This window comes from Rhinatrema bivittatum, chromosome 16 (genome assembly GCF_901001135.1).
Source record: "Rhinatrema bivittatum chromosome 16, aRhiBiv1.1, whole genome shotgun sequence".
NCBI lineage: Eukaryota > Metazoa > Chordata > Amphibia > Gymnophiona > Rhinatrematidae > Rhinatrema > Rhinatrema bivittatum.
In genome coordinates, this window is record NC_042630.1 from 51,147,547 (window position 1) to 51,219,635 (window position 72,089).

Below are 72,089 nucleotides of genomic sequence, written 5' to 3' on the forward strand. Positions count from 1 at the left end.
TACATTGACTGGCTCAAGATTACAAGTAGCAGCGGTGGGATTTGAGCATTGTCTTCCACTGGTTCTCAGCCCGCTGCAGTGACCACTCCACTCCTCTACTCCCTCTCTATAAAACATTCCCTTGATCCGACTGATGATGTGATCCCATTCAGATGAGAATTGTGCCGCCACCACCTTCACTCTTTAGCACTATCCATAGGATTATTAAAATGAGTTCACATTGGATATGTATTCCCACTTTGAGCTTCCTGACTTGACTGGTGTTGGGATGCTGTAAAATATCTTTCGTTGCTCAAAAGAACGACATAAAATCTTGTAAATTATGTTTTTACTTTGATTGTCTTCTTCCTAATGCACTTGATTCCAACTTGAGGAGAAGACTTTTCTAATTTAACCACAGATGCTACCAGATTATCGAAATATACATATACAGTCATGTCTCTCTCTCACACACACACACACACACACACTCCTGCAGAATGACTGTTCGTACTTCCAGGTGTTATAGAACAGGTTTGTATCATAAATGTGGACTTTATGCAGGCATTTCATTTCAGTCACTTTTACCATACTAACTACGCAAATGGTCATGTCTGTGCCCACATTTATTGTGCATGCCAATGCAGCCCTGTGCGCTTATGAAAGCCCTATTTCCCAAATCAGGGAGTAATGTAGTCTCATGAAGAGGTAGAGACCCTTGGGAAGTTTCTTGTTTTTTCCTGGATGTCAAAGGCAAAGGAAGCTGAGAAAACTCTCTTGGGATAGTGAAGGGAGTAGAGCATTTTGCCCTGGACCATGGAGAGAGAGAGATCATGCCTACAGGATCTGTTCCAACTAATACTAAGCTATGGCAAGAGCTTAACTGCATTACTACATATTAGCCTCTGACATATCCAGGGATTCATATGACATCAAATCACATTAATCTATGCAGCACTTTAGTACAGTATACAATTCAACTACCATGTGGGAGAACCACATTTTTAACAGGTGCTGTCCCATGATGCATCAGGTCAGCATGAGCCAATTAGAACAACAAAACATATTTTTGTCATCCTTGCTCCTGTTGGTTCCACAGAGCTGTAAATATTCAGCAGATATACACAAGAAAGAAAAGCATTACTAGGTCAACATACTGGACTATTTTTTTAAAACAAGTTTTCATGAGCCTAAATGAGCTCTATAGCACATTTAACCCTTTCTTGGGGCACATAAAATAAGAGTGTCTGATGCTGGGGTTTATCATCCCGGCATCAGCTTCTGTGGGTCCAAAAATTCACAAAATGGTCAGGTAAATGGTGAATTGGACTTGGTTCCAGAGGCAAACCTCTCATACCTGACAGGTAAGAACTTTCAAACATTTTGTTTCCTCTCTGTGGCCATCTGAATTCATTCCTCAAGCAAAAATATTTTAATTTTCACCCCCTTAAGTGGCTGACTCACACCTCAAACTCACAGGCTTGGTTGTTAATAATAAAAGTCTCACTCACTGGAATACGTTACGAAAATTATAAACTTTTTTTCTTCTGAGGTTACCAGCAGTCAAGTCACAATAATAAAAATCATCAAAAAAGATGAACAACAGGATTTCACAGCAGAGATAAGCAGCACAGCAAAAGAGATATACTTTTACATGTCCTCTTCCTCAAGTATAGCATTGCGATCTTTTCAGGTTCTCAAACATCTTAAGTGTCATAGTCACTTTTCAATCAAATCTAATCAGTATGCACATCCTTTCACAGAGTTCTTCTCAGCAGTAAATATCAACAAAGTCCTCAGAAATTCCCATAAAGTATTTGTGGTCTATATGCTCCACTAGATACCACTAGGCACTACCTAGAAGCCTAGTGATGGTAAAAGGGTGCTCTCCCACTGTGAGCACAAGCCTTCATTTACAAAGGGAACACTCCCCCTAGAAGTCCACTCTCACAGCTTACTTAAAGAGAAAGCTAAAGACCATGCCACATTCTCTTTCTCTAATAACAACAATTACAAATTAACCAAAAACAGAGAGTACATGACAACATTTGGACTAAGGTAAATGGGCACAGAATTAGTGGCATAGAGGGCCCGAGTCACATACATAAATTTGTACACGAACAACTAGGGCAGATATTTTTTCTATTAATATAAGAAAAGCCTATAACACCGTCTGAATAAAAATTAGACATCTAAATGGGGTCTAGTAAGATGCCTAAATATAGTGCAATGAGATATGGGTGACAATGACCTTTAAAGTATTGCAAATGAGTTATCTGCTGCTAGTTGCAAGACCACTCCTCTAGCCTATCCACTTTCTTGGGATATTTACATTTTACTTTCAAATTCAAGTTAACGCCCTATAATTTGTAAATATATAAAATGTATACTCATGTTATATTTATACACGTTTATAATGTATTGATCACCCCTGTTTTATGTAAACCGACATGATACGAATCTCCGTGAATGCCGGTATAGAAAAACTCAAATAAATAAATAAAATAAATAAATAAATAATGTGTTTCTGTGAAAGATTATTATGCATCTAACAGTTCTCCTTGGAATCTATACTGCAATGTAAGATGTCCCAGTTTCTGCAATTATATTTTGATCTAACCTAATGTTTATAATTAATGACATTACTAGGAAACAAAGGGCCGGCTTTTAAAAGATTTACACTCGTAACCGGGTCTGTGCGTGCCGGGCCTCTTTTCAAAAGGCGTGTAAAGCCCCGGGACGCATGTAAGACTGACAGCTCATGATGACATTGCTGCTGTGAGATGCAGACCAGTCGAATATAAGAAAGTATGAAGTATGGTGCTGGATGAGACCAATGGTCCATTGAGCCCAGCATCCTGTCTATAACAGGGGCCAATCCAAGTCACTTGAAATTACCCAGCAGATCATAATGCGAAGAGCCACTCCCAGAAGTAAGAGGAAGAAATCCCTAGGTCTTCTTGGCTACTAATTGTTAACAGATCAGTTCTTCAGGAACTTGGCCAAACCTTTTTTTTAAATCTAGCTGCTATATTACCAGCCTCGACCACATACTCTTTCAACAAATTCCACAGTTTAAGGTGCAGTGACTGAAAAAATACTTTCTTAAATTTCTTTGAAATCTACTACCAGCTGGTTTCTCATCTCCAAGCTGAACAGCCCAAATCTTCATAAGGGACTTGCTCCATTCTCTTGATCATTTTTGTTTACCATCTCTGTATCTGCTAGATATCCTATATATATATTTTCTTTTTTTTTAGATGTAGCGATCAGAACTGCCCACAGTGCTCAGGATGTGGTCACACCATAGATCTAAACAGTGCCATTATGATATTCTCAGTTGTATTCCTTTCTGAATATTTCTAACATCTATTTACTTTTTTTTTTTTTTTATTTACCGCTGCTGCTTACTGAGCTAAGGAGTTCAATGTATCGTTCACAATATTCGCCCTGGGATTCATCCTTTTCAGCCCAGCCATCTATCTCTAGAATCCCACTGGCTGGCTGTTGAATTTGTGTTTTTGTTTTTCGTTGTACTTGAGCAGCGATGCCACAAACGTTGGTGGACCTGCTGCAACGTTACACACAGGGTAGAATCCTGAGGACATACAACAAGCAGGGATAGCTTCCTCCTCACTGTCCTCTGCTAACCTGGCCATTGTCAGGATGAGGGCATTTAGCTATTAGGCTCCCATTTCTTCAACCTCTCCAGCCTCACAGTTAGCTATGCTGCTCCCAACCTCTACATCCTCTTCAGAACTATTACCCTATGTATTATTCTGCAGGAAATCAAAGGCATTGCTTTTTAAGCCAACGTTTTAGCTGAAAGAACAGGGGCCAAGTCCTGCTGGCTGTGTTTTGGGACTTTGCTGCATGGGTGGGTTTCAGGATTTTTGTACCATTTTAAAACTGCATTTGTATTGAACTATATTCAGTTGCAACTTGCTTTGAAATGGATAGGCAAAGGCGAGAACTAAAATCTAAATAAAATTTAAATAAATCATAATGGTGGTAATTTTCAAAGCTGTTTATGAGCTGCTATGCTTTTTTACATTGCCCTGTTCATCTGTACTGATAACGTGAATGTTTTAGTGATGTACTTGCTCTGATAGTCTAAATGTTTTGCTATGTACCAGGTGGGTAATACATTTTTTAAATAAATATATAAATAACATGGTGTTATGTGGGTAAATGGCGCCAGGATCATTTGTGTAAAAGTACGGGTATTCCCCGGTTTCCTGCAGAGTCTTCCACGATCTGAAGATAGACATTCCAGGGGTTGGCTTGGGGCAGAGTTAGGATTTCCATGAATATTTTTTTAATTTTAAAATTAGGCATGGAATTTACATCACGCAGGTTACACATCCAGAAAGGCAGATGTAATTATGTGCATCGTGGGTCAGATTTTTAAAAGGTTGTGCACGCCGGGCCTATTTAAAAAAGGCCCGGTGACGCGTGTAAGTCCCAGGACTTGCAAAAAGGAGTGGGGAGGGGGGCATGGGTGGGATGTGGGCAGGGTCAGTGGCTCCTGGCACAGCGGCCATTTCCTGCTGTGCAGAGGTTCACGCGCCGGCAGTTGGCCAGCACGCGCAACTTGCGCCTGACCAGAGGCAGGTGCAAAAGGTAAGATAACAATTTTTTTTGAGGGGGGTAGAGTAAGGCTGGGGGGGAAGGTTAGGGGAAGTTATAAAATTGGGCATACATGTTCATTTTGAAATACTTGATGAACGCTGTGTGTAGGATGCACAAGCAGACTTCACCATTATGCAAACTGTTTGAAAATTACCCTTAATAATTAACCACAAAACTGTGAACACAATCTGTAACCTAGACTCCAATAAATTGATTGAACCGACCAAGAGAGGGTTTTTGGAAAAATAGTGTCTGGAGATCTAATGTGGTGAAGCGATGTGACAAGGTGATAGCTAAAGCTAGAGGGATGCTGGGCTGCATAGAGAGAGGAATAATCGGTAACAAAAAAGGAGATGATAATCTCCTTGTACAGGTCCTTGGTGAGAACCTGTACAAGGGCATTATCTGGAGTCCATATCAAAGTAAGGATGGAGGTGGTCCAGAGAACAGCGACCTATGAGGAGAGCCTGAAGGATCTGAATATGTTATACCCTGAAATAGAGGAGGTACAGGGGAGATATGATACAGAGTTTTAGATACCTGAAAGGTTTTAGTGATGCACATTTGACAAACCTTTTCCATTGGAAAGAAATCAGTAGAACTAGGGGTCATGAAATGACACTCCAGGGAGGACAACTCAGAACCATCAGGAAATACTTCTTCATGGAGAGGGTGGTGGATGCCTGGAAGCCCCTTCTGGAGGAGGTGGTGAAGACAAAAATTCAAAGGGGCATGGGATAAAGGCTAAAGAATGGAAATGAAAAGAATGCATGTGGTAACTTGCTGGTGTGGCAGATACAATCCTTAACCAATAAGCCTTCATACTCTTGATGCAACTCCATCATGGCTCTCTGCTTCAATGGCAGGGGGAAAAGAGGAATTGGATTTGAACAGCAACTGAGGGCCCCAACTTTTATGGTCTGTAACTTGATGATGTGTGGTTACTACCCTTAACCAATAAGCCTAATACTTTGATGCAACTCCAACATTGCTCTCTGCTTCAATGGCAAGGAGTAATGGAGAATTGGATTCAAACAGCAACCAACAAGGGCCCTGCCTTTTAGGGTCTGGGAACTTGATAAGCATGGGGTAACCTACACATTGAAACAGATATTACCATAATTTTGTGGGGCAGACCTGATAAATCCCCAATAAAACTACTACAAAAACATTTTGGAATCTAACCATTATCCAATATCCATTCTTAGAGAGTATTTTCTCTGGATCTTTTTACCTTTTGGTTCTGGAAGTTCAATGCTCAGATAACAGTACTTATATATTGTAGATGAGTAAAGTATACCCAATACAGTCTCCCAATACAGTCTTCTCGAAATATGGCCCTTGTCGGGGGACCATGAAATTACTAAGAATGATATGAATGATTTGCTTGATGCTGACAATTTAAACATTTTGATTATCTCTAAATACAATAAAATCTTGAACCTTATAGACATTGTTATGAACCTTTGATGTCCTTCCTTTTCTCATTGGCCATTCCTATTTGGTGGTTGGACTTTTGCCTATTATCATTTTTGCTCTAATTTAGTCAAACATTAGATTAATTAAAAACATAGAATGAATATAGAATATATGATCCCGATAGACCAATTAATATAAAACCTTTCAAGAAAATCCCAGTGGATAGACCATGATTTATAACCATCTGTGAAACCTATAAATGTTTGAGATACCCCACTACCCAATTCATTGTGGACAACAGAATCCAGCTTTGCAGGAAAGGTAAGGCCAAAGCAATGAAAGCTTAAATATAAGATTATACTAACATCTGCAAGCAACATTCTCACATTAATTACTAGTTAGAATTCTATTTAGAAACTTGCATTGAGCTCAGACCTTCCTTGCCAAGAGTAGCCATATTACATCATCCTGGAGTCCATCTAGTATTTATAATTGTGTGAATTATATGAATGTCAAATTGTAAATACTAACATACATTTCTCTCTGTGCCTCAGTTATAATCCTAGCTTGAATGACTTCAGGAGAGGAAGGTCACTTTATCTCTATGCACCTCAGTTTTAATCCCTGGATTTGTCACCGACTCTTGTATGTGAACTCAGGTACATTATTTTTTTCTCTCTGTTCATCTGGGATCGAGGCAAAAAAATTTTGTCTTAATCTGACTTTTCCTGACAAAACATTATCTTAAATATTATAAAGTAACCTCGTAAGGAGTTGGAAACCTCACCAGAATTTAGTGATGGCATCACATTAATAATGTATTGCGATACCATCACTAAATTCTGCTGAGGCTTCCATTTATTGAATGGATAATGTGAAAAACTCCAAGGTTTGTATTTGTTCAAGTAAGCTAATTCATTATTGTGAATTTATTTTTCATAAATATGTATTTTTTGCTCTGATTTTCCTTTTCCTATATTAGTTTTTATAATCCTTGGCTCTGGTTTCCTCTCACCCCAACAGTGATTGTTATATGCAGTTCAATGTACAAATGTGTGCGTAATATTCAGAGCTGTCATAATGACTCAATCATTGTTGGGGTGAGAGGAAACCAGAGTCAAGGAATATAAAAAATAATATAGGAAAAGGAAAATCAGAGGAGAAAATACATATATATTAAAAATAAATTTACAATAATGAATTATCTTACTTGAATACAAACCTTGCAGTTTTTCCCATTATCCATTCAATAACAGAGTACACTTGGCTGATGAACTTTTTAAAGAGTTTGTTGCATTATCAGATTTTTTTCCCATACCAGTGGCCTTCTGTAAATGTTCTACTGGTTTTATTTCATTTTCTCAGGTGACCATTTGCCACTCACAGCTTATTCCATTAAACCGGAGCAAGTTTAATGCTCAAGGCTTTGAAGCTCCCCATCTCACCCCTGTGCTCACATCACTTCTTGATGCTGGATTAACACTTATGCAATGCGCAGAGAGACTATTCTGAAACAGCACAGTTCAACCAATACATGGTCAATTGTCTCATGCTATGCTAGATAAGGTGCAGATCAGGGACTTTCTCCACTGGCCCTGCAATATCAGTAGAATGGCAGTAAAATTAAATACAATGTGAACTGAACCTATATACTTTTTCTCATTTCTTCTCACATCCCCAGGACAAGAGAAATGGAACGTATAGATATTGAAAATAGGACGATGGTGACAGAGTTCATTATTCTGGGACTTTCTGCTAATCCCCAGCTGCAGATTCCTCTTTTACTGGTCTTCTTCCCTATCTACCTGATCACCCTGCTGGGGAACCTTGTGATTATCATAGTGGTCTGTGCTGAGCCCCACCTGCACACTCCCATGTACTTCTTCCTCAGTAACTTGGCACTCACAGACATCTGCTACACCTCCACCATCATCCCAAAACTTCTGGGGATCCTCCTCTCAGGGGTCAACACTGTTTCTTATGCTGGCTGCCTCACACAGTTGTACTTTTTCCTTGGGTCTGCTGGTGTTGAGATTTTCCTTCTCACCGCCATGGCTTACGACCGGTACGTTGCAATCTGCCACCCCTTGCGTTACCCGCACATCATAAATTGGAGAGTCTGCATCCTGATGGCAGCCGCCTGTTGGATCAGCGCATTTCTGAACTCCATGCCCACCACGGTCTTTTTCTCCCGCCTGTCGTTCTGCGGCTCCAACAAGATTGATCATTTCTTCTGTGACCTCTCACCGCTGTTAAAGCTCTCCTGCACAGACACGGCCAGCATCGAAACCCTGATCCTCCTGGACGGAAGCTTCACGTCGCTGCTCCCCTTCCTGCTGACGATTATCTCTTACATCTACATCATCTCCGCCATCCTGAGGATCCGCTCCGCGGGGGGGAGACGCAAAGCCTTCTCCACCTGCTCCTCCCACCTCACCGTTGTCTCCATTTTTTACGTGTCCATTTTTTGCGTCTATCTGACCCCGGCCTCAGCCTTTTCGCTGGGCCTGGGCAAAATCCTGTCCGTGTTTTACACGGCCGTCACGCCCATGCTGAACCCCCTCATATACACGGTGAGGAACCAAGAAGTAAAACAGGCCCTGAGGAAACCATTTGGGAAATAGCTCCTGAGCCCCCCGTGCTGCATCTGTAAGTGAGGTTCACAGGTTCCGCGTTTTGCGCTCACAGCGGGTGAGGCGGGGCCCTATCCCTTTAAAGGGACGGGATACGGCAGGAGCGGGGGGGAGGGGGCAGTTTGTTCGAGTTTAGGTTCGGGCGCTGAAGAAGCACAAGGCGAGGAGGCAGCAGCAGGACCGTAATGAGCTGCAGGACAGCACTGTTGCGGGCGGGTAGAGAGAGAGGAGGAAGAGGCTTGGGGTTTAGTGAGAACGGGAGAGCGCGCGTGCGCTGCTGACAGAGGCCGAGATGAAGCCCCGCGAGGGCGGGAAGGCGCGCGCGGCAGGGCTCGTTGCTGAGTGGGCGGGGCGGGGCGGGGCGGGGGAGTTGATAAAGGAGGGCGGTTAGAGCCGTTGCTCAGCCGTGGCGCTTCAGGCGGGGGAGCTGCTTATGTAATGTGGCGGCGGCGGCGGCGGCGGCGGTTGTTGTTGCTGCTGTAAAAAAACGGGTTAGAAAAGAAGCTGGGAATGGGGGAATAATAAAAGAGAAGAGGAGCAAATTTCCTCCAGGGTCTCTCAGAAAGGGCGACCTGTGTGAAAGAGAAAGCAGCTGCCTGCCTGTGTGTGAACAATAAAAAGCTTCAGTTTTATTACAGCTGTTTCCCACAGATCTTAAGTGCCTTGTGCCGTCACAGGGAAGCAGATTACAATAAAACAAACAAAAAAAAAAGAGATGGGACCCCTTTTTTGTTTGTTTGTTTGTTTTAAATTGCAGGCAGCTCTGTATGAGTGAGAAAGAATAGTTTCTGAGAGGGAAAGCTGTAGGACAGAAAAGCTGCAATCTGTGGACTGGTGCAGGGAGAAGCTACGGCAGTTACTGGAAATATATGAAAGGAGGAGTGACGAAGGGAAAAAAATGGGAGTGAAAAAATATACGTGAAAGCTGTGAAAGGTTGTGGAGAGACAGGTACAGCTCTGTGAAAGAGAGGGTTTATCAGCTGGAAAAAACTGCAAGGACCCAGGGAACCTTTAAGAGACAGGAGAGCCTCTGCAAGATGATCTTTCTGTGCTTCATTAGAGCAGGGGGAGAAGACTGTCTTAGAAACTTTATGAAAAAAGCTAGAGGTCTAAGAAACCATAGAGGATGGAAATCATTTGTCTTTTTATTCTCAAGCCGACTAGCAGGGCGGACAAGATGGGCAATTGCCCAGGATGCTAATGCACCTTGTCAGTGGTATTAGTATTGGGTACCTTTCTTTCTACTTAACTTGTTGTATCTTACACCCGCATGATCTCCACCATCCTGAGGATCCGCTACGCAAAGGGCAAACATGTCTCCGCCTGCGTCTCACAGGGATGCACACCCTGAAGTGTATGTTCTGCTGTGAGCCGCTTCGGGCCTTTGTGTAGATGGCATATAAACGCAATTACTGTTATCTCTGTGTTGTACATGTCCATTTTCTGCATGCACCTGAAACCCACCTCTGTATCTTCCCCAGACCTTGGTAAAATCCAGTCCGTGTACTACACAGCTGTCACACCCATGCTGAATCCCTTTGTCTACAAGGAGATAAAAATCGCATTGCGGAAACTCCTGGGGAAGTAAGTTCCTGAAGCACAGCAGGCATAGAATCACCGCATGTGGCATCGATCCTGTGAGAAATAGCAACTGTGACATCATTACCATTGACTTAAAGGTCACTGTGACATTTAGGGAGTTATCTGCCATTGTGACTTGTGACATCACTCCTGTGAGAAATAACAACTGTGACATCATTACTATTGAGTTACAGGTCACTGTGACATTTAGGGAGTTATGCACCATTGTGACATTACTCTTCTAACTTGGACATCACTCCTGGATATTTCTGATCCTCAATTTATGTATCATTCATATGCTGTCTCTCCAGCATTTCGAAGGTTGTCCTTGTGACATTATTACTGAGAGCATTCCTGCAGAGCTGTAGGAAAATAATTTCAGGGATTGTAAAGCTTACATTCTGAGGAGCAATGATCACAAAGTTTTTATAATACAACTTGTACAGAATGAACAGATCACAAAGAAGCCATCCTTAGACATTGGTAAATGAGCATCTGTGCCATTCTGTCACGCAGATACAAACTGCCTTGTAAAGATTTCCTCTCGATTTGCATCGGCAAACTGAACCTTGATATTAAACATAGCTATGTAAAAACATCCAGTAAAAAGCACTGCCACTGTCTCACCAAACCCTCAAGGAAGTGTCTCAGTCTCTGCACAAGAGAAGAGGGATTGGCTGGGTGCATGACCATCACTTGTGCAGTGCAGCAATCTGGGGTCTTATATTGACATCCCAGTGACTCCAGATTCAGCATCATACTCAAGCCCATGAACTGGGTCCTGTCAAAGTCACCTGATACCTGAGTCACAAGAGTCCTGGAAACAGAAAAGGAACATCAAGTTCAGGGACCCTTGTGCATTCCTAAAGTGTCCCTTCTGGTGGGAAAGGTCCCTGAGTAAGAAGGATCTCTCTGAAAATTCAGGAAGTGACTGCCCCGTTGATTGTCTGTTGCTCCTTACCCCAAGCCTACCACTTTGCAGCACTTTTACCCTCAGAGGAGGGAGCATTTTATGGCCCCCTTGCCTCTTTAATTACCCACGTAAAATATTTTGAATATTGACCTCCCCTTCCCTGAGTAATGGGGCAAAACCTGGACTGGATCAGTTTCTTCAGCTGATCTGGGTGAGGTGATGAATCTGCTGACCTTCTTTGTGCTCTCCTGTCTATGAAAGCTACCATCAAATCAAGTAGAAGCACAGGCTTTGCAAGCATCAGCAGTGGGCCCATTATTGCAGCTCTAATCAGCATTGGAAACATAACTCCATCTCTGACCCAGGAGGTGTTTCCAACGGGTTAGGCCACTGTACTGCTCTGCATAAGAGAGTATTGCTTAATGCCCTCATTTGCATGAGAGTTCAATGCATAGACGCTAAGCATTACTCACAGTTTTTAACGCACATTTTGTGAGCATAAAACATTTTGCTGCATCAACAGAAAGGTCTACGCTCACAAAATGTGCATTTAGATGAGGGCTAAGCTATTTGTTTACCTGAGTGTACCTTTCTGCATCGGCCTGTCAGTTCTACCTGCGTAGGCTTTGAACCTTGGATTCTCTAGTTCTTAGCCTATTGCTCTAACCTTGAGGTTACTCCGCCACACTTTTAATCACTACTTCACCAACATCTCCACCAGTTAACTCACACTTCTACCAGTTCCCTTAGATCTTCCAGCACTTGACCCTGACCTCCCACCACTTCATTACTTATGTATTTATTTAACATCCTTATTGAAATACAGAAATGGTTTATCCTGTCTGCCTAGCAAACCCATGATAGCATCAGCCACGCTGTGCAGGTTTCCTCCATGCTTAACCGATTCCCAGGCTGAAAAGTCAGGTCCTCGTTGGTTGCTGTTTGAATACAGTTCACCATTACCCCTTGCCATTGAAGCAGAGAGCAATGTTGAGTTGAATCAAAAGTATCAGGCTTATTGGTTAGGGGTAGAAACCACCACACCAGCAAGCTATCCCCATGCACTCATTTCTTCATTTTCATCCTGTAGTTTTCAGGGATCCACAGTGTTTATCCCATGCCCCTTTGAATTCTTTCACTGATTTTGTCTTCACCACCTCCTCCAGAAGAGCATTCCAGGCATCCACCACCACCTCCGTGAAGAAATATTTCTTGACGGGTCTGAGTCATCCTCAATGGAGTTTCATTTCATGACCCCTAGTTCTACTGATTTTTTCCATTGGAAAAGGTATTTTTGGGATCCTTTATACTTCTTGAACATATTCTTTTTGCTTTTATTTTTTTCAGCCACCTCCTTAGAGAACCACATAGGTTTCTTTTTCCTCTTACTCTTGTTTACTATTCTAACATATAGATTTATTGCTGTTGAAATAGCTCCTTTTAATTTGGCCCACTGTTATTCTACTTCATCCATTTTCTCTCAGTCTTCCAGTTCTTCCTCCAAGTAAATCCCCATTTTGACAAAGTCCATATTTTTAAAATTCATAACTTAGGTCTTCATGTGACTTCTCTGTATCCTATTCACAAAACTGAGCCACATCATCTAATGATTACTGATGCTCAGGCAAGCCCCTAGCCAAACTTTAGAGATGATATCACTCTTAATGAGCACCAGATCAAGTAGGGGTTCAGTTACCATTTGTTTGATGAGAGCCCCTTGAATAGCATTCAGAAGAAGGGATACTCCAATCCACATCCAACAGATTAATATCTCCAACAAGCAACACTTTCCCAACTTTTGGGTGTTTATTTAGATTTTTATATTTCACTTTTTCAGATAATATAGGTATTTCTTTATCTCTACAAGGCTTGTAATCTAATTTTGTACTTGAGGCAATGCAGGGTAAAGTTTCTTACTCAATGTCAAGGGGTGCTAGTGGGATTTGAACGCTGGTTTCCTTGGATCAAAACCCATTAGTATAACCACTAGGCTACTCCTCCACTCCAATGAGAGCTCTGTCTGATTCTTCCATTTGTGTCTTGTAGATCACACCAGTAAAAATGGAAGCACCATTTTTTTTTTTTTAGGATGGTCCACAATGCTACTTCTCTACCCCATGTCCCTTGCAATAAAGTTGCCTGGATATTGGTTTTGATATAAAGCGCTAGTCTTCCCCCTTTTATGTCCTCTTTGTCCTTTCTTATCAAGTTATAGCCCGGGATGGCCATATCCCAATCAAGAGAATCGGTGAACCAAGTCTCCATAACAGCAACAATGTCCAAGTCCTCCTCCACCCTTAGGGCCTGCAGGTCTGGGATTTTATTGCCCAGACTATGAGCATTTGTAGTCATAGCTTTCCAGATGCTCTTTATATTCATCTTTTCTGCTTTATTGACCTGATTGATTTTGTTAAAATTGAACTAAAGGGTGTACAATAAAACATTGATTAGAAAGTAATAATACATCAATACAGATATGTAAAATAGTTTAAATATTCATGAAAGTTTCATTAACTAGAAATGCTTTCAGTTGTTCACGAAAGCATTAATATCAGGAATTAGTCTCAAGTGTCTGAGAATAGAATTCCATAGCTGTGTACTTAATCTAAAACTCCCACCCAAACATTCATGAAAAGACCAGCATGATTAGCAGGTGTTAAATGCAAGGATAAGTTCATAACGTATGTGTGCATGCCACTTACATAAATTCTAACTTGGTTGTGAATTTCCAATACTCATTCCGGAATGTTCCTAAACCACCCCTTTTTAAGTGAGACGCTGTAAATAAGTGCAAGTTCTGGCTTTTGCAAAATGCTGCCTATGTGTGTATATGCTACTTACATGTGTAACTACAACCTTTTGAAAACTGAACTCTGTTATTTATTTCAGAACACTTACATACTGCATAATTTGTCAAAGACATTAAAGTTGGTTCACATAAAATCACACATATAAAAGTATGAAAATGCAAAATCAACTTACTAAAACATAAAATGAACATAGATAAACAACATATAAATAGCCAGTACTAACAGATATTTCTTCCCTCTTTAAAAGGGAATCGATGCATCTTAACCCTCTTCTTAATTTCAGATAGTTACTGGCAAGCTTCCATCTACTATTGCAGCTTATTCACTAAGTATTTCAGCCCGTTCCCACATCAACAATAAGTCATCATAATTGTTTTAAACTTTACCCTTTTTGCCTGTGTGATCCAATGTAACAAAGCTAACAATGGTGATGTTCAGTCCCTCCTAATTTTTTCACATTAATCTCACTGCCATATTCTGAATATGTTGCAGCTTATTTATTTCACAACTTGGCCTGCCCACCAGCAACCCACTGCAATAATCTAGTGTTCCCAATACCAGAAACACTACCAGTATCTTAAGGACCCCATTATCTAAGTAAGGTCTGATTCTTTTCAGCTGTAAATAAGTCATCCATGGATGCCTACTAGAAACTGGAGTCTCCTCCATCTTATAACCTGCTGTGATTTATACACTACCTACTCCCATGAGCTGTTTTCCCATGACTTTTCTCAAAGCATTTTTCACCTCCATATTTCTCAGACTGTAAATGATGGGGTTCAGCATGGGGGTCAGAGTGGTGTATAAAACAGACAGGATTTTACCCTGCTCCTTGGAGTATGTCGAAGTGGGTCTTAGATACATGGAGAAGAGTGACAAATAATATATGGAAACTACAGTGAGGTGGGAGGAGCAGGTGGAGAAGGCTTTAAGCTTCCCCTCTGCAGAGCGGATCCTCAAGATGGCTGAGATGATGTAGATGTAAGATATGAGAGTCACTAGGAAAGCAGGCAGCGATATCAATGCAGCTTCAAAAAACAATATGATTTCAGGGCCGGCTGTGTCAGAGCAGGAAAGCTTTAACAGTGGCATGAGCTCACAGAAGAAATGATTGATCACATTAGAGGCACAGAAAGAGAGGCGGGAGACAGAAGCTGTGATTGCCCCAGTAGGCAGAAAGCCAATGATCCAGGAAGCGGCTGTCAGCAGGACACAGACTCTCTGACTCATGATGAGGGAATAGCGTAAGGGGTCACAGATTGCAGCATAACGGTCATAAGCCATGGCAGTGAGGAGAAAGATCTCCACACAGGTAGGACCCATGAAGAAATAGAGCTGCAGAAAGCATCCAGCATAGGAAATGGTCTTATCCCCTGAGAGGAAAATCCTCAGCAGTTTTGGGGTGATGGTGGAGGTGCAGCAGATGTCTGTGAGTGAGAGGTTACTGAGAAAGAAGTACATGGGGGTATGCAGGTGGGGGTCAGCACAGGTCACTGTGATAATCGCAAGGTTACCAAGCAGAGTGATCACGTAGATGAGCAGGAAGACCAGGAAGAGAGGAATCTGCAGCTGAGGATTATCAGAAAGTCCCAGAATAATGAATTCTGTCACCATTGTCATATTTTCCATGTCCATCACATTTGTCCTAAAGTTATAAGAAGAAATTAGAAATTATGTTCAGACTATTATTGTTATTCCTCATGTGAAACTGATATGTTAGAAGTGACCCATCTACTGTGCTTTGGGACCTAGACCTAAATGTCACTGAACTGTACAAACTTTATTTATTTGAAATGTATATGTCACTCACGGCCCAATACTCAAAGATTGCTCAGCACTATTAAGCTGGATAAGCAGGACTTATGCGGTTAAGTAGCAGCTGCTGAATATGCACCTACATTCAGCGGCCAGCACTTAGCCATATAAGTCACATTTACAACTAAAAGTTATACACACAAAGAGGGGGCGTGTACTGGACGGATTGGGCCAGAGCAACTTAGCTATATAATTTATACAGCTAACTACCGATATTCATCATTATCCGTATAAGTTTAAATGCGTCATAGAGCTGGTTTAAACTTAGCCAGTTAGACTTATCCAGCTAAGTGCATATATATATATATATATATATATATATATATATATATATATATATATATATATATATATATACGATATTCAACGACTTTGTCGTGCTGCTGAATATACATAAAATAAGTTCTAAATGGCTAAGTTACTTAGACGGCCAGCTTTGAATAGCTACCCCTCAGTAACTACAGCTCTGAGCATTTTACAAGACAAACATTCATAAAGAGTCACAGCTACAGGTGTTACATTTAGCTCATTTGCAGTAGCTTTCAATGTAAAACATTACATTGAGAAACGATTGTTCAGACAAAGAGTTCTATTATCAGATCTCATCCTGTTCTGTATTGGAGGGATAAGATGTTAAGTTCAGGGTAACAAACTTTAAATCAGCTTCTGCTCCTTGCCATGCCTTTTATCTGATCTTTCAATCTTATTCTTAACACTGCCCTCCATATAAGATCCAAGTCTGTTGAAATTCTGTTTTAGTGCTGAACAACTGGTACATCATTGCCTTCACTTGTAGGCCATGACCTTCACTGAGATCCTTTCAGGCTTTGGTGTCTTCCTGTTTAGATCTTACAAGTCCCACACTTAATCCACCACCCATGTATCCTTCCATGTCTAATTACCTAGGTCCTCTTCCATATCAAATAATCCATATAGTCACCAATATTAGTAAGACTGTTGTCCAAAATAACCAGGCTACTCATGCTCATTAATGTTTAGATTTTAACTGTAGGGCCAATGCTTCCTCTTTTGCTGCCCTGTGCAAATGCTTATTTGAGCTGCCCCCTTCAGAGGCAGAAGTCATGGAGTGCAGGGCCTATGAACCAGCTTGTAATCACACACCCCACAGTGGCTCTTTCTTCCCCATTGCTTTACTTACTGAACAAGAAGCTCATACTTGAGAAGGTATTGGGCTTCTGATGACCTGGGAGAACATGCTGTCTGTCAGGTCTTATGCTTTCAAAAAAAAGAACATATAATGTCCCCACAATTCAATACTATGGATGCCCAAACAAGTGGGCAATAACCTATTTTATTAAGCCAAGCAAAACCTGATCAAACATGGTGCTTCATCACACAAACTTTTAATGAAGCTATCCACCCCTACATGTTAAATAAATAAAGTGCAGTGAACAAACTTACAAATAATTTCTTACATATTTTTGTAGTAGGGATGCCAAAAATTATTAGTCAGTCTTGTGTGCCATATAGTTGAAATCAGAACACTTACCTTTTAAAACTGGATTCCAAATTCCCTAAAGGACACAAGATTAATCCCCATTGGATCCCAGTATCGACGTTTCATTGCACCTGCCTCAGGAGGATGCATAGCCTGAACTTAAATAATGATAATATCAGCATGCTAGTGTGATCATATGACTCCAATACACCAATCAAAAAGGTTTGAAATACACTCAGTCAAACTTTTAAAGAAATACAAACCAATCAATATTACTGTTCATCCCATGTGGAAAAACGTTTGAGATGATAAAGCCATTGCTGTTCCAGCTGTAATAGATGATGGACCAAATTGCCACCCCAAATTGAAGAAACTATGAGGTCCAAAATGCCCCTGTTGAGTGAATCCAAGGTATGTCGAAAATAAAGACAGCAATTAGCCATAGATGTTTCCACCCTTTGGTTAACTATGCAGCTCTGGTGTTCCACCGTTCTCTAGCAAAAATCCTCATGATTTTGCCTAAATATATAAGCAAATATGAGCACAACACAAAATAACTTATCTGTTTTGAATGACAAAAGCAATCAAATGTAATTTCACAAGATCATGATCTTTAAAGTATACTGTGGAACCAGTAATTGCTTGCAGACATACAAAGCAACAGGTACAGGTGTTGAAACCTGCACCTGATGACAACAAACTTGCACAGTCACTCCAAGACAAAATAGATCCTGCAGTCACATAAGAATGAACTAGACAATCATGCAAATTTCTAGAGAGTTTGAAATATGGATCAAAAACAGAATGAACTGCTCAAACAGACCAACAGTCTAAAATTACCTGTCTAACACAAATTGGATATTGCTGAGTCTCTTTCAATTGAGATATAAATGATAGCTTAGGATTCAGAAAAATGCACTTTTATATGCACATTTATATGCACAAATCTGGATAACTCCTTTCCAAAAACTGAGAGATCATGTTTTGCACCTGGATTTTAAATTGAGACACAGATGAACATAAGATCCTTAACCTTAAAAATTGTCCCTTATGTAGATTGCATTTTGTGATGTGGATGACAACTGTCAAAATGAAGCAAGGTGTTGTGATCCGTCAGCTTCCTATAGATGGAAAATTCAAAATGACCATTGCATACCTTAATGGCAAAAGCCCAAAAGGCAACGGAGTTATAATCAGCTTGATAGGTGAACTGTAGATTCATATCACAAGCACTGAGCCAAACCAAAAATGCATGTAACTATTCCAACAGTGCCCAACCATAAAAAAAGTACATTATCAATGTACCTGCACCACAGGAAGTTATGGCTTTGAAAAGGACCAGCAACAAGAAAAATCTGTTCAAATTTACTGACATACAAGTTGACGACATTGGGGTTCATTGTGGCCCCCATACCTTTACCTTGTAAGCAGAACTGCTATTGAAAGAGAAAGTAATTTCTAGTAGGGGCCGATTTGGCAAGGGAACTTAAAAATGCAAGTCATCAGTAAGTTGCTCCAAGATCTCTTGAATAATTTCCATAGCCCAATTTTCAGCAATATTTGTATATAGAGAATAGATGTCAACCGTAACCAACAACAATGAATTTGGTAGATTTGTGATGTTTTGTAAGTTAACCAAAATATAACTGGAATCCCGAATATGTGAAGATGTCATTGCTACAAATGATTTAAGACATTTGTCCAACCTTGTAGAGAGGGGTTCCAAATCAGAATCTTTCAAAGAGATAATAGGCCAAGCAAGGTAGATCAAAAAAAAATCGTATGCATTTTAGGCAAGCAATAAATGATTGGAACCATGGGATGAGAGATCAATAAAATGTCTCTTTCTTTTTGAGTGCTATGATGATTATCATGTTCTGTATTAACTAGATCAATAATAATGGTTTGCCATTCTAGGGCTGGTAAAAAGTGATGTCATTTACTTGAGATTGAATTTCAGAGAAATAATTGTTTTGTTCCTAAACAAATAAGGCGACACCCCCCCCCCCCCCCCCATTGCTGGCAGATTTAATGGCAATGCTTTGATAGCTGTTGACCTTTCAAGGCTTAGCAGGGGGGAGATAGGTGGGATGGATTGATGGTATAATAGGGGAACAGAGGGAAGAATCTGAGAGTCAAGGCTAGCCTACTACTCCCCTATGAGAAATCATAATAAATCCCCTATTTCAGTGAGAAATATTAACAGTAATAATGACTAGAGATGAGTTTTGTTTTTCTGGATCGGGTCAGATTTCAGTTCGGGCACTTCGTGGGAAAATTAGTTTTCCCACGGATCGTTTTTCGGCAAAAACGAAGCTGAAACCTGACCCAAACCCGGAAAAATGAATCAAAAAAAAAAAAATCCAAATAAAAAAAAACCCCAACCCAACCCTTCAAATTTACTGTATTATAACCCCCCACCACCACCACCATCCCGATCTCTCCCCAAGACTTACTTAAAGCCCTGGTGGTCCAGTGGGGTCCCGCGAGCGATCTCTCCCTCCAGGCCGTTGGGCCTGCTATGAATCGAAATGGCGCTGATGGCCCTTTGCCCTTACAATGTCACAGGGGCTACCGGTGCCATTGGTCGGCCCCTGTCACATGGTAGGAGCAATGGCCGGCCATCCATTGCTGCCTAATCCGTGATAAACGAATGCACATCTCTAATAGTGTGCACAAGTGACAGAAATAATTTGTAGAACTGGCTACAAAAATCAAACCTTAGTAACCCAGGTGCTTATGGCAAAGGACATATAAAAATGATACACTCTTCAAAAAACTCAGGAGGTAAAAAACTAAAGGCAATATAAAATGCTCAATGAAATGCATATACTGTTTCCCTTGTCAAAAGAATATTTTTAAAACCACAACATTTATTCAAACAACTTTAAATAGAGCAAGTCAGATGTACCATTTAAACTGCAGTCGGATGTGCTCTCTCCACTTCTTACAAACAGAAAGTGTGCATATACTCAGTGCTGTCTTAAAACAAAAGATTGGCACCAAAATCTATGTCAATCATTTAAGGGGTGTGTCTACAGAGCATGTTGATCTCGTCTTCAAGGAACTCTCAAAAAAATTGTGGAAAAAATAGAAGAGTTGTATTACAGTTATAAAAAATATAACTAGTGGGGCGAAATTTATTGCATCTGTTATTAACATGTTGGTAATTAATAAATAAATAAATAAATAAATAAATATAAGGATAAAAATAAATATAAAAATAACCAAAAAATATAACATTAAATATTAGACCAAATTAACTCATAGAAAAAAAGGGGTTAAACATAATAAATATTCTGTGTAAAATTACTTCAAGCTGACATCTAAAACAGCTCAAATATTTTTTTGGATAATAAGACTTATATAGGTAGTATACCACATTAGGAACAAATCTTTAAACAGTATATTAAAATTAATTATAAAAAAACAATAATTAATCTTGGGTTTAAACCATATGGAGCAACGATATTGAAATCATAAATATATTTCTGTTCTAGTTGGAGGAGTAGTCTATCTAAATTACCCCCCTTCCCCCAACTCATTGCTGGTTGTTATATGACATAAAATTTGTAGTCATTAAATTTGTGATTATTTGTAACACAGTGTTCTACTAGTGGTTTTGATGTAATCGACCGATTAATACTGCTTTTATGCTCTATGATCCTTTTATTAAATTCTCTAATTGTTTTACCAATATATAATTTGTTGCATGGACAGATCACTGCATATATGACCCCTTTACTTTTACAGTTGGTAAAGGATTTTAATTTAAAAACTCTTTGCTGTCCTGGGATCTTTAGATGGTCTATTTTAAGATTCTTACAAGACTTTTACTTAACATGTTACTTCATGACGTATATAGGTTTTACCCTTACCACATTTTAGACATATGTAATTGCTCTAGCTCGTGATCTCCTTTATATGTTGTGTTTCAAGTCACCATTTTAAATGTTCTTTTATACGTTTGTATATTAATATCTTGTATAATTGATTTTTTAAGTTGTGTATGTCTTTTTTAATTTTTCAGTATTTGATGTAATTTTACTATAACCCCTGAGGCAGCCACTAGATGTGTGGCGAAACTCGGCTGAGTCAGGCTTTTTATAAAAACACGTCTCCACTACAATAAATACGTTCAAAGACATCTGGCATTTATTCTCCAAATGTTCTAGCCAGCAGGCCACTCCTCTCTCCACCCTGGTATCCAGCTCACCAAGGCAGCATGCCATCTCCCCAACCAGCAAGCCTGTCCTCCCCTCCCCCTTCAGCCAACCAGCCAGCTTGCCTGCCCTCAATAAGTCATTCTTCCCAACCAGCCAGCCCCCCTGGCAGTTAACCATTCTTGCCAGGCAGCCCTCTCACCCCCAGCCAGTCCACTTCCAGCTTCAGTCTTTCCTCTGCTGACCACACAATTTGAGACCACAGGGAAGTCAAGAATACAGGTACTGCATGGCTCAGACTTCCAGGGAACTGCCCGGTGTCAGCATCAGCCTTTACAGATACATCTCTCAAGAAACCAAAAAGCAGTGGGAGAAGATGACAGGGTTAAAGAAAAGAAGTGGAATGTTTCATGAATATACACAGCTGCAGATTATACAGATTAATATCCATTTATAGAAAAATGCAATTACTCATGGTTCGTTTTGAATAACCAGCTATGATAATAGTGTCAGTGCTCCGACCTTCTATTCACTTCAGGTTGGGGGGAAGGGTCCTTCCTAAAACCATCACACAGATGATTATCAGGAACTGATAGCTAAGAGAGAATCTCTCTTCTTTCTTTCTTTCTCCCTCAGGAGCTGAGCAGTGATGTCCTGATAAAGGGGTCACTGCCTCTGCTTCTCAGTGTCCCCTCAAACAGGCTTCATCCTCTCCTCAGTACATCACATCCCGGGGGAACTTCTCATTTCCAGTAGGTGGATTCAGTCCTGAGAAATGCATTTTACTTTCCCCAAAAAATATTTTTATAGGGAAATATATAGGGGGATCTATCTCAGATGCTTTTGGCTAAGAGGGTCTGACACCGGTGGAAGCTTCTGAAACAAACAGTAAATTGCATCTGATGAGAGAGCACAGCTCACAGAAGGCATTAAAGTCACACGTTACAGGATTGCTGGGTTTCTTCTTACCTGTCCAGCAGTGCTGCCTCCTCTCCTCCACTGTGAATCAGCAGAGGGCAGCTCAGGTGTCTTAAATGCTTTAAGAATGGGACCTGGAGAGAAAACTGTGCTCTGTCCATCTGGGAAATTAAAATAAAAGTCTCACAGACAATTAAGGGAAGTTTGCTGTTTTGTGCCTGAGCTTTCTGGAGAATTTAGAAGTGTTTGATCTGTGGGGAGAATACAGTTTTGGTCTCTCATTCTGCTCTGTTCCAGCTGCGGTAAGGGAATATGCTGTTAGTTCTAGAAGATTTGAGAAAGTCTGATCTGTGCTTGCACTATCATTTGGGAGGAGGGGATCATAACTTAATTTCAACCTGGTTCCCATTTACTAAGTCGTCCCCCTCCCCCCCTTGTCTTACTCTTTCTCTTCCTTACAATTCCCACCTGAAAAGCCAGCACTGCTGAGCTCCGACATCTCCTCCTCCTCCTCTGGGTGCTGCAGCCAACCACTCCCTTCCCCGCTCTACCACTCTCTTGTGAATCTTACCTGTCATCATCATTCTTTCATAGAAAAAGAAAGAGGTATCTGCACATATGAAACACACATATAATATCACACAAAAGGAATGTATGATACAATTCATAAATAATATATACAAAATGCTTTTTTATTTCAACCTTCAAAAATTACTGTATAGGTTAACATACAAATATATTCAAATTATATAGTCAGGGTTTCTGAACTTGGGGTACATCATCCCTGGAGCTGTACAGGACAAAAAGGCAGGATACTGTATTAGATAAGGGCCGGTCTTCTGCCTAGATAGCCCCCTCCACTGCAGGTTGAGCCCTTGGGTTCTGGGGGCCAGTAGGTCTATGTGGCGGCAATGCATGATGGTGAATCCGGGTGGACAAGGTAGGGCAGGCTAGAACAAGGCTTGGACAGGCTGGACAAGGCTTGGTACTGGGAATAGGGAAGAGCAGGGCAAGACAAGACCAGAAAGACAAGGATAGGACTAGACAAGGACTAAATCAGGCAGACAAGGGTAGGAGCAGAACAGGACAACACAGAACAAATGACACAGAAGTCCAAAGACAACAAGGCTAGAGGCCAGTAGGCCACTAGGCAACAGGAAAGTCTGGATAGGCCACAAGGCAGGGTACAAGACAGAGCAGGCCTGAAGGCCACAAGGCAGAATAGAAAACAGAGCAGACCCAGAGGCCTTAAGGCAAGGATACAAGACAGAACAGGCCCCAAAGGCCTCAAGACAAGGTACAAGGCTAGAATGGCCAGATCAGAGAGCCAAAGGTGACTCTATGAAGATGCAAAGTTACATTGGTGAGGCTGGGTTACATAGGGCTGGAGCTTAGGCATGCCAAGAGCAGCAAGGAGAAGCTTAGCAAGGCTGATTGTAAGGCTCAATGAGGTCCTCTGCAGGCAAGGAGGGTTCATAGCAGACAGTATCAGGAGACAGAGAAGCTTCCTGGCAGGAGAACATAACATATACACAATCACATACAAATGTTGACTACCGAAAAATCTTCTTATGGCTACAATTTATTGATGGCATTTATTTAGAGGAATTTTTTTTCTATGCTGAATACAAGTGATCCAAATCTTACATTTACATATGTAATGGATCAACAAAGAGTATCTTTTTTTTATATATATGGGTGGAAGTGAGTAATGGGAAATTTATCACCACTTTATATTCCAAACCTACTGATAGGAAACATCTTTTACACTATTGTAGTTTTTGTCCAGTCCATCTAAGAAATAATATTCCAGTTGGGCAGTATTTTTGGCTATGCCGTATTTGCAGCTCTGTACAGGAATTTTAATTGAAAGCTAAGTGATCATTTTCTGCAATTTACTTATCCTTTAAATGTTATTCGTAGAGCATATAAATGTGCACTCTACATTAATCATGATCTTTTTTTTTCAAAAACAACAGCAGGTATCCAAGGATTGAATTGTATGTGTATTGTGTTACGGCTGTGGCTGCTGTGCTACCGCCTCACCACCAGGGGTCCCTCTAGTGCTGGCTTTCCTGACAGGCCCAGTCTATCTCCTATGTCCACTCTATGCTCTGGGTGTGCCCTCTTAACCCTGCCTGACAGTTGCCTCGGGGCTTCGGCATCGAGCTCCTGGGCTCCCTGCTCTAGCCTGCCTTGCGTGGCCTTCGGGCCTATCCTTGCCTTGCCTTGCCTTGCCTTGCGTGGCCTTCGGGCCTATCCTTGCCTTGCCTTGCCTTGCCTTGCGTGGCCTTCGGGCCTATCCTTGCCTTGCCTTGCCTTGCGTGGCCTTCGGGCCTATCCTTGCCTTGCCTTGCCTTGCCTTGCGCGGCCTTCGGGCCTATCCTTGCCTTGCCTTGCCTTGCGCGGCCTTCGGGCCTATCCTATCCTTGCCTTGCCTTGTGCGGCCTTCGGGCCTATCCTTGCCTTGCATGGCCTTTGGGCCTTCTTCCTTGATTTCCATACCTGGCCTACGGGCCTTCCGTGTGTGTGTGTGTGGCCTACGGGCCTTCTGACCTGCCTTGCCCCGCTATTGGTGTGTGGCCTACGGGCCTTCCGTGTATGTGTGTGTGGCCTACGGGCCTTCTGACCTGCCTTGCCCCGTCTATGGTGTGTGGCCTACGGGCCTTCCGTGTGTGTGTGTGTGGCCTACGGGCCTTCTGACCTGCCTTGCCCCGTCTATGGTGTGTGGCCTACGGGCCTTCCGTGTGTGTGTGTGTGGCCTACGGGCCTTCTGACCTGCCTTGCCCCGCTATTGGTGTGTGGCCTACGGGCCTTCCGTGTGTGTGTGTGTGTGGCCTACGGGCCTTCTGACCTGCCTTGTCCTGCTTACTGTGCCCTGACCCAGCCTGTACTTGTCACTGCCACTCGCCGCCTGCCCTGACCTAGCCTGGACCCAGACACTGCTGACTGCCGCCTGCCCTGACCCTGCCTGTACTAGACACTGCCACTTGCCGCCTGCCCTGACCCAGCCTGTACTAGACACTGCCACTTGCCGCCTGCCCTGACCCAGCCTGTACCCAGACTCTGATTCTTGCTGCCTGCCCTGACCCAGCCTGGTACCTGACTCTGTTCGAGCTTCCTGTCTCTCTCCACCTGGAGCCACCCTGCTGGGTGGTGTGCACGACTCCTGTCCGGAGCCCAAGCGTAACATATTGCTGTACACTTCTGTTTTTAAGTAAATTTCAAAAATAATTTGGAGACACTGGCTATTAGTTCAGTTTTTAAAACCCTTTTCAAATTTAATACCTTTATTTGCATTTAAAAGACTGCAAAATTTGCGAGACATTTTAGTCTCGTCCCAGTTTACAGAACGGAGATCAAAATATCGGTAGTCATCAAAGTTATGGCATTGTAATTATGTCCTTTATCTTTAAATGTGAACTGCTTTGTGCATACTGCATGTGAAACATCTGAGGTGATATATGTGATTTCATGTCCCTGTAATTATATATACATAGGTAAGACCCTGCAGGCTATGAAAATAAGAATAGCCGAACATTGAAGTTCATCCGCTGTAATCATATAGAAATACCATTAACTTCCCATTTGATGAATCAGGGACATTTGATTAATGATTTAAGGTTTTTAGTGCTACAGCAGATAACATTTATACATGGAGGTAATGTGGATCCATTTCTTCTCTGGCAAGAATAAAAATGGATATTTGAACTGGGATCCCTTAGTTCTGAAGGTTTAAACAATAATATAGAGTGGGGTGTGTTTCTTTAACACCATTATTGCTTGTGCTTTGAATGTGCTAATATATGTTATTGGTGGGCTTGAAATTCTGCTTGACCCACACCAGGAACCTCGGAATTATCATCGATAAAGAACTTTCATTCAAGAACCACATATCAAATAAAACTGAAGAAGGATATCACAGACTTCTAACCCTAAGACATTTAAAACCGTTTCTTAACCCTTATGATTTCAGAACTGTCTTATAACTACTAATTTTCTCCACCTTCGACTACTGCAACTCCTTACTAATTGGAATACCTTATTCAAACCTCAAACTGCTCCAGATTCTGCAGAACTCAGCAGCCAGAGTTCTGACTGGAACAAAGAGAAATGAACACATAATGCCCATATTGATCTCACTTCATTGGCTCCCAAATAAAGCACATATCGAACACAAATCAATGACCATCATTCATAATATTCTAAACAATAATCATCAAGAACTAAATGGCTTAAACATAACCCCCCAGAATCCTCAAAGAAACCTATGTTCAAACAACTCAGGATGCTTAAACATCCCTCCTATCAGAGATGCACATCTGACAACAACAAGAGAAAGAGCCTTTTCCATTGCCTCCACTAAATTTTGGAACTCCCTACCAAAAGAACTGAGAACCCAACCCAACCTAAAAAACATTCAAAAAAGACATTAAAACATTGCTGCTCTGCAAATTCTTCTGAACATTCTAACGCCCAATCGAGCTTTCATCCAAAAACTTCAAAATAACTTCTCTCCAACCAGAACAAACAAACCACCTCCTACTTAATGATACTTTCTGGACCTGAAATGTTTAACCTCTGTTTAATATGCACTAGGGGTGTGCATTCGGATTGACCGCATTAGTAAAACGCAACTCATATTTTTTTTTTACTTAAAAAATTGATTCGACATAAACGATCGGATTTCCCACATATCGAACATAGATATGTTCGATATGTGGGAAATCGCGATTGTTGAGCCAAAATAAAAATATAAACCCCCTCACCCTCCTTAATCCCCCCCCCCCGACTTACCACAACTCCCTGGTGATGGAGCGAGGAGTGAGGACGCCATTTCTGCAATCCTTGGCGAGAAGCATGTGACGTCGGCGGCACGTCGAGTGACGCCGGCGTCACGTGATTCCCGGCTCGTTCGCGCCGGACGGCTCGTTCGGCCCAAAAAGAACTTTTGGCCAGCTTGGGGGGGCCTCCTGACCCCCCCAAGCTGGCGTCACGTGATTCCCGGCAAGGAGGCCCCCCCAAGCTGGCCAAAAGTTCTTTTTGGGCCGAACGAGCCGTCCGGCGCGAACGAGCCGGGAATCACGTGACGCCGCGTCACTCGACGTGCCACCGACGTCACATGCTTCTCGCCAAGGATTGCAGAAATGACGTCCTCACTCCTCGCTCGATCACCAGGGAGTTGTGGTAAGTCTGGGGGGGGGATTAAGGAGGGTGAGGGGGTTTAAATTTTTTTTTTGCACATATGTACATATACCCAACTCATTGGATTTTTTTTATGTCCATATTGGCCGCAAGTGGGACCCCCTTTCGGACATAAAAAATATGAACATAAAATTTTGCTCTGCACATCCCTAATATGCACATTGTTATATTTTTGCACAATTGTTAAAAAGTTACAATTTAAAATTTGTAAACTGTTATGTTGGCTTTACCGAATGATGGTATATAAAACTCAACAAATAAATAAATAAATAAGATCAGGTGATGTGTAGATTTTCAAAATGGCACGATCATGATGCGAGTGTCTGTGGGAGTAGCTTTGTTTAATCACACCAGTGTAAGTAAGTGTTTTGCTTTCTGTAAGTTTGTGTGCTATCATGTGGGGTATTCTTGGAGGATATCTTCAAAGATTTTTTGTTATCCTTTGGGTTTATGATAATTGTTTTTAATAATAATATTTTATTTTTAATAAAAACACTGCAAGGGGCTTCGGTTAAGTCCATTGATGCCCCTGAAGAAGCTGAACAGGCAAAACATCTTGGGCTGATGACTTACAACCAATCTGTGAGTGATCTGCACCCATTTGGAAGATTTTTTTAAGATTTACTTCCTCCAGTCTATGTGAATGTTTCCAGATTTATTAAAATAACATCTTCATGCAATTATGGAGATGTTATGAACTCCAATTGAGAGGACCTTGTAAATACAAATTCAATTGTTGAAAATATTTTTCTATTTTTTGATGAGAAGGAATTATTGAAAGCCTCATATGTATTAAGAAGTTTATCATTATGAAAAGATTTTTTTCATTTTAGAACTTTAGATAATAACAATATGCCTTCAAAATATGGACAATTTGCACATTCGACTGGGGATGTTTTGTTGACAATGTTGTCTTTTGAATTTTCAGAAATTTGTGGGTGGGATCATTATGTAAGTTTTTTATTATATATATATATATATATATATATATATATATATATATATATATATATATATATATATAAATGATTGTATGTGTGGTTGTGTTATGTTTTGCTGGGTCCCGTATAGAATATAAATTTTATTGATTTCAAAGTATTTTGCTATTGCAAGATTTTTGAGTAGTCAATATTTCTATGCGATTGTGTATATATAATTTAAATATATTTGTATCATCATTCTTTCTTCTAGATTTCCAGTTCTTTAGAAATGAGTCTTGTTAGGCTCTATGCCTGTTTATTATTTTAATATCTTAGACCAGAGCTTACTAAACCTGTCCTGGGGACCACAGAGTTCTCAGCAACTTGATGTTATGCTCGCCGCCCACAGCAACCCTGCGGTGCGGCCCTCTCCCTTTGCTGCGCAGTCTGCAGGACCCAGCTCTTCGTCACTGGTGGTGGTGGGCCGCAAATCCCGACCTCGGACATCCACCAGTGCCTCCGGCCTTGCTTCGCATCCCGGGGCCTCCAGCTGGGACGCCTCAGTCCATCGGGTCTTTCCGGTTGGGCGCAGAGAGTCACCTCCAGCGGCGCTCCGCCTCTCCCTAGGCGCATGTGTGCACCACCTTGATTTTTTTTAAAGGGCCCGCGGTGGGAACCTGGCCACAGACCCGGATGTTGGCATCACGTCCTGTACCACATAAATACTCAGGCTTTGCAAAGAAGTTTTGGCTTTGCAACAGGTCTCCTTGGTCTCCTGTTCCTGGTTTCCGAGTACTCGTTGCTTCTCCATGTGTCCTGTTCATGTTCCTGCCTCTTCAAGTTCCTGGTTCCTGTTCCTGTGTTCGTCTCCTCTCCGTGTGCTGATTGACTTCCTGGTTTGACCTCTGCTACGCCTGACTTCGCCAGCCTTCTCCAAGCCTAAGAACATAAGAAAATGCCATACTGGGTCAGACCAAGGGTCCATCAAGCCCAGCATCCTGTTTCCAACAGTGGCCAATCCAGGCCATAAGAACCTGGCAAGTACCCAAAAACTAAATCTATTCCATGTTACCATTGCTAATGGCAGTGGCTATTCTCTAAGTGAACTTAATAGCAGTTAATGGACTTCTCCTCCAAGAACTTATCCAATCCTTTTTTAAACACAGCTATACTAACTGCACTAACCACATCCTCTGGCAACAAATTCCAGAGTTTAATTGTGTGTTGAGTAAAAAAGAACTTTCTCCGATTAGTTTTAAATGTGCCCCATGCTAACTTCATGGAGTGCCCCCTAGTCTTTCTACTATCCGAAAGAGTAAATAACCGATTCACATCTACCCGTTCTAGACCTCTCATGATTTTAAACACCTCTATCATATCCCCCCTCAGTCGTCTCTTCTCCAAGCTGAAAAGTCGTAACCTCTTTAGTCTTTCCTCATAGGGGAGTTGTTCCATTCCCCTTATCATTTTGGTAGCCCTTCTCTGTACCTTCTCCATCGCAATTATATCTTTTTTGAGATGCGGCGACCAGAATTGTACACAGTATTCAAGGTGCGGTCTCACCATGGAGCGATACAGAGGCATTATGACATTTTCCGTTTTATTCATCATTCCTTTTCTAATAATTCCCAACATTCTGTTTGCTTTTTTGACTGCCGCAGCACACTGCACCGACGATTTCAATGTGTTATCCACTATGACACCTAGATCTCTTTCTTGGGTTGTAGCACCTAATATGGAACCCAACATTGTGTAATTATAGCATGGGTTATTTTTCCCTATATGCATCACCTTGCACTTATCCACATTAAATTTCATCTGCCATTTGGATGCCCAATTTTCCAGTCTCACAAGGTCTTCCTGCAATTTATCACAATCTGCTTGTGATTTAACTTCTCTGAACAATTTTGTGTCATCTGCAAATTTGATTATCTCACTTGTCGTATTTCTTTCCAGATCATTTATAAATATACAAGCCGTAAAGCCCGTTAAAACGGGCTACATCCCTCTGTCTCTCACCTCCCCCTCATTCTCTCTCCCCTCACTCTTCACCACCCCCCTCCCCCACCCACTCCTCTCCACCCTCCCTCTCCTCTCACTCAGTACCCCCCCTCTCCCTCACTCCCTCCCACTCAGTCCCCCCCTCTCCCTCCCACTCACTCAGTCCCCCTCTCCCTCCCTCCCACTCAGTCCCTCCCTTCACCCACCTCCATTTCCTCCCGGCGCCGTAAGCGCGACTTCCCGCAACCCTCACCCGGCTCCATTGACTCCTCCCGCTCCTGCCGGCAGATCTCGGGGGGGGGGGGGGGTGTCACTCCCGCGCGCGTGGCAGTGACCCCCCGCGAGATCTGCCGGCAGATCTGGGGAGGAGAAGTAGCGGCACCGCGCCTGCGCGCGGCGCCGCTGCTTCTCCTCCCGCTCCTGCCGGCAGATCTCGGGGGGCGCGGGAGTGACACCCTCCCCCCCCGAGATCTGCCGGCAGATCTGGGGAGGAGAAGCAGCGGCACCGCGCGCGCGCGGCGCCGCTGCTTCTCCTCCCGCTCCTGCGGCCCCACCGCCATTTTTTTTTTCTGATCGACGTCCTTGCCCGCACATGCGCAGTAGAGCTGCGCTCTACTGCGCATTTGCGGGCCGTCGGTCACAGGCCATTTATAAGTATATTGAACATTAAGGGTCCCAATACAGATCCCTGAGGCACTCCACTGTCCCACTCCCTTCCACTGAGAAAATTGCCCATTTAATCCGCGTTAGCAGCCATGCTAACACTGCAGCTGTTTCGCCGCACACGATAACTCTTTCTTACTTTACATATGCTCCGCCCCAACTCCGCCCACTGAATACAAAATTAGAAATTTGCATTCGCAAATCGCGTTAACGGCCGTTAGCGCGATTTGCGGGCTTATCTCCTGCAGTAACTCCTTGGAAAATGACCCCCTAAGTGAGCAATAGTCTTAGCATTAGTCTCCATATTAGCCTGCCCATATATCACTATTAATTCCTATTTTGGTGTCACGTTAACACAGTCTTGGTGTAATGTGGGATCCCAAATAAGTTGCCTTCCTTCTCCCATTCACTTTAATGAGAAACAAACAAATAGAACAAATATATTTTTTTTTGCCTCAGATGAACCAAATGAGCTATTATATGAATAAATGAACTAAAAAAAAATTCTGCCTTGTATATCCCTAATATCCCAGCTGCCAATCATAGATCATAGTCACCATCTGCAGGATATCACTCTTTATTCCAGGACAGTTTTTGTTGTCTTCCTTCTTTGTACGCTATCATCTGTAGCAATCACTCCAGGTATAACTCTTTTCTTCTGGGTCACCTTGTACAAGTGACTCTGAGTGGGGGAGACCCAGGTAATTATAATGGTTTTTAAGTTTAGCAAAATGTTTACAAGTTTTCATGCTGCAGTACCACCACAGGGCCACAGGATGGCATAGTAGATGTGTGAGCAATTATAACACTGGGGAACACAATTTTCATTGAGTTAGATCTGACACTTGTTTTTCACTAACTTTTGACATCTGAATCCAAAAATGACCCCAGTTGTTCTCTATCACGTCAACTTTTTAAGATACAGGATACCCTCCCTTTGTCCCAAAAATTATACAAAATGTACATAGAAAGAAATAAAAGAAAAAATTACTTGAATATACAGTTTATTTAGAGTTATTTTATTCATATAAAGGCTATATATTGTTACTGTAAGTCAAATTGTGTACAAGTAGTAAAGTTCTGCTACCAAACATACATATTAAGGTAAAAATTTATGCTTATAGCTTTTCCGGCAGTGTTCAATCTGTGGACAATCTCGCCTGATGCTCCAACAATAGTCAGCCATCATATATACATCCCATCTACCCTGATACTGAGCCTCCATGACCTTCAAATCTTGGTGGAATCGTTCACCTTGCTCATCACTGACTGCACCAAGGTTTTTCAGGAAGTCAGCAAGATGGCTGAGCAGAAAATGCACCTTGATGCTCATGTTGCAACAAAGCATTTTGAAACTCTCGCAAGAGTTTCTGGACAATTTTTGTATAATTATGTGCTCATGTATTTCCAAGAAAGTCCTTGACAAGGTTTTTGAATGACAACCAAGCATTCTTTTGGATGACATGTTCATCTTTAATGAGCTGATGAATCTGTAGACCGTCAAACACACCGGCCTTTATTTTTTCAAATGACAGGCTAGGAAATGCCAAAATGAGATACTTTAAACAGTCTCTGTCAGTTGGTAGGAATTACAACAATTCTGGCACTTACCGAAAAGTGCAAAAAATGTATCGCAGTTTGCGGTAAGACCTATGCAAAGCGCTAAGATAAGCTGTTTATTGCAAAGTGTGCTATTACCATAAAACACGCCCCTTTTCCTATCACATGCGATATTTAGTGCATTTTGATAAATCCAGGCCTAAGATAGGCTGTAGAGCAAAAACTTGACGTTGTTCAGACAACGTCCAACAAGGCATCGATCTGTGCAGTCTGGGTAAACAAGCATTGGGGTAACTTGCTTGATGTGGCAGTTACTACCCTTAACCATTAAGCCTTATGCTCACCTTTGATGCAACTCCAACATTACTCTCTGCATCAATGGCAGCGGATGGCAGGAAATTTGAATCAAACAGTTACCAACAAGGGCCCTGAACTTGGTGGTTGGTGAAACAGAAGTATGAGAAAATAAATGTGGGAGCTTGCTGGGCACTATTAGGGATGTGCAGACAGAAAGTTTTCGTTGAATCGTTGATAAGTTTTCGTGGGGTGTCGATTTCGTTCAATATGGACTTATGGAGAAGTCCATAAGTTGAGGATCTGTCCATACTTTTCCCGGTTCCCTAAATAAAAATTAAACCCCCCCACCCTCCTTAATCCCCCCCCCCAAGACTTACCAAAACTCCCTGGTGGTCCAGCGGGGAGTCAGGAAGCCATCCCTGCACTCCTTTGCAATTTCCTCACGGCGCCGATAGCCATGTCACAGGGGCTGCCCGTGCTATTGGTCAGCCCCTGTCACATGATCACCGGCGCCATCTTGTGCTCCTACCACGTGACAGGTAGGTCATGTGGCAGGAGGTCGCTCCGGGACCCCCGCTGGACCCAACCGGAACTTTTGGCCAGCATGGGGGGCCTCCTGACCCCCCCAAGCTGGCCAAAAGTTCCGGTTGGGTCCAACGGGGGTCCGGGAGCGGAGGCGTGGAGAAGCACCTGAGGCCGACGTGACACCGACGTCACGTGCACCTCCGCGCCTCCGCTCCCGGACCCCGGCTGGACCCAACCAGAACTTTTGGCCAGCTTGGGGGGGGGGTCAGGAGGCCCCCCCAAGCTGGCCAAAAGTTCCGGTTGGGTCCAACGGGGATCCGGGAGCGGAGGCGCGGAGGAGCACGTCACGCCGATGTCACGTGCTCCTCCGCGCCTCCGCTCCCGGGCCCCCGCTGGACCCAACCGGAACTTTTGGCCAGCTTGGGGGGGTCAGGAGGCCCCCCCAAGCTGGCCAAAAGTCCAAGATCATTTCTGAATCATGTAGAACAGACCCCTCTACAATCATATCTTTTATCTGCTCTTTGTTCCATATTAAAGGAAGGATCATTTGTTTTTTTGGATCCTTTGCATCTTGAACAGTTCATTTTGGAAAGGTCCAATAGAGCTCCAATATCTGAGTTATCTTTGAAGGGTGGTACTTAGCATATAGTGATCTTATTCTACCTTGCCTTGGGTATATCATTTTTGTTCATGTGATTTCTCTAATCTCTCTGGATAAGCAATTGTAATGTTTATCTTTTCTCAAATGTAATATGATTTTGCTTGTAATTATCATTATTTCCTTTGCTTTAAATTCATGTAAATGACAAAGTTATTTTAAAATATTAATTGAAAAAAAATAAGTATATTTATTTATTTATTTTTAGATTTTTATATACCGGTGTTCCTATATGAAATAAAGATCACATCGGTTTACATTGAAACAGAACATGAAAATTGCCAAAAGGCATTACATAGAACAAGGTTATGAAACTTGGAACAGTGTACATAAGTTCAAAATTTAACAATAACGTTGTAACATTGATGACCAAAAGATAAAGGAGAAAAAAAAAAAAGACTTAAACAATTAAGTTGACAGGTCTTATTGAGCATAAAAATTATAACGTATAAGTGAGAAAGTCTCAAGTGTATAAAGAGAAAGTCTCAAGTATATAAAGAGAGGATCATTTTGAGACCTACCACTTCATGAATTACTGCTTGAAACTGCATTCTCCACTATCTGATAACCTGCTGTGATTTATCCACCACCTACTCCCATAAGCTACTTCCCTATTAATTTCCTCAATGCATTTTTTACCTCCTTGTTCCTCAGACTGTAAATGATGGGGTTCAGCATGGGGGTGACAGCTGTGTAGACCACAGAGAGGATTTTACCCTGCTCTTGGGAATATGTTGAGGTGGGTCTCAGATATATGGAGAAAATTGACAAATAATATATGGAGACTACAGTGAGGTGGGAGGTGCAGGTGGAGAAGGCTCTACTCTTCCCTTCTGCAGAGCGAATCCTCAGGATGGCTGAGATGATGTAGATGTAAGATATAAAGTCACAAGGATGGCAGGCACTGATATCAATACAGCTTCAACAAACAATTGAATTTCAGTTCCAGCTGTGTCAGTGCAGGAAAGTTTTAACAGCGGCATGAGCTCACAGAAGATATGATTGATCACATTAGAGGCACAGAATGAAAGACGGGTGACAGAAATCAGTATTGTCCCAGAAACCAGATTCCCCATGATCCAGGAAGTAACCACCAGCTGGACACAGGCTCTCTGATTCATAATCAGGGAATAGTGCAAGGGGTCACAGACTGCGACATAGCGATCATAAGCCATGGCACTGAGAAGGAAGGCATCAATAAGAGCAAAGCTAATTAAGAAATAGAGCTGCATCATGCATCCAGCATAGGAAATTATCTTATTCCCTGAGAGGAAGATTTCCAGCAGTTTTGGGGTGACGGTGGAGGTGCAGCAGATGTCTGTGAGAGAGAGGTTACTGAGGAAGAAGTACATAGGAGTGTGCAGGCGGGGGTCAGCACAGATCACTGTGAAAATCACAAGGTTCCCCAGCAGGGTGATCAGGTAGATGAGCAGGAAGACCAGGAAGAGGGGAAACTGCAGCTGGGGATTATCAGAAAGTCCCAGAATAATAAATTCCGTCTTTGTTGTTATGTTTCCCATGTCTATTGATTTCATTAATCTTGTCCTAGGGGAAGAAGAAGACATCAGAAATTACAAGTATGTTAAATTCCAGCCATCAATGAGTTTTAAGGAAGCTGCAATATTTGGTGAGCAGTGAAAGTCACTGATCTGCATCTGAGCAGGTATCACTTTAAACTCATTGGCCGTGCTTTGGACTGAAATTGTCAAGAAAAATTAAAAAAATATATATTATAATTCCTGCTACTTAGTATATTGAACTATTATTTCTCACCATGAATTTGTTGAACAGTAGAAGGAAGCCATTTTTTCTACATCCAATCTCTTTAGAAGCTCCTGCAGACTGATCTCACTGTGAGGTACAAACATGGAAATGCTTTCTCAGTGTGGGCTGCTAGATTTAAGTTCTTCATTCCTAAATTAATATATGGTAGTCAGTCTAGAGTCATCCTATCCTGACCTCTCTAACATGCATAGACTCCTGAGGGGGCAAAGTTAAGTTTGGGGTAACATTGGTGAACGACTGACAGTTACAGAGAATTGCAGGGGGGGGGGGGAGACTTCTGCAATTTTCACACGGTGACGCATCCCTGGGCCAGACCTTCCTTGGAGGGGGTGTAATCTTGGCTTTTTTGGGGGGAGGGCATGATGCCACAGCAGCCCTTCCACCTGACATCTAACACTTCATTTCTCGGGAACAGCCCATGGTGGAGACCTCTACACCAGGGCAGAAGGTACAGAGCCTCCCCTGCCTCCACCCTCTCCTGACATCTAACACTTCATTTCTCAGGAGCAGCCCATGGTGGAGACATCTACACCAGGGCAGAAGGTACAGAGCCTCCCCTGCCTCCACCCTCTCCTGACATCTAACACTTCATTTCTCAGGAGCAGCCCATGGTGGAGATATCTACACCAGGGCAGAAGGTACAGAGCCTCCCCTGTCACCACCCTCTCCTGCTCTTCAGACTCACTCCATGCTAGCTCGTGGGTTTTCTCACCTGGCTGCCTCACCTCAGGCCCCCCAACAATCTGGATATAAAGGGATATTGTTTATGTGAGATCTTTTGTGAATAGGAATTTTAGTCTCAGTTTAAGGGAATTCCAATGTTATGAATGCATTGCTGTCATTTGAATTGATACACTCTGTTAGCACAGGTCACGCTTCTCTGTTTCTTCTTATTTATTTTCATTATTATTATTATTATTATTATTTAATTGTTGTCACTTTTAGACTCAATCCATTAATTTTTAGGGATATCGTTTTGTTTCAAATGAAATGGGAAATTATAATAAAACTTCCTTTATTGTTTCATTTTGTTTGTTAAAAAATGAAGCAAAAAAGTTGTAAATGTACACTCCTATGAATTCTTTGTGACAAGGTGAATCCAGTTTCCAGCTTTTATATAGTTATATCTCTCTAGGTAAATTTACAAGCAAACAGGACAAATGCAGAATGTGCTGCACTACCTAATGGCACTGGCCTCAGGTCACCAATACCCATTTTTGAAAACCAGGACAGGCAGGTCAGGAACTGAGGATCACTCCTGCCTATGGAAGACTTGCACATGGGCGTGGAGAGCCCCGGGGGCTCAGCGGGCTGGCTAATTGGAAAATAGAAAGCAGAAAGCCAAAATTAGTAAACGCTTGCTTGTTGGAGGGAGCTTTTGATTCTACCCACTTGTTTTAAACGTTCCCTGGGTCCTTCATTTGTTTTGCATTTTTGTACTTTATGTTGTTGCTTGTTTATTATTTCATTTTAAATAAATGCAACAAAATTAAATAAACAATAAACAAAAGGAAGTAATGAAAAAAAAAAGAAAAATGTTTAGTGCATGCCCCAAAAATTGGTGTTGGGGAAGTTTTCCCTTTCAGCCTCTCAAGCTGAGGAGCTGTCAAAAAAGAAAAGCTGCACAGACAGAGCAGCAGATATAAGACAGATGAGAGATTGATAGGATGTGGAACTTTTATTCAACAAACACTAGTGATTACATTTGTTTTTTAATTGGGGGGAATGTAAAAACTAAACACAGAAACCCTAATTAAAATGTTATATTTAGATATTCATTGGATATAGCTGGACAGTAATCATATCTATATGCATTGATAGAAAAAAGCAATACTCACACTTCTCTTTGAAACACAGCAGTGGTAACAGTGTCAGTGCTCAGCGCTTCTCTGAAAAAGGGATCCCTCCTAAATCCTTCACACGCAGGACCAGCAGGAACTGAAAGCTAAGAGATGATCTTTCCTTTCTTTCTTTCTTTAATCCCAGGAGCTGACAGTGATGTTCTGATAAAGGGGGACACAGCCTCTAACCCGCCAGGGTCCCTTTCAAACAGGCTCCATCCTACCCCAATACATCAGATCTGTGCAGCTCCTCTCCTTCACAGATGGTGGAGTCGATCATGAGGAAGGTATTTTATGTTCCCTGTGAAAAATATATTTGTAGGACATCAGGGTGATCTCTCTCAGCTGCCCTTGGCTAGGAGTGTCTGAAACAGATGGAAGATTCTGAATAAAACTGAATTGTATCTGATGAGATAATGCAGTTCACAGACGGCATTAAAGTCACATGTTACAGAATTGGTGGGTTTCTCCTTACCTGTCCTGCAGCGCTGCCTCCTCTCCTCCACTGTGGATCAAGCTGAGGGGCACCTCGGGTGTCTTAAATGTGCTAAGGATGGTACGTGGAGTGAAAACTGTGTTCCATCTCTCTGGGAAATCAAAAATTCTCACAGACAATTAAGGGACGTTTTCTCCTCTGTGCCTGAGTTATCTTGAGAGTTTAGAAGTGATTGATCTGTGGGGAAAATAAGTTTTGGATCTCTCATTCTGCTCTGCTCCAGTTCTGGTGAGGGAGTTGCCTGTTATTTGTAGAAGTTTTGAGAACTTCTCATCTAGGAATCACTTGCATAGTCAGTGCTCAGCATTTAGTCTCATAAGTTTTTTTATAGCCCATTCCATTTACAAAGTCTCCTTCCCTCCTGCCTCTTTCTCTTGTCTACAATTCACACCTCAAATTCCAGAACTTCTGAGTTGCTCTCTCTCAGATCTCCTCTTCCTCCTCTCACCTTCCAATTATTACAGCCCTCACAGTTCCTTCCCCTCTCTGTACCACCTCCCTCATCAATCTTATCTGCAGTGATCAAACTTTCTTCAGATTTTCAGCTCTTGAGGGAAGGGTCATGCCTTGTTCTGGAAGTCTTTCTTGCTTGCATATCTTTTGCTGACCTGCATTGAATGATGCCTCCTGCTGCTTGGTGTCATTCAGTGCAGGTCAGAGGTACTTGCAGAAGGGAGATTACATCCATCCTGCCTGTGAAGATGAAAGAGCCTCCAGAATCAGGCTGGCATGTTGATGGTCCTGTGCATTTAATGTAGGGGAAGGGGTCTGTTAGAGCATCCCTGTTCTGGAGAGGTGGTGGGAGGAGAGGGGATCATGGCTCAGGGGATAGATGTGAGTGATTACATTAGTGTTTGGTGGAAAGGAGGGAAAAGTTTGCAATCTTTGGGGAGGGAGGTGGTTTTATAAGTGGCATAAGTGTCAGGGTTCAGGAAGGATGGGATTCCAGCTCAGGTGGGTGATTACTGGCTCTGGGCATAGGGATAGCACCAAGGTTTAGGACAACTATCCCCATACTTTCATTATTGCCATCTACATTAGTCACTTAGCACTGAAAAACAGCACAAAGGGCTAAAATTCTTTCCTGCGATCTCACTCTTCTTACTTTCTCACCCATCTTTAGCGGCCTAAATTTAGGCACTGAGCAAAGGGAAGGGAAGGAGGGAGATATGATATAGGTGCTTAGGTAAGATGAAATTGGCTTCATGGTAACATGGTGGATGATGGTTAAAAATGACCAGCAGGTCCATCCATTCTCTCCAGTTATTTTTGACCACACTGCTAAGGATATAGCTCATAGGGATGTGCATTTATTTGAATACAATTAATAAAATGTAACAAATGAGATCATTTTTGTTTTATTTGTTGCCTCCAAAATGAATGGAAGGTGCCTATGAAAAAAAAATCATTCATGTTTCCCATTCCAAAAGATTTACTTTTTGTTCATTATTAATATTTTTCAGGAGATAGAATGTGTCTTTCATACCCCTCCCCCCAACTTTCTGGTATAGTTTGGTACATAAGCTGGACCAGAGGCAGCATGGATTCACCAGGGGAAGGTCCTGTCAGACAAATCTGATTGACTTTTTTGATTGGGTGACTAGGGAATTGGATCAAGGAAGAGTGCTCAATGTCATCTACTTGGATTTCAGCAAAGCTTTTGATACGGTCCCACATAGGAGGCTTGTGAATAAAATGAGAAGCTTAGGAGTGAGTGCCAAGTTGGTGGCCTGGATTGCAAACTGGTTGATGGACAGAAGACAATGCGTGATGGTAAATGGAACTTACTCTGAAGAGAGAGTGGTGTTAAGCGGAGTGCCGCAAGGATCGTGTTGGGACCGGTCCTATTCAATATCTTTGTGAGTGACATTGCGGATGGGATAGAAGTTAAGGTTTGTCTTTTTGCGGATGATACTAGGATCTGCAACAGAGTGGACATGCCGGAAGAAGTGGAGAGAATGAGACGGGATTTAAGGAAGCTGGAAGAGTGGTCAAAGATATGGCAGCTGAGATTAAATGCCAAGAAGTGCAGAGTCATGCATATGGGGTGTGAAAATCTGAAAGAACTGTATTTGATGGGAGGTGAAGGGTTGATGTGCATGGAGCAGGAGAGAGACCTTGGGGTGATGGTGTCTAATGATCTGAAGTTAGCAAAACAATGTGACAAGGTGATAGCTAAAGCCAGAAGAATGCTGGGCTGCACAGAGAGAGGAATATCTAGTAAGAGAAAGGAAGTGATGATCCCCTTGTAGAGGGCCTTGGTGAGGCCTCACCTGGAGTACTGTGTTCAGTTCTGGAGACTGTATCTCCGAAGAGACAGAGACAGGATGGAGGCAGTTCAGAGAAGGGCAAACAAAAAGGTGGATGGTCTTCATAATATGACTTATGAGGAGAGATTGAAGAACCTAAATATGTATACCCTGAAGGAGAGGAGGATCGGGGTGAAATGATACAGACTTTCAGATACTTGAAAGGTTTTAATGATCCATGGTCAACAACAAACCTTTTCAATTGGAAATAAATCAGTAGAACTAGGGGTCATGATTTGCAACTCCAGGGAGGAAGACTCAGAACCAATGTCAGGAAGTATTTCTTCATGGAGAGGGTGGCAAATGCCTGGAATGCCCTTCCAGAGGAAGTGGTGAAGACTAAAACTGTGAAGGATTTCAAATGGGCATGGGATAAACACTGTGGATCTCTATAAGTTAGAGGATGGGAATGAAGAGAAGAGCCATGGTGGTGGCTTGCTGGAATGGAGGCTTCTACCTGGTGATTATTACTACCCTTACTCAATAAGCTTTTGCACGGTTAATGCAACTCCAACATTTCCCCTTGTCGATGAAGCAGAGAGCCATGTGGAAAAGAGGATTTGCATTCAGACAACAACAAACATGGACTGAACTACACTGTCTGGGTAAACAAATAAGCGTGGGGGTAGCTTGCTTATTATGGCAGTTACTACCCTAACCAATTAAGCCTGATATTTCACTCTGAATGCATATATAGCATTGTTCTCTGCTTCAATGGCAGAGAGAAATGTGGAAAAGAGGAATTACATTCAGACAACATCCAAAAAGGCATTGCTCTGTGTAATCTGGGTAAACAAGCAACAGGGGAACTTGCTTGAAACGGCAGTTACTACCCTTAACCATTAAGCCTTATGCTCACCTTTGATGCAATTCCAACATTACTCTCTGCATCAATGGCAGGGGATGACAGGAAATTTGAATCAGTTACCAACAAGGCCCTGAACTTGGTGGTAGGTGAAACAGATAAGTATGAGAAAATTAGTATGGGAACTTGCTCTGCAGACTGGATGTGCTGATTGGCCTTTTTCTGCTATCATTTCTATATTTCTATGTTATGTTTTTATGTTGTGAGGAATACTTTGTGCTATGCTGCTCTTAATTTTTTTCTCTCACATTTTGGGAGACCAAGTGTATTAGTGTGCATAATTATGTCTTTTATAAGAGTAAAATACTGTCATATAGTTATAATGATTGTATGCAGTCATGAAGAAACAGTTTTTGCTTCCTGCTTACAAGGTCAGCATGCACACAGGCAGTCATCCTCATTTCTCTCCCTGCTTCTGCTAGAAGGAGCCCATGACCCCACTTCACACAATTCTCCCACCTTCTCCCCCTTCACAAATCCCCCCATGGCCTCATTATCACACAGTCTCCCCCATTGCCCCTCTCCCCCGAGCACTGAAGCATCTGGCAACTGTCCAGGACAGAATGTGTTAGGCTTAAGACAATTTGGCGATTAAGCAGTGAACAAAAAAAGAAGAGTCTACCATTTTAGAGTACATATGCAGAAAGTTTTCCTTATCAGTTCTTTGGAAATACAGTATATTAAGAAAGGCTAAACAAAGAAGTCCAGATAGCACATGTCCTCTCCCAAGGGGCATAAAACCCTAACACATCATCCTCTAGCCAGATTTCCTGCAGAGAACTGGCAATATAGCAGTAAAGAAAGCGAAGATCGGTGTATGAAAAAAAGCCCTTTATTGGAATTAGCCTGACTCTGGCTGAGTTTCGCTCTTTGATTGAGAGCTGTCTCAGGGGCAACTAAAAACAAATTATAAATAAAATTAAAATATAGAACACACAAACAAAAACAAGTGAAAATTAAACAGACAAACAGGTGTAAAATTTACAAAAATGATGCAAATCATAACATGTATGTGTGGTAACAACATAATGGTATACAAAAAAGCACAAATTGTAAAATAAAAACAGAAAAACAGAGTGTGAATGCAGATATCAAATAAATTCAAACAACAATTGGTGGAAAAAGTTATAAAAGTGCTAGAGAGGATAACTTGGTGTTAGTCCCAGTGGGGGTCCGGAAGTGACCTCCTGCATTCGGGCCGTCAGCTGCCAGTAATCAAAATGGCACCAATAGCCTTGGTCCTTACTATGACACAGGGGCTACCGGTGCCACTGGTCAGCCACTGTCAGATATTAAACTGATACTACACTTGATCTTAGCCAAAAGGCACATGGTAGGAGCACAAGTTGGCACCAGCCATCCATTGCTCCTACTATGTGACAGGGGCCGACCAATGGCACTGGTAGCCCCTGTGACATAGTAAGGTCAAAGGCTATCAGCACCATTTTGAATACCGTCAGCCGATGGCGTGAGTGCAGTAGATGTCTCCTGGACCCCCTGCTGGACCACCAGGGAGTTTTGATAAGTCTTGGGGGGTCAGGAGGGTGGGGAGTTGTAGTTAATTAAACGCATGAACGGATTGGGGGCCCCCTTGCTGAATGCAACATATCTGCCCCCCGACGAATACGAATACCGAATGTAACATATGCGGTCCCTCTGCACATCCCTAATGAAAGATATCTTCCATGTGACTCATTTTTAATTCACAAAGTATCTTTCTTGAAATCCAGCTCTATTGTAAGAGTTTCATTGTTTCATTACCAGCACTCTATATATTTTGACAATGTTTTATGTTGATATTAGACGAGACAAGCTGGAGACCAGATGTGGACAAGCCAGGCTGCAAGCAAGGGGTTGACAAAGCAGGCTGGCTTGGCAAACTGGTCAAAGCAAGGCTGGAGAATGTGGCTGAAGACAAGAAAGGGCTGGCTTGGCAAGCAGGGCAAGGCAAGGTTGGATACAGGGCTTGGACCTGGAACAGGGCAAACACAGATCAGGCAAGGCAAGGGAAAAAACCAAATGCAGGTAAGATGGGTCAGAACTCTGGAACAGACAAAATAAGACTCTGGTACAGACAGGACAGGACCAAACAAGGCAGAATGAGGCAGGAGTCAGACAAGGCTGACAAGGAAAACACCGAACAAAGAACAATGAAACCACAAAGCAGTAAGGCTGCAGACAGAGTAGACCCAAAATCCTCAAGGCAGGATAGAAGATAGGTAGGCCAGAGGCTTCAAGGCAAAGCAAAGCAGAAGGTCCACAGGCCACAAGACAAGGCTAGAGCAAGGCAGAAAGCTCATAAACAGCAAGACAAGGCTAGAGAAAAGCAGAAGGCCCGTAGCAAGACAGAACACGGTTCAGGTCACAGAGCCAGAAGCGATGCCATGAGAAGACAGGGAGTTTCTGGCAGGACAGGAGAGCGAGAAGGAGCCTGGCAAAGCTAGTAGAGAGGCTTACTGAGGACCTCTGCTGGTAGGGAGGCATCAAGAAGGTAGGATAAGGCCGTGTAGCAGGCAAAATCATAACACAAAATCATGTCCTGGATTCCCTGCACCTCAGAATATTAAACAGTTTAGAGGCTGAAGAGAATTTGTTAGCAGCATGAGCCTCCAGTGAGGTGTGGAGGAGGCATAATACACTGACAGGGATGAGATTAACCCACAGCAAAAGCAAAGACCAACACCAAGACTGAGCTGCCAGTCCCTTCCCCAAATAATGCCATTCACAAATTACATCAGCCTCTTCCAGGGGTTTCATCTGACTTCTCCCTGGTAAATTTGGTTCGTGCCCTTTGACCCTCATTTGGAGCCTTGGGGTGTTCTTGCTACTGTGGGTGACTGCATTGCCACTCTCGTGACGTTTTGGGATCTTCATGCCACTCTTTCTGCTGCTTTGACCCTCTATCAGTGCACAGAGTTTTCCTGCCACTTTTGGTGCTTTGCTCCTCCTTCATGGTTTCTTGAGCTGTTCAGGCCACACTCTGTGCCACTTTCCTCCTCTCGTTCTGCCTTGGAGATTAATGCCTCTGTTAATGGTGCCTTTTGTCCCTTTTTGGATCATTAGGGTAATCTGGCCACTCTTGCCGCTGCTTTCCTCCTCACAGTGCCTTGGAGAACTCCCACCACTGCTGGTACTGTTTTTCGCTTTTATGGTTACTTTGGCTATTCATTCCTATTTTGGTGTCACGTTAACACAGTCTTGGTGTAATGTGGGATCCCAAATAAGTTGCCTTCCTTCTCCCATTCACTTTAATGAGACACAAACAAATAGAACACATGCCCTTTTTTGCCTCATATGAAACAAATCAGCTATTATATGAATAAATGAACTGAAATAAATGTTTGGTTTATACATCCCTAATATCCCAGCTGCCAACCATGATAGTCATCGTCTGCAGGATATCACTCTTTATCCAGGACAGTTTTTGTTGTCTTCCTTCTTTCTACTCTACCATCTGTAGCAACCACTCCAGGTATAACTCTTTTCTTCTGGATCACCTTGTAAAAGAGAGTCTGGATGGTGGAGACCCAGGGAATTATAATGTTTTTTAAGTTTTCAGGCTGCAGTACCACTACAGGGCCACAGGATGGCATAGTAGATGTGTGAGCATAGAGATTGGGTTTGAGCTCTTCTGTTGAGCGCCCCATCCGCATCCGGCCTGCACACGGGCCTACTCACCTCTCTGGCTGCACTGCAGGTCCCGCGTCAGCTTCCCCAGCAGCAGCCACAAGCTCCTCCTGGCCTCGGCGTCCCACGGCGGCAGTCGCCAGGCCTTCCACTGCGCACCACACCACATGCTGGAGTTCGGTGTCTCCCGTGGCATTGGCCATGCCCCTACGCATATGCGTGCGGACCGCCCGGCCTCTTGTAGGGCCAGGGGCGGGTCCTAGCTCCACGGTGCTTCCTGATTGAAGGAACTAATTAAGGAAGTTCCTGTCTGCACTTCCTTGCCTTGGCAATCGGGTCGGCATTGTATTGTGTGCTAGATTGTCACTGCGTTCTAAGCCTTGTTCCAGTCTTGTTCCAGCCTTGTCCCAGGCCTTGTCCCTGCATCCTACTGTTCCAGCATCCCTCTGTTCCTGCGTCTGTCTGTTTGTCTCCCAGGTAGTACCCTCGGACTGTCTCTCTGGTACTGACCTCGGCCTATTCCTTGACCTTCCTATCTACTGCCTGCGTCCTGACCTCTGCCTGCCTTGTGACCTTGTCTGACCTCCGGAACCTGACCTCTGCCTTGTTGACTACTCCTCAGACTGAACCTCAGATTCTGACCTCTGCCTTGTTGACCACTCCTCAGACTGACCCTTGAATTCTGACCTCTGCCTGACTGACCAAGTCTCCTGATTCTGGCTCTGTCCCTTGCCTTGTGATCGCCTACGCTGTTCTGGTCCTCCTTGCTCCATCTGACCTACAGTCTTGAGTCCAACCGCGCTCCATTGCTGTCCATTGGTACACCTGTCTACTACCTCTCCAGGAGACCCTGCAAGGCACATCTAAGTCCAAGCAGCCCGGGTCCCTACGGGCTCCACCCGGGGGGACCGTGGGCTTCCAGTGGGGAAGCTCATCCAAGCCTCTGTCTCCTCCAGTGCTCCGCCCCCTGGGTGCAGGTGCTTCCTGGTCCCTACCAGGGAGCCGTTCTCCACTGCTCCAGGACAAGGGTCCACTCCCGAGTGCAACATCTTCCTTGTGCACAAAAGAGATGGTGTTTGTCTGAGCCTTCTTAAAGCCCTGTCACCATTTTAGGGCATGGATTCCTAGTTGGGTTTTCTTCATGAATTGTGCTGTGTAGGACATCCTTGTCTAAGCAGTCCCACTTTTGATTATTTTTTTAGGGGAAAGAACCCTGAGGGTTGTCTTCACAGAGACCTGGATAAACAGAATGGAAACAGATGACTCGATTTTGAAAGTGTATTTAGCACTAAATTTTTATTATTTTATTTTTATTATTGCAGACCTTACTTGCCCACTAATCACCAAAATCATTCAAAGCAACAAAGATCCTAAAAAACCTTGGTATACTCCAAATCTCAAATCTGTTAAACGTGATCTTAGGCACAAAGAAAAGATCTGGCGCAGTAATCCTTCAGCTACAAACCTCATAGCCTATAAAACTCTAATGCATCAATACAGGATCTCCCTTCTTCGGATAAAAAAGGACTTCTACGCTCAGAAAATTCATAACTTCATATTCGATCCTAAAGCCCTCTTCGCTTTAGTGACATCACTCACCAAACAACCCGCTTTCTCATTCCCAGACGACAAAGCAGTAAGTAAAGCCGCAGAACTCGCCACCTATTTCAAGAACAAAATCCCTAACCTCCTGGACCCTCTCAAGATAAAGAAAGCCTCTTCTCCTCCTCATCCACTCTCCTCCCCTCCACAAATCACTGCAAGCCTTGAGATCCTTGAACCGGTCTCCTCGTTGGAAATTGAAAATGTTCTAAAAAGACTCAAACCTTCCTCCCACCCACTAGATGTAATTCCAGCTAATCTCCTTATCTCAATTGCCAAAGACATCTCTTATCCTCTATCACAGATCATCAATGCCTCCTTATCACAAGGTCTCGTTCCTACCCCACTCAAACTCGCCATTCTGAAACCTTTGCTAAAAAAACCAAATCTCTCTCCAGATAATCCAGCCAACTTCCGCCCTATAGCTAATCTTCCAATCATCTCTAAAATCATGGAAAAATTAGTCAATAAACAACTTTCCGAATACCTGGAAAACAAAAACCTCCTTTCATCATCTCAACTTGGTTTCCGTAAATCTAGAAGTACTGAATCCCTCCTTCTATCTCTATCAGACAATATTCTCTTGAACCTAGAGAAAAAACATTCCTGCCTCCTCATTCTTCTCGACTTATCTTCAGCCTTCGATACGGTGAACCATGATTTCCTCTTAGATCGTCTATCAGAGATTGGCATAAAAAACACAGCACTCAAATGGTTCTCATCTTTCCTCCAAAATAGATTTTACAAAGTCAAAATTAATAGTAAAGAATCACCTCCTTTCAGATCCACCATGGGAGTCCCACAAGGTTCATCTTTATCTCCTACATTATTTAACATTTATCTTCTCCCCCTATGTCAGCTCCTTTCCAATCTTAATCTTACGCATTTTATTTATGCAGATGACGTCCAAATCCTTATCCCAATCAAATATTCATTACAAAACACCTTACAATTCTGGAATTCCTGTCTACTTTCCATCAACAATCTCCTAACAAAGCTTAATTTGATACTTAACTCCAATAAGACAGAATTTCTGCTCATCACTCCAGATGGCAACCATTCCTCACTCAACACACACTCCTTTTCTCCTCCAGCCTTCTCCACCCAGGTCAGAAATCTTGGGGTCACCATGGACAATCTGCTGAACTACAAAACTTTCATCAATAACATCATAAAGGATTGCTTCTTTAAACTTCAATTATTAAAGAGACTAAGACCCCTATTATATTTCCATGACTTCAGATATGTTCTACAAACAATAATATTCTCGAAAATAGATTATTGTAACTCTTTACTGCTTGGTCTACCCGCTAACACTTTGAAACCTCTACAATTATTACAAAATGCCACTGCGAGGATTCTAACCAAATCCAACAAAAGGGAACATATTACACCCATCTTAAAGAACCTTCACTGGCTCCCCATCAATCAGAGAATCTTCTATAAAACCATAACAATAATCCACAAAGTCATCAAAAACTCTTCTCCAATTGAACTCACCATCCCTTTACAACTTCACACCTCTTCCCGTCCAACGAGGCTAGCCCAGAGAGGCACGCTTAAGGCCCATCCGCTCAAAACTTCTCTTAGTAAAAGAGCTCTTTCCACCGCTGGACCTAAACTCTGGAACTCTCTCCCTCCTGACCTGAGATTGGAACAATCGACTCCCACCGTTAAAAAGAGACTCAAGACTTGGTTGTTTAATCAAGCATTCTCCTAATCCCAATAACTATTCTGATCTTTTCAATATTCGACCTCAGGCCCAACTCATTCAATTCCGAACATATATTCTCCTAAATTATTTTGTTGTTTAAATTGTACTCTCCTTACTCCGTTGAAGTTATTTATTGTTCTCATTAAGTTATTTTATTTTATTTTTCCAAGTTAAATCTTCCCTGTTCTCTGTAAGACATTATTCTACATTCTGTCAATTTTATTGTTACAATGTAAACCGAATTGATTAGTAACTTTGTTGCTAGAACTTCGGTATATAAAACTGTTAAATAAATAAATAAATAAATAGCCAGATAAGAAGGATTTATCCAGCTAAGTGGTGGCCGTGGAATATTCAGCTATGTTCAGCAGCTACCACTTAATCAGATAAGTCGCTTATTCAGCTAAGTAGATAACTGAATAGTCTATGGGTGGTGAATGAGTGGAATGCTCTTGGTCTTCTGTTATCGTCACCAATTTAGAGACCCATCTAAGACCTTCCAGCCACCAGAACTCAAGGGCTCAACTTGAGAAGGAGGCATCTGGTAAAGATGAAGAGGAAGACTTTCCTGTTGCAGGACAAGTTCACCAGCTGCTGGTGTAGGCCTCAGAAGCTCACCCTCGGGCTGCATCAATTATGCTGCAACACATGTCCTTTCATTCTTTTGTCTCCTGGTTTATCACATGCATTTCCTGATTGGAAATTAGTCTAATAGTCTATTGCTTCTCCTGACTCCCACTTCTCCCGTGCTTGTGATAGTTGCTTTCCAGTTGCCACAAGAGAGAGGCTGACACCTGAGAGATCTAATTCTCAGTGGAGCACCTGACTTGGTGAGAGAGGTAACGGTGGTGGGGCCGCTTGGCAATAGTGATCATAATATGATCAAATTTGATTTAATGACTGGAAAAGAAACAGTGTGCAAATCCAAGGCTCTCGTGCTAAACTTTCAAAAGGGAAACTTTGATAAAATGAGAAAAATTGTTAGAAAAAACTGAAAGGAGCAGTTAAAAAAGTAAAAAATGTCCAAGAGGCATGGTCAGTGTTAAAAAATTCCATTCTAGAAGCACAGTCCAGATGTATTCCACACATTAAGAAAGGTGGAAAGAAGGCAAAACAATTACCGGCATGGTTAAAAGGGGAGGTGAAAGAGCTATTTTAGCCAAAAGATCTTCATTCAAAAATTGGAAGAAGGATCCAACAGAAGAAAATAGGATACTGCATAAGCGTTGGCAAGTTAAATGTAAGACATTGGTAAGACAGGCTAAGAGAGAATTTGAAAAGAAGTTGGCTGTAGAGGCAAAAACTCACAGAAAAAACTTTTTAAAATATATCCGAAGCAGAAAGCCTGTGAGGGAGTCAGTTGGACCGTTAGATGATCGAGGGGTTAAAGGGGCACTTAGAGAAGATAAGGCCATCGCGGAAAGATTAAATGATTTCTTTGCTTCGGTGTTTACTGAAGAGGATGTTGGGGAGATACCCGTACTGGAGAAGGTTTTCATGGGTAATGATTCAGATGGACTGAATCAAATCATGGTGAGCCTAGAAGATGTGGTAGGCCTGATTGACAAACTGAAGAGTAGTAAATCACCTGGACCGGATGGTATACACCCCAGAGTTCTGAAGGAACTAAAAAATGAAATTTCAGACCTATTAGTAAAAATTTGTAACTTATCATTAAAATCATCCATTGTACCTGAAGACTGGAGGATAGCAAATGTAACCCCAATATTTAAAAAGGGCTCCAGGGGCTATCGGGGAAACTACAGACCGGTTAGCCTGACTTCAGTGGCAGGAAAAATAGAGGAAAGTGTTCTAAACATCAAAATCACAGAACATATAGAAAGACATGGTTTAATGGAACAAAGTCAGCATGGCTTTACCCAGGGCAAGTCTTGCCTCACAAATCTGCTTCACATTTTTGAAGGAGTTAATAAACATGTGGATAAGGGTGAACCGATAGATGTAGTATACTTGGATTTTCAGAAGGTGTTTGACAAAGTTCCTTATGAGAGGCTTCCAGGAAAAGTAAAAAGTCATGGGATAGGTGGCGATGTCCTTTCGTGGATTGCAAACTGGCTAAAAGACAGGAAACAGAGAGTAGGATTAAATGGGCAATTTTCTCAGTGGAAGGGAGTGGACAGTGGAGTGCCTCAGGGATCTGTACTGGGACCCTTACTTTTCAATATATTTATAAATGATCTGGAAAGAAATACGACGAGTGAGATAATCAAATTTGCAGATGACACAAAATTGTTCAGAGTAGTTAAATCACAAGCAGATTGTGATAAATTGCAGGAAGACCTTGTGAGACTGGAAAATTGGGCATAAAAATGGCAGATGAAATTTAATGTGGATAAGTGCAAGGTGATGCATATAGGGAAAAATAACCCATAATATAGTTACACAATGTTAGGTTCCATATTAGGTGCTACAACCCAAGAAAGAGATCTAGGTGTCATAGTGGATAACACATTGAAATCATCGGTACAGTGTGCTGCGGCAGTCAAAAAAGCAAACAGAATGTTGGGAATTATTAGAAAGGGAATGGTGAACAAAACGGAAAATATCATAATGCCTCTGTATCGCTCCATGGTGAGACCGCACCTTGAATACTGTGTACAATTCTGGTCGCCGCATCTCAAAAAAGATATAATTGTGATGGAGAAGGTACAGAGAAGGGCTACCAAAATGATAAGGGGAATGGAACAACTCCCCTACAAGGAAAGACTAAAGAGGTTAGGACTTTTCAGCTTGAAGAAGAGACGACTGAGGGGGGGGGGGGTATGATAAAGGTGTTTAAAATCATGAGAGGTCTAGAACGGGTCGATGTGAATCAGTTATTTACTCTTTCGGATAGTAGAAAGACTAGGGGGCACTCCATGAAGTTAGCATGGGGCACATTTAAAACTAATCGGAGAAAGTTCTTTTTTACTCAACGCACAATTAAACTCTGGAATTTGTTGCCAGAGGATGTGGTTAGTGCAGTTAGTATGGCTGTGTTTAAAAAAGGATTGGATACGTTCTTGGAGGAGAAGTCCATTACCTGCTATTAAGTTCACTTAGAGAATAGCCACTGCCATTAGCAATGGTAACATGGAATAGACTGTTTTTGGGTACTTGCCAGGTTCTTATGGCCTGGATTGGCCACTGTTGGAAACAGGATGCTGGGCTTGATGGACCCTTGGTCTGATCCAGTATGGCATTTTCTTATGTTCTTATGTTCTTATGAGACAAGGGACGTGGAAGCTTGGGAAATGAAGAGATGAAAGATGTAAAATGTGAGAGAAAAGAAAAACAGAGAAAGGTGGAGAATAGAGAGACAGTTGAGAGAGTTGAATGAAGAAAGGAGTCAAGCATAGAAGGAAAGGGAAAATAGAAAGCAGACAGGAAATAGAGTAAAAACCTGGTTGTTTCAGGCAGATTTTGGTCCTACCAGTAGGGAACCAAGCTGGAAGTGGATAAGTGCATGGTGATGCATATAGGATAAGTGGATAAGTGCAAGGTGATGCATATAGGGAAAAATAACCCATGCTATAATTACACAATGTTGGGTTCCATATTAGGTGCTACAACCCAAGAAAGAGATCTAGGTGTCATAGTGGATAACACACTGAAATCGTCGGTGCAGTGTGCTGCGGCAGTCAAAAAAGCAAACAGAATGTTGGGAATTATTAGAAAGGGAATGGTGAATAAAACGGAAAATGTCATAATGCCTCTTTATCGCTCCATGGTGAGACAGGATGCTGGGCTTGATGGACCCTTGGTCTGACCCAGTATGGCATTTTCTCATGTTCTTATGTTCTTAAGACAGAAGTATAATATTTGCCATGGTATGCAGAAATTTCAGTGGCTGGAGGTTTATCAAATAGTGTAAAAGGGACGTATACAGTATGTAATGATGACAAATATAAGGAGCTTTATTAAAGGCTGAGAATAAATCACTCAAAACAGAGAAAGCAGCAAATAGATAAGGATTCATGGAGCTGGTTAGACAAAAAGATGACTGACGTCCATCAAGCCTGATCTTTCAGTCCTCTGACAGACTTTATGTCATAATCCAGTTCCACACTACAGTGAAAAAATATTCCTTCCTGATCCCAAACACAGCAATCAGCTGAATTCACAGGATCAGCCCTTCCCCAGAGTCTAAACACTTCCCCAGACCCAACAATATAATCTTCCTCCAAAGGCTTGGCTAATGCTGATCTGATTCAGATTACTTTCTGCATTTACTGAGAAGTTTATGAAAGCACTGCAGACATTAGAAGATACCAGTTCTCCTCATGCCTGCTGGCCTCAGCTCCAGAAAACAAAAATCACATCTTGATCTCTGGAATCTAATGTTTTTGGATACTTAATAATTCTTAAGGTTGTGGCAAAAGCTTTTAAGTCACAGACGTGATGTCACAAATAGTTCTGTCTTACAGGACTGATGTCGTAGGAGAAATATCACATTGGCTTTTCACGCAGAGGATTAATGTCACATTCGGCTGTAACTCACAGGAGTGATATTCAATTGCAGAGATGGCCAACTCCAGTCCTCAGGAGCCATAACAGGCCGGTTTTTCAGGATATCCACAATGAGATAGATTTGCATACACAGCCTCCATGGTATGCAAATCTAGCTCATGTATATGTATTGTGGATATCCTGAATACCTGGCCTGTTTGTTGCTTGTGAGCACTGGAATTTGACAGCCCTTGTCCTATTACATTGTGGGGTAGATTTAAAAAAATTGCGCGATCGCGTACTTTTGTTCGCGCACCAGGTGCGAACAAAAGTACCTTGCGCGCGGGGTCGGCGCGCGCAAGGGGGTGCACATTTGTGCAACCTGCGCGCGCCGAGCCGAGCGCGTGCTGCCTGTTTCCTCCGAGGCCGCTCCGATTTTGGAGCGGCCTCGGAGGGAACTTTCCTTTGCCCTCCCCCCACCTTCACCTCCCTTCCCCTACCTAACCCACCCCCCCGGCCCTATCTAAACCCGCCCCTTACCTTTGTTGGCAAAGTTACGCCTGCTGAAAGCAGGCGTAACTTTGTGCGCGCCGGCCGGCAGCCCCGCTCCGTGTTCCGGTCCCGGGGGCTGGTCCGGAGGCCACGGCCATGCTCCCGGAACTCCCCCAGGCCGAAATCACGCCCGCGTCGCCGCCCCCGAAATGCCGCATCACGCTCGTCGCCGCCCCCAAAACACCGCGTCACTCCGGCCACGCCCCGATACGCCCCTTTTCGAAAGCCCCGGGACTTACGCGCATCCCGGGGCTTTACGCGCACCGGCGGCCTATGCAAAATAGGTGCGCTGGCGCGCGAGTGCCCTGCGCGCGTAAATCCGGAAGGATTTACGCGCACAGGGCTTTTAAAATCCGCCCCACTATCTTTAAAGGAATGATGTCAAATAGGGTTGTAACCAGTGTTTCCAGATGCATGGTTTTCACACGCAATTGGGCTATTTTTGTGAGCAGCTGTGGGACATGTCTGGCCTTTTTCAGTTACAGGATTAGTCCTCAGTTCCCTAATCTTATTTTTCATAATACAGGGCAGTGGGAAAGAAAATTATAGGACTTGGCTCAGCTGGACAAGTTATGTAATTGTATGGCATCTCTTCCAGCTCTTTGCCTACTTAGGGATCTTGGGCCACCCAGTACGGCCATCAGTAAAACTGGGCATTTAAAAACTGAAATTTGTTTCCCCAAGTCTTGGTTTGATTTTCTAACCTACACTAAAAGGTGGTGCCTTTCTTTAATTCTCCATTAAAGTTTAAGAATGTGCTTGGGTTGTAGAAACAGAGTTGATTCAAACAAATGTCGAGTGACAATTGAGCAAATATTGTGCAGATGTTTTGCACAGAGCAGAATTTGCCTACAGTTGTTCATTTCCTGTATATAGTTGAGCCAGTCCTTGTTTTACACTTTCTGCATACATGGACATGTGGTTTACACTACAGTCCATGCAGACAGTGTAAGTGTCTGCCTTCTTTGTTTATTTTATTTAGCTCATGGGACCTACCTTATTTAATGAAATAGTCAGGGTGGGGTTATAGAATTTCTGACCCTCCCTTCTTTCTAGAGCTCTGTCCCAGGGCCCTGTCATCCTTTTTGTGGTGCTCCTTCCTGTCCTGTGTTTTCTTTTTGTTCTTTCCCTGCAGCTATAATTCTAGGGTCCGTATTACCAGGATTAGCCTTTCTCTTTGTGATATCTGCCATTCTGATCTCCTGGACGGGATATGAACCCTGCCACCTCGATTTTTAGGTATTTCTAGCATTATTTTTATAATTTTTTCTATACATTATTATTTTTGTCAATTTGTCTGCATGCAGTGCAGGGATTTGTATACAGTTTTGCATAATAAAAAATATTTTTAAAACTTTTTAGTTTTGGGCTACCTTTGGGCTAGATTTTGTAAGTGGTTGGGCTCTAAAATTTGAGGCATCGGCAACACTGTATGTAACTCACAGGCAAATCAGACCTTCCTATCACGCTCCTTAAGCCATGCAGTTGGGTGAGAAGGACATTGTGGTCAGCTATGTCAAATGCTGTTGAGATGTCTAGGAGGATGAGTAAGGCTGGCTTTCCCTAGTTAGATATATATTAAAGAGTCAGAATTAATCTACCATGCTTGGTACTGTGGTGTGTAATGACCTTAAGCCTGATTGGATGGGATCAAGGGCATCCGTCTTGTGGAAGTGATTGGATAGTTGCAATAGAATAACTTTTTCTATAATTTTACAGAGAAAATGGAGGTTTGAGACTGGGTGCTAGTAGAATAGACTGTTTTTAACTTGGTTAATGAGCCAGGAGAGAAAGAGATCCTCCAAGGATATGATTGGTCTGAGAGTATTGAGCAGGATGTCCATGTCTTCTGTTTAGAGTGGGTGGAAGGTGGACAAGGATAATAGAATGACTAAGGTACACTCCATGAAGTTGGCATGTGGCACATTTTAAACTTATCGGAGAAAGTTCTTTTTCACTCAATGCACAATTAAACTCTGGAATTTGTTGCCAGAGGATGTGGTTAGTTCAGTTAGTGTAGCTGTGTTTAAAAAGGATTGGATTATTTTTTATTTATTTTTAATTTTTATATACCGAAGTTCTAGTAGAGACTACAAATCACTCCGGTTTACATAAAACGAAGAACTGCTCAACAGATAGCGGAGCTTTACATGGAACCGTATAACATATGGAACAGTATAACTGGTTGACAATTTAACATAGTGCTAAATAAAGTGATAATATTTTAACTGGTAATAAATAAAGAAATATAATATTTTATATAAGAAGTATAACTATTTAACGTAGCAATAAATATAAATATAGGCAATGCCTAATATATATATGAAATAAAGTGAATTTTTTTTTTTTTTTTTTTAAAGTGAATTTTTGAGCTCACAGATAATAGTCCAGTTGCAGATTCTTAAAAGTAGTACTTTATACAGTGTCCATAGTTAAGGGATGGAAGTCTGTCAGTCATAGTAAGATTAAGCGTCTGGGAAAGCTTGTTGGAAGAGAAAAGTTTTCAGTCTTTTTTTGAATTCTTGATAACTGGGTTCTAGTCTAAGATCTGGGGGAAGGGTGTTCCACTGGTGTGGGCCTGCTGAAGATAGCGCACGTTTGCTCAATGATGATTTTATTTGCGGAGCATGCAGTGTTCCTCTGTATGCGCTTCTGATTGGTCTGGAGGAAGTGTGCGGTTGGAGTTGAGAGCTTAATGTGATGGGGGCTAGATTGTTTGTCGCTTTGTGGATGATAGTGAATACCTTATAGAGTATCCTTTGTTTAATGGGGAGCCAATGTAAGCTCCGAAGGATTGGGGTGATATGGTCTTTTTTGTTAGTGCTAGTTAGAATTCTAGCCGCTGAATTCTGAACCATCTGTAATGGCTTGATAGTGTTGGCGGGAATACCTAGTAGCAGGGAGTTGCAGTAGTCGAGCTTGGAAAGAATGATGGATTGCAGTACTAGCCTGAAGTCGGAGAAGTGAAGGAGGGGTTTAAGTTTTTTAAGGACTTGCAGTTTGTAAAAGCAGTCCTTTGTAGTATTGTTTACAAACTTTTTTAGGTTTAGATGATTATCTAGCCATGCTCCATGGTCTCTGACGTCAGATGAGAACGAGTTGTTTGTGTTAGGTAGAGAAAGGCTGGAAGAGATTGTGCGTGGATCCTGGGAGACAATGAGCATTTCGGTTTTATTAGCATTTAATACTAAGTTAAGGCTTGAGAGTAGGTTTTTGATGGGCTGTAGGCATTCGTTCCAGTACGTGATGGTTTTTTGAAGGGATTCTGTGATCGGAAGGAGGATTTGTATGTCGTCTGCATAGAGGTAATGGGTAAGCTTAAGGTTTGAGAGTAGATGGCAGAGAGGGAGGAGGTAGATATTGAAGAGGGTGGGTGAAAGTGATGATCCTTGTGGGACTCCTTGCTCTGTCAGGATTGGGTGCGATTCTTTGTTGTTTATCCTTAGTTTGTAGTATCTGTTGCTTAAGAAGGAATGAAACCATCTAAGGGCTGTGCCTTTGATCCCTATGTTGGCTAGTTGGTCTATTAGAGTAGAGTGTTTTACCGTATCAAATGCAGCGGAAAGATCCAAAAGAATGAGCAGGTAAGATTGTTTATTCTCCAGATTAACGAGGATTGTGTCAGTGAGAGATAGTAAGAGCGATTCGGTGTTTAGGTGTTTTCGGAATCCATATTGGGCTGGGGATAGAATGTTATGATCTTCCAGATAATCTGACAGTTGCTTGTTGACAATTTTTTCCATCAGTTTTGCGATAAGTGGTAAGTTTGCGATGGGTCTAAAATTAGCTGGGTCTGATGGGCAAGCGTTTGGTTTCTTTAGTAATGGTATGGATAAGGGAGGCAAGATGGCAGCGTAGGCAGACGTATATTCGTTGAGCTCCCTATACTTGCAAATTTTTTTCAGCAAAAATGCGGGCAAAATGGAAGGGCAAACTCCGCATCTATCCTTCTGATGCGGAGCTTATGGCCGCACAACGTTTAATAACATCATATGCGTCTGCTAAGGTACCTGAGATGGGAGGAGGAAGCTGAGGGAGCCATTGAGGAAGCACTGGACTCCCCTGGAGAAGTCAGCTTAAGTCCCCCGGATCCTAGGAAGCCCGAAATTGCAATTCTTCCCGGTTGCCCGGAAACCGCTGAGCAGCAGACCCACGAGGTAGGTGTGATTGGCTCAGTAGAAGGAGATCAGAGGGCAGAAAACGCCGAAGGTCTGCAGCATGACTCAGAGAACTCAGGAACAGCAGGGGCAGAAAACTCGATCTCTGTGCCCCCAGCTTCAACCCCGGTTTGGGAGGAGAACACCGAGACATTGAGAGGAGCGACTTCGGCAACAGTGGGGGAAAATCAACTGGCTGCAATATCTCCGGTATTAAGAACGGGTGAGACTATTTCAAGACCCCGTTTTCAAATGCCTGTTAAGCCAGATAAAATAACTTTAGAAGCAATATGGGACATAATGGCAGCGTTGGTGAAATTGATTGGTAACTTTCAGGATAATTTGGAGATTGCAGAGCAGAAGTTGGAAGTATGTGAAAATCAATTGGGAGAAATAAAGCCAAGGCTGGCAACAGTTGAGGCAGAAATGAAGAAAAACCAGGAATTTAATGTAAAGATTATAAAGGATATAAATTTGGTATCAAAGAGACTGGAACATTTGGAAAATTTTTCAAGACACTTGAATCTAAGATTCTTAAATTTTCCTAAAATGGTTGGTGAGCTCCCATTTATCACATTAAAGTATTTCGTTGAAAATCTGAAATTTCAAGAGAGAGAAATCCTCTTAGTAAATAAATTGTATTATCTTCCAGTAATGAATAAGAGCAGAAATGTATTGCAAATGAATGTGAATGAAGGGAACTTAACCAAGTTTCTAAAAGATTCTGCAATTGAATATTACGAGACCGCCACATTAATGGTTTCCTTTATATCTGAAAAAGATTTATCAGAGATTATGAAATGCTACTTACGGAATATTGAATCTCAGTTTAGAGGGGCAAAAATACGTGTTTTTCCAGATTATGCTCCTGTTACTCAGAACAGGAGACGTGAGTTTCTTGCAATGAGATCCCAAGTTTTTGTATTAGGTTTTTCCTATGTTTTAAAATATCCATGCAATGTGTAGTTAAATCTGCGAGAGATATCTTTGCTTTCCATTATCCTGAACAGTTAAAGTCTTTCTTAAACGCTAGGAGGGTAATACTGCCCCTCAGAATTACAACATTAATTCTTGGATCATAAATAGATAAATACCTTTAGCTACATTAAGCTAATACATGCTATGTTTTTCCTTAACTTTCTTCCCTTCGGTTTCTGCCTCCACTCATAGGGGTAGATTTTCAAAAAACGCGAATAGGCGTACTTTTGCTGGTGCATCAGGCGCCAGCAAAAGTACGCTGCATTTTAGTAGATACGTGCGGAGCCGCGTGTATCCACTAAAATCCTGGATTGGCGCGCGCAAGGCTATGAATTCTGTATAGCCGGTGCGCGCCGAGCCGCGCAGCCTACCCCCGTTCCCTCCAAGGCCGCTCCGAAATCGGAGCGGCCTTGGAGGGAATCCTCTAATGCCCTCCCCTCACCTTCCCCTCCCTTCCTCTACCTAACCCACCCGCCCGGCCCTGTCTACACCCCCCCCCTTACCTTTCTCCGGGGATTTACGCCTCCCGGAGGGAGAAGTAAATTCCAGCGGGCCTGTTGCGCGCTGGGACGCGACCTGGGGGCGGGTACACGTCCACGCCCCCGGGCCGCCCCGGGCCGTAGCCACGTCCCCGTACCCGCCCCCAAAACGCTGCCGACACGCCCCCTAAACGCCGCGACGACCGGGCCCGCCCCCGACACGCCCCCCTCGGAGAACCCCGGGACTTATGCGAGTCCCGGGGCTCTGCGCGCGCCGGTAGGCCTATGTAAAATAGGCTCACCGGCGAGCAGGGCTCTGAAAATCCGCCCCAAAGGTTTTTGTGTGAAACGCAATATGTTATGTTGGAATTAGATAAGGTTATTCTTTTGGACAAGATGTAATGGATGTAAAATATTGTGATTTATTTCTTTTTTCTGTAAGTAAGTGATGGCTTGCTGTGAATTTTGAAAAGCATAAAAATAAAATTAAAAAAAAAAAAAGGATTGGATAAGTTCTTAGAGGAGAAGTCCATTACCTGCTATTAATTAAGTTGACTTAGAAAACAGCCACTGCTATTACTAGCAACAGTAACATGGGATAGACTTAGTTTTGGGTACTTGCCAGTCAGTTCTCTGCCATTTGCATGGCAGAGAACTGACTGACCTGCACTCATCTGGTTCACAACCTTTGTCCAAATTTTCACCTTAGGAAAAGCTTTCTTCAAACTCCGATTGCTTTCCTGTAGAGTATCTCAAGGTTCCAACCTCTCACCAATGATCTTTAATATATATCTAACAGCCTTATGTGAGCAAGATCATGTACAACAGATCCTTCTACAATCAAAAGGGTCTGTATATTTCTTTTCAATTATATCTTCTGTCAGTTCTTTCTTTATTCCATATTAAAGGAAAGATCATTTGTTTTTTTGGATCCTATATATCTCGAGCAGTTCATTTTGGAAAGGTCCAATAGAGCTCCAGTATCTGAGCTATCTTCAGAGGATGGTACTTAGCATATAGTGATCTTGTACTACCTTGCCTTGGGTATATAATTTTTGATAATGTGATTTCTCTAATCTTACTGGATAAGCAATTGTATTGTTTATCTTTCCTCAAATATCATTTGATTTTGCTTGTAAGTATCATTATTTCCTTTGCTTTAAATTCATGTAAATGACAAATTTATGTTAAATTATATATTAAAGAAAAAGTATATAAAGGAAGAATCATTTTGAGACCTGACACTTGATGAATCACTGCTCGAAACTGGATTCTCCTTCGTTTGATAACCTGCACTGAATTATACACCACCTACTCCCATAGGCTACTTCCCTATTAATTTCCTCAATGCATTTTTTACTTCCTTGTTCCTCAGACTGTAAATAATGGGGTTCAGCATGGGGGTGACAGCTGTATAGACCACAGACAAGATTTTACCCTGCTCTTGGGAGTATGTTGAGGTGGGTCTCAGATATATGGAGAAAATTGACAAATAATATATGGAGACTACAGTGAGGTGGGAAGTGCAGGTGGAGAAGGCTCTACTCTTCCCTTCTGCAGAGCGAATCCTCAGGATGGCTGAGATGATGTAGATGTAAGATATAAGAGTCACAAGGAAGGCAGGCACTGATATCAATGCAGCTTCAACAAACAATTGAATTTCAGTTCCAGCTGTGTCTGTGCAGGAAAGTTTTAACAGTGGCATGAGCTCACAGAAGATGTGATTGATCACATTAGAGGCACAGAATGAAAGGCGGGTGACAGAAATCAGTATTGTCCCAGAAACCAGATTCCCCATGATCCAGGAAGTGGCCATCAGCTGGACACAGGCTCTCTGATTCATAATCAGGGAATAGTGCAATGGGTCACAGACTGCGACATAGCGATCATAAGCCATGGCAGTGAGAAGGAAGGCATCAATAAGAGCAAAGCTAATTAAGAAATAGAGCTGCACCATGCATCCAGCATAGGAAATTATCTTATTCCCTGAGAGGAAGATTTCCAGCAGTTTTGGGGTGACGGTGGAGGTGCAGCAGATGTCTGTGAGAGAGAGGTTACTGAGGAAGAAGTACATGGGGGTGTGCAGGCGGGGGTCAGCACAGATCACTGTGAAAATCACAAGGTTCCCCAGCAGGGTGATCAGGTAGATGAGCAGGAAGACCAGGAAGAGGGGAAACTGCAGCTGGGGATTATCAGAAAGTCCCAGAATAATAAATTCTGTCTTTGCTGTTATGTTTTCCATGTCTATTGATTTCATTGAACTTGTCCTAGGGGAAGAAGACATCAGAAGTTACAAGTATGTTAAGTTCCTGCTATCAATGAGTTTTAAGGATGCTGCAATATGTGGTGAGCAGTGAAAGTCACTGATCTGCCTCTGAGCAGGTATCACTTTAAACTCATTGGTTGTGCTTTGGTCTGAAATTGTCAAGAAAAATAAAACCAATTAAATTATAATTCTTCCTGCTTAGTATATTTAACTATTAATTCCCACCAGGCATTTTTTGAACAGTAGAGAGAAGCCAGTACACACTCATGTTTTCTACATCCAATTTCTTTAGAAGCTCCTGCAGACTGATTTATTTATTTATGCAGCTTTTATATACCGTTGCACAGAAAGCAAGTTTCTATGTCTACGGTTTACATATACAAATAAAAAGGCATCACATAGTTTCGCAAAGAAAAAAGCACAATAAAATCCAATAAACTCAACTCAGTGTTCTTAAACTAAAAATATTTTTCAAATATTAAAAACTAAAAACAGTAAAATAAAAGATACAAGTACAATAAAATCTAAAAATGATAAGAAGTGACAATTAAATTAAATCATGCTTGGCAATTATCATGACTCTCGGCTGTTCTCTTGCTTGTTGGAAACACCACATTTTCAGGTCGTTTTAAAATTTCTTTAGATTATGCTGTAATCTTAGATCAGGTGGCAGACTGTTTCAAAGTTTTGGTCCTGCATCTGAGATAGCACAATCTCTTACCTCGCTGAGATGGGCCGATCTTACAGTGGGTATTGAAAAGAGGCCTTTGTTAGTGGACCTTAGGTCTCACTGAGGAATATGTAATTTAATAATAGAGTTCAACCAATCCGTCCTTTCACCATATATGATCTTATGAACAATGCATAATATTTTGTGCTTTATTCTATATTTGACTGGTAGCCAATGGAAGTTCTTTAATACTAGAGTAATATGAATCTTCGTTCTTGTATTGGTTAAGATCTGAGCTGCAATGTTTTGGAGAACTTGCAGGGGATGAATGGTTGTTTTTGGAAGACCTAGCATAGTAGAATTACAGTAATCAAGTCCCGCAAATAACATTACATGAAGAACATATCTAAAATTGTCAAATGAAAGTAAAGGTTTCAAACGCTTAAGCATCCTTAATTTACAAAAGCCTTCTTTTACCTTTTTTTGATATGTGAGCTTTAAAATTTAGTTCATAATCCATAAAAAGCCCTACGTTCCTAGCTACATCCACTAACTTAAAACATGCTTTGTTATCGAAGGTGATCACATTGTTCTCTGAATTAACATTTTTTCTATCTAAAATCATAAAAATAGATTTATCTAAGTTTAAAATCAGTTTCATCTGGGCAAGTAGCTGACCAATAATTTTTAAGTACATATCTACTATCTTGAAGGTGGCCTTTATATTGCTTTCAATTGGGAATAGAAACTGAATATCATCAGCGTAAATGAAATAAGTTAAACTCAGACCAGCAAGCAGATGACACAGTAGGGCAAATATATATTAAAAAGGGTCGCCGATAAGGCTGAGCACCGTGGGACTCCTGTTGATAGTTTTTTCTTTTCCGAGATGCTATCTTTGATCTTCACAGTAAAAGTTATATTGTCTAAAAATGATTTAAACCATTTTAGTGTGATATTTGTTAGTCCAATATCTTGTAATCTGCTAAGAAGAATATTGTGATCCACCATATCAAAAGCAGCTGAAAGGTCTAACAATACCAGCAGAAAACTTTGACCTCTGACAAACCCCCTAAGGACCGTGTCTGACAAAGAAAGTAGCAGTGTCTCGATACTATACAATTTACGGAAGCCGTGTTGTGACGAATATAAAACCTCATTAATTTCCAAATGCTCACTTAACTGTCTATTGACTGCTTTCTCAATTAATTTGGCCAAAAATGGTACATTTGAAATTGGTCTATATTTTTTTAAGTTGGTAGGGTCTAAGTCTGGTTGTTTCAGAATTGGCTTTACGATTGCATTCTTTAGCATAGCGGGTATATTTCCATGTTTGCACTTCTCTCTATGAGGTACAAACATGGAAATGCTTTCTCAGTGTGGGCTGCTAGATTTAAGTTCTTCATTCCTATATTAATATATGATAGTCAGTCTAGAGTCATCCTGTCCTGACCTCTCTAACATGCATAGACTCCTGAGGGGGCAAATTTAAGTTTGGGGTAACATTGGTGAACGACTGACAGTTACAGAGAATTGCAGGGGGGGGGGGAGACTTCTGCAATTTCCGCACGGTGACGCATCCCGGCCTTCCCCAGTTCCCTCCAAGTCTGCTCCAATTAAGGTGCGGACTGGGAGGGAACTTCCCTACCCCCTACCTAATCTCCCTTCCCCTCTCCTCCACAGCCCATAAACCCTTTCTCCTACCTTTATTTTTTTACTATTTTCTTGCTTACTCTTCCATTGGAGCAGAAGCCACATGCACGCGTCGGCAATCACTTCCCCGGCACAGCGGTAAACCGACCCTCCCCGCCCCCCGTACTGTCCCTTTCCTTCAGCCCGGCACTTCTGCATGTAATGAGCGTTATGTGCGTGGCCAGGCCACTTTCAAAATGTGCAGCGCGCACAAGGCCCCGCCACTCACGTAACCCCCATTTTTTACGCATGTGGGCAATTAAAAATGTGGCCATTTGTCTCAATATAAGGGAATTCCAATTTTATGAATCCATTGCTGTTGGGCGATTTGACAAACTCTGATAATATAGAAGGTCAGGCTTCTCTCTTTTACTTATTTTCTTCTTAGTATTATTATTATTAGTTGTAACTTTTAGACTTGATCCATTCGTTTTTAGGAATATATTTTTATTTCAAATGAAAAAGGACATTTTAATGAAACTTCCTATAATGTTTCATTTTCTTTTATAATCCAAATAAAGGGAAAACAAAAAGCAATTTCATTTGTTTTTCATTTAATTTCCCCAAATCACAGCCCCCCAACGTCAGCTGCAAAACCCCCACTCTGTTAAAACCCGCGAGCCAAGCCCCACCCCAGGCCTGCCCCCAGCCAGCGCCATTGTGATATGTGGCATCGGTGGCGGAGGAACGACCGGGGCTTTCTCCTGCCCCATTTGGACTTTGGAGCCCTAGGATGGGTTAATGGGGGAAGGGGCTTCCAAAGGGGTTCTAGGGAGGGGCCAGAGATGTAGGTAGGGTGGGCTGGAGTCAGTGACCCCCAGGCAAGATGCTTTTTTTTTCATTCATTTTGTAATTTATTTTGCATCAGATACATTAAACAAAATTAAAGAAACAAGAAATAAAACAATTTTTAAAATGAAACAAAAATGTGTAAGTATATACTCCTATGAATTTTATGTGACAAGGTGAATCCAGTTTCCAGCTTCTATATAGATATGTCTGTCTAGGTACATTTACAAGCAAACAGGAGAAATGCAGAATGTGCTGCACTACCTAATGGCACTGGCTTCAGGTCAACAATATCCATTTTTTAAAACCCGGACAGGTAGGGCAGGAACAACTGAGGATCGCTCCTGCCAATAGAAGACTTGCACATGGGGTAAGATGTTGTGTGGAGAGCTTGGGGGTTCAGCGGGCTGGCTAATTGGAAAATAGAAAGCAGAAAGGCAAAATTAGTAAAAGCTTGTTTGTTGACAGCAGCTTTTGATTCTACCCACTTGGTTGAAACTTTGCCTGGGTCCTTCATTTGTTTTGCATTTTTGTACTTTATGTTGTTGCTTGTTTTTTATTTCATTTTAAATAAATGCAACAAAATTAAATAAACAATAAATAAAAGGAAATAATGAAAAAAAAAAGAAAAATGTTTAGTGCATGCCCCAAAAATTGGTGTTGGGGAAGTTTTCCCTTTCAGCCTCTCGAGCTGAAGAGCTGTCAAAAAAGAAAAGCTGCACAGATAGAGCAGCAGATATAAGACAGATGAGGGATTGATAGGATGTGGAACTTTTATTCAAGAAACACTGATTACATTTGTTTTTTAATTGGGGGGGGGAGGGTTATTGGTGTTACTCAGGTAAAACCTAAACACAGAAACCCTAATTAAAATGTTATATTTAGATATTCATTGGATATAGCTGGACAGAAATCATATCTATATGCACTGATAGAAAAAAGCAATACTTACACGTCTCTTTGAAAACACAGCAGTGATAACAGTGTCAGTGCTCCGGCGCTTCTCTGAAAAAGGGATCCTTCCTAAAACCACAGGACCAGGAGGAACTGAAAGCTAAGAGATGATCTTTCCTTTCTTTCTGTCTTTAATGCCAGGAGCTGACAGTGATGTTCTGATAAAGGGGGACACAGCCTCTAACTCGCCAAGGTTCCTTCAAACAGACTTCATCCTACCCTGATACATCAGATCTGTGCGGCTCCTCTCCTTCACAGATGGTGGAGTCGATCATGAGGAAGGCATGAAAAATATATTTGTAGGACATCAGGGTGATCTCTCTCACCTGCTCTTGGTTAGGAGGATCCGAGCCCTGTGGAAGCTTCTGAACAAAACCAAATTGTATCTGATGAGATAAAGCAGCTCACATTAGGCATTAAAGTGGCAGGTATTAGAACTGCTGACCAGCAGCGCTGCCTCCTCTCCTCCATTAATGATCAAGCTGAGGAGCACCTCGATTGTCTTAAATGTGCTAAGAAAGGTACATGGAGAGAAAACTGTGTTCCATCTCTCTGGGAAATTAAAAAGTCTCACAGACAATTAAGGGAAGTTTTCTCCTTTGTGCCAAAGTTGCCAGGAAAGTTTAGAAGTGATTGATCTGTGGGGAAAATAAGTTTTGGATCTCTCATTCTGCTCTGCTCCAGTTCTGGTGAGGGAATTTCCTGTTACCTGTAGAAGTTTTGAGAAAGTCTCATCTAGGGATCACTTCTATGATCAGTGCTCATCATTTGGGTTTAATTAGTCTTTTATACCCCATTCCATTTACAAAGTCTCCTTCCCTCCTGCCTCTTTCTCTTGTCTACAATTCCCACCTCAAATCCCAGAACTTCTGAGTTGCTCTCTCTGAGAAACCTCTTCCTCCTCTCACCTTCCAGCTATTACAGCCCTTACAGTTCCTTCCCCTCTCTGTACCACCTCCCTCATCAATCGTATCTGCGGTGATCAAACTTCCTTCAGATTATCAGCTTTTGAGGGAAGGGTCATGCCTTGTTCTGGACGTCTTTCTTGCTTGCATATCTTTTGCTGACCTGCATTGAATGATGCCTCCTGTTGCTTGGTGTCATTCAGTGCAGAAGGGAGATTACATCCCTCCTGCCTGTGAAGATGAAAGACCCTCCAGAATCAGGCTGGCATGTTGATGGTCCTGTGCATTTAATGTAGGGGAAGGGGTCTGTTAGAGCATCCTTGTTCTGGAGAGGTGGTGGGAGGAGGGGGATCATGGCTCAGAGGATAGATGTGAGTGATTACATTAGGGTTTGGTGGGAAGATGGTAAACGTTTGCAGTCTTTGGGGAGGGAGGTGGGTTTATAAGTGGCATAAGTGTCAGGGTTCAGGAGGGATGGGATTCCAGCTCAGGTGGGTGATTACTGGCTCTAGGCATAGGGATAGCACCAAGGTTTAGGAAAGCTATCCCCATACTTCCAGAGTCCTCACTCTTCCTACTTTCTCACCCATCATTAGGAGCATAAATTTAGGCACTGAGCAAGGGGGTTGGAAGGAGGAAGACAAATATATGTGCTTAGATGGTTGAATATTGACCTCTTTTCCAGCCTCGATTACTATAATTCATTCTTTCTTGGTCTCCCAGGTTCCATACTTTGTCCACTTCAAATTACTCAAAGCTCATCAGCAAGACTTACTGCATTCAGACAGAGCAGCAGATCTAAGACACATGAGGGATTGATAGGATGTGGGGCTTTTATTCAATAAAGTGATTACATTGTTTTAATGGGGGGGGGGGGTGTTATTATTGTTACTTACTCAGGTAAAACCTAAACACAGAAACCCTTATTAAAATGTTATATTTAGATATTCAGTTATATAGCTGGACAGTAATCATATCTATATGCATTGATAGAAAGAAGCAACACTCACACTTCTCTTTAAAAACACAGCAGTGATAACTAGAGATGTGCATTCATTTATCATGAATTAGGCAATTTCAACGAAATTGAATAATTCATAGTTGTTCGGGGGACCTGAACCATGAAATGGATTTTCCCCGAACTTCGGGGAAACTTCGTTTTTCTGGTTAGTGCGGGGGGGGGGGCGGGGCACATTTATTAAAAAAAAAAAAACACCCCGATCCTTCAATTTTACTTTCTTACAACACTCCCCACCTCCCGATCCCTCCCCAAGACTTACTAAAAGCCCTGGTGGTCCAGCGGGGTCCCGCAAGTGATCTCTCCCTTCGTGCCATCAGGCTGTCGGGCCTGCTACAAATCAAAATGGCACCGATGGCCCTTTGCCCTTACGGTGTCACAGGGGATACCAGTGCCATTGGTCGGCCCCTGTCACATGGTAGGAGCAATGGATTGCTGGCACCATCTTGTGCTCCTAGCATGTGACAGGGGCTGACCAATGGCACCAGTAGCCCCTGTGACACAGTAAGGGCAAAGACTATCGTCGCCATTTTGAATACTGGCAGCCGATGGCCTGAGTGCAGGAAATTACTTGTGGGACCCCGCTGGACCACCAGGGCTTTTAGTAAGTCTTGGGGAGGGATCGGGAGGTGTGAGGTTGTAAGAAAGTAAAATTGAAGAGTTGGGGTGGTTTTTTTTCACTCAGGGTTTTTTTTAATTTGTTTTTCTGGTTTCGGGTTTGGGTTTCAGTTTCATTTTTGCAGAAAAATGACCCATGGGAAAACGAGTTTTCCCACGAAGCACCTGAACTGAAACCCAACATGAGCCAGAAAAATGAAGGTCATCTCTAGTGATAACAGTGTCAATGCTCAGCACTTCTCTGAAAAGGGATGTTATACTTACATCCCAGGGCTGGACCAGGCCCCCCCTCCATGCCACTTCCTGAACTCGGGGGACCTCCACTCCCACTGGTGTTGGCACGGCCCTACTGATGTGCAGGACGCTGCCGGCGCAGTTCCTTGCGTCCTCCAGCTCTGAGCACACGCACACACCTTCTGAAATGATTTAAAGGGCTCACAGCGGGAAAATGCCGCTGGCCTTCCCTCCTTGACATCAGGGCTTGGCCGTTTAAAACCTCACTCCTGACGGTCCTAGGATGACTTGGCAATGAGTCTGCTTTGCTTCACTGAAGTCCTTCTGCTGCGGTGGTATCCTGAGTCCTGTTCCTGATCCTGATCCTGATTCCATTCTTGCCTCCAGAGTTCTGTTACTGCCTTCTGCACCCTCTTCCAAATCCATCTCCCATCCTTGGTGTCGTTCGTATGGATTTCCTGGCTTCGACCTCAGACTGGATTTCAGTGACCCTCTGGCTTCTGACTCTGGGCTGGCTATCGGTGACTCTCTGGCTTCTGACTCTGGACTGGCTATTGGTGACCCTCTGGCTTCTGATTCTGGGCTGTCTATCGGTGACCCTTGGGCTTCTGATCTTGGACTGATCTTGGACGATTCCACTGATGCTTACCACTCTCTTCACAGGGGCCCACTAAGACCAGCCAGCCCCCAAACCCAAGGGCTCAACCTGCGGGGAGCGGGGTTGGTATTGGCGAAGCTCCAGCCGGCCCTCTGCACCAGCCTGGCCTCACCTTCCGATGGTGGTGACCTGCGGGGGTTTGCCTTCTCAGGTTGTGCCAACCTCACCTCAGGCAAGGGGTCTACACTCTCACCCATCGTCATAACAGATGTAACAGATTTCCAAGTCCATGGACCCACTGGAGGTCTCAGTCCTTCAGGCCATCCCTGGCCTAACACAGTGCATCCTGGAACAGCATAAATTCTTACAGACCCTATCAGCAGCCCTTGATAACCTGACCACCTGTTTGGAAGCCCCCTCATTGTCCGTGAAGTTAAGTCCCTCTACCGTTACTGCCAAGTACTGCCCTACAGTGCCAATGCCCGCACCTCCTCGGTTTTCTGGAGATCCCTATTTGTGCAGGGGGGGTTTAAATTTGTGCAATATGCATTTTTGTCTCCAATATGTCTACATTCCAGATGTGGTTACCAAGACCACTTACATCTTCTGTTATATTTGAAAGCCTTGGCTTGGACGTCGCCCCTATTGGAAAGGGCTGATCCCATTCTATGCGACCTGCCTGGATTCTTAAACCTGCTCCAGTCAGTTTTTGATGATCTGGGTCGAAGGGCCATATCCGGATCTTCTCTGTTACACCTCCAGCAGGGTTCAAGAACCTTGTTTGACTATGTCATTCAGTTCAAAACCCTCGCCTCTGAGCGCCAGTGGAACTTTAAGTGCCTCCGGGCCATCTTCCTGGAGGGTCTTAGCCCACGAATCAAGGATGAACTCGCAGCCCGAGAATTACCCAAATCTCTGCTCTTTCATTGATCTCATGGGATGCATTGACTGTCATCTGTGATAACACTCTGCAGAAGTTGAAGCAGCCCAGGGAACAACACCTGGTCCAATTCGGATCCACCGCACGTCTCCTCCAAAGCTTGACAACACCCCATGCTATGCCTACCTGTCCAGTTGGTCTAGGAAACTTACAGACCAAGGACCTGCAGGAGGACTTCTCCTAGGTCTGACCTCGCTCGCTCCTCCAATGACTTTGCCTGTCGCCATTTATTTATTTATTTATAACTTTTTTTATACCGAAGTTCAGGTAACAGAATTACTTATCACTCCGGTTTACATTATAACAAGTAGAAAACAATGACAACATATGTCTTACAATGAACAAGGGAGTGAACAACTTGGATAATATAACATAACATAACTAGGAACAGTAGCAGTATGCACTATTAGAGCGAGACTAGCACATGGGGAGGGAGGTTTGCTAATGGGGGGGAGGGGGAAGGAAGATTGTTCATGGAGGGGGGGAGGAGGGAGAAATTTCTTATTGATGAGTAAAAACATGAGCATAGGTTCTGGACGTCAAAGGTATGAAAACAGTCTATGGGAGCTGTGGAGGACTAAGTAAGTTAAGGGAATGCTTGACCGAATAGCCATGTCTTGAGTCTTTTTTTGAACGTGTTGGGGCAATGTATCAGCCTTAGCTCTGGAGGAAGCAGATTCCACTGTTTGGGGCCTGCTGTGGATAGAGCTCTTTTACTTAAAGATGTTTTCATGGGAGGTGCATGTAGAGTTCCTCTTTGTGCTAATCTTAGCGGTCGGGAAGACGTGTGAAGCTGAAGAGGGATTCTGAGGTCCAGTGGAGTGTTGTTGAATATGGCTTTGTGGGTGATTGATAGAAGTTTAAACAGGATTCGAGATTTGACTGGGAGCCAGTGGAGCTTCTTTAGAATTGGTGTTATATGATCTCTTTTGTTGGATTTAGTGAGACACCTTGCTGTAGCATTCTGTAACAGTTGAAGAGGCTTTAGGGTGTAGACTGGGAGACCGTGAAGCAGTGAATTACAGTAGTCCATTTTTGAGAAGATGATGGATTGTAACACTGACCTGAAATCGTGAAAATGAAGGAGGAGTCGAAGCCTTTTTAGAACTTGGAGTTTGTAGTAGCACTCTTTAACCGTAGTGTTGATGAAATCAGAAAAGCTCAGATGGTTATCCATGACCACCCCAAGGTTTCTGACCCGTGGGGAGAGAACTGGGAGCGGCGTAAGGTGAGAGCTATTCAATGGAAGGTGAGAGCTATTCAATGGAAGGGTGCCATCTTGAGTGATCAAGAGGAATTCTGTCTTGTCAGTGTTGAGTATCAGGTTAAGGTTAGACAGAAGTTTGTTAATGGAGAGGAGGCAGGAGTTCCAAAAAAGTACGGTCTTTTGAAGTGATTCGGTGATAGGAATAAGGATTTGGACGTCATCTGCATATAAGTAATGGGTTAACTTTAGATTGGAAAGGAGATGACAAAGCGGGAGGAGATAGATATTGAATAACGTAGGGGATAGCGAAGAGCCTTCAAGGTAAACAACCAGCAATTTCATACCCTGGCCCTTGTGGATTCCAGGGCCTGGGGCAAATGTATCCTGACGCAACTGGTAGAAAACCTCTGAATACCCACTGTCTGTTCTCCAGTTCCTCTCCTCTTCTCCTCCATTCAGGGAGAAATTCTGCCTGGTAGAGTTGTGTTTTCACGACTCCTATTCATTTCCGCACTGGGTCGCTCCATGTCAAAACTCCACCCTTTTTTTGTTTTAGAAAAAGCCATACACCTGGTGGTCCTTGGTCTTCCATGGCTTCAGCAGCATTCCCCACAATTAGATTGGGCCAATCTACAACTCTCTCATTGGAACCCTTCTTGCCATCACAAATGCCTGGAGTCCATGTTGCCAATACAGTGTTTTTCCACTATGGTATCCCTGCCGGATCTTCTTCTGCAATAGTCCTCATTCGTGGACATCTTCTCGAAAAGGGCTGTGGATGTTCTGCCCCCTCATCGCTCATATGACTGCGCGATCAATTTGTTACCTAATTCAGAACCTCCTCAGGGCCGGGTTTATCCATTCTCCATCTCAGAAACTTAAGCTATGACTGAATATATTCAGGAGAACCTGGAAAAAGGCTTCATCCGGCCCTCTAAGTCACCCACCAGTGCGGGGGTTTTTTTGTGGGCAAGAAAGACAATTTCCTCTGACCATGTATCGACTTTCGTGGTCTAAATTACATCACCATCAAAGATCATTATCTGCTGCCTCTAATTTCTGAACTTTTTGATAGACTCCAAGGGGCAAGGATATTTATGAAGTTGGACCTCAGGATAGCTTACAACTTAGTTTGCATCCGTCAAGGTGACGAATGGAAAACAGCATTCAATACACGTGATGGACACTTTCCA

General features: G+C 42.6%; 3 protein-coding genes and 1 pseudogene across 3 annotated transcripts; 1 reads left to right on the forward strand and 3 right to left on the reverse strand.

Moving 5' to 3' along the window:
• Positions 1-7,721: 7,721 nt before the first annotated feature.
• On the forward strand, positions 7,722-8,654 carry LOC115077661 (olfactory receptor 5V1-like). The gene has a single exon (XM_029579958.1). It carries the CDS (start codon positions 7,722-7,724, stop codon positions 8,652-8,654), a length of 933 nt encoding a protein of 310 aa, XP_029435818.1.
• A 6,000-nt stretch (positions 8,655-14,654) lies between these two features.
• Positions 14,655-15,654, reverse strand: LOC115077662 (olfactory receptor 5B12-like). The gene has a single exon (XM_029579959.1). It carries the CDS (start codon positions 15,600-15,602, stop codon positions 14,655-14,657), a length of 948 nt encoding a protein of 315 aa, XP_029435819.1. The 5' UTR covers positions 15,603-15,654.
• Positions 15,655-23,743: 8,089 nt separating this feature from the next.
• Positions 23,744-45,094, reverse strand: LOC115077663 (annotated as a pseudogene).
• A 15,235-nt stretch (positions 45,095-60,329) lies between these two features.
• On the reverse strand, positions 60,330-61,247 carry LOC115077664 (olfactory receptor 1L4-like). The gene has a single exon (XM_029579960.1). The coding sequence runs from the start codon at positions 61,245-61,247 to the stop codon at positions 60,330-60,332; it is 918 nt and encodes a 305-aa protein (XP_029435820.1).
• Positions 61,248-72,089: the final 10,842 nt, after the last annotated feature.

Excerpts from the sequence above, each read along its gene's own strand:
- LOC115077661 (XM_029579958.1), top strand. The coding sequence starts at position 7,722 with ATGGAACGTATAGATATTGAAAATAGGACGATGGTGACAGAGTTCATT.
- LOC115077662 (XM_029579959.1), bottom strand. The coding sequence starts at position 15,602 with ATGGACATGGAAAATATGACAATGGTGACAGAATTCATTATTCTGGGA.
- LOC115077664 (XM_029579960.1), bottom strand. The coding sequence starts at position 61,247 with ATGGAAAACATAACAGCAAAGACAGAATTTATTATTCTGGGACTTTCT.